This window comes from Beta vulgaris, chromosome 2 (assembly GCF_026745355.1).
Source record: "Beta vulgaris subsp. vulgaris cultivar EL10 chromosome 2, EL10.2, whole genome shotgun sequence".
NCBI lineage: Eukaryota > Viridiplantae > Streptophyta > Magnoliopsida > Caryophyllales > Amaranthaceae > Beta > Beta vulgaris.
In genome coordinates, this window is record NC_079203.1 from 26,168,822 (window position 1) to 26,240,910 (window position 72,089).

The window sequence follows — 72,089 nt, forward strand, 5'->3', positions numbered from 1 at the left end:
GGTGGTGTGGGATTTTATGGTGAGTGGTGTAAGTTTTGGAGTAGTGGGCGCGTGAGATTCCGAGTGGTGGTGGTAGTAGGGTGGTCGGTTGGGTTATGTGGTGGTGGATTTCAAGTCTTAGAGAAAGATAGATTCTTGAATATTTGAGGGGGTTGAGTTTGATGGTAAAAAATGGGAAAAAAAAATTAATTTATCTAATTTAACCTGTTCAACTAGTGGAAAAAACCCCACCTGATGCGGTGAAAACTAGCCTTTCAGATGCGGTTTTGGTCCGCATCAGGTGGGGTCGCAACAGCTCTCTAACAAAATTTGATGCGGTTCATGGAGAAAATCGCATCATATTATGGGAACAATCTAATGCGGTTTTACATTAGAACCGCATCAGAATTGGTAAAATGGTGTATAAAAAATGCAGACCTGCAAGCTGCAAGTCTGCACTAATCCTCAAGTTTTGGCCTTTTTTTGGCGCAATATACCAAACCAAATATACCAAACCAAACACATATATATATATATACAACAATAATCAATTATAAAGAAATAAAATTATACAAAATACATATAAATAAGAATTTATACATAGAAGCTAAATTAATTCATAGAAATAACATTATGATATAAATAAATAAAATTACAAAAACATACGAAAATAAAAATTTAACATATATACAGAATATTACAAACCTAAAAATTGAGACTATACGAAAATTAAGAACTAAATCCTAAAATAATCGACAATAATATAAATATATATATATATATATATATATATATATGAAACGAAAATTAGATCTAAAAACTCATTATACGAAAATTGCAACAATACTAATTACTCGAAAATTTCAGTTTGTTCACGAAATACTTGAAACGAAATCGAAAATTAGATCTAAAAACTAAAATTAGTAAACGAAGGAATTAAAAATGAAAATTAGAAAAAAATTCAGATACGAAAAAATACCGAAAATTAGAAAACGAAGAACTAAAAAACACGAAAATGAAACGAAAATGAAGCCTATGACATAAAGGATCGAACAAAAAAATGAAGCCAACGAAGATTAAGAATCGAACAAAAAAATGAAGCCAACGAAGAACTACCCAGATAAAACGAAAATTAAGAATCGAACAAAAAAATCAAACGAAAATGAAGCCTAAAAAACGAAACGAAAATAGATTCTAAAACGAAAAACGAAATAAAGACCTAAACCAAACCAGATCTAAAAACAAAATCCAAAATTAACGAAAAAAACACCTAAAACTAAATACCATGAAAACTCAAACGAACCAATTTCTTGTGTATCTTCGATTCTTCATTTCGCTCGTCATTTTGATCTTTAAAGAATCTGACTTGTTCTTCTTTTTCACCCTTCTTTTTCGATCTTCTTCGCTCTTAATTCACTTGTATCTTCGATTCCCTTCGTTTTGGGAGGGAAGAGTAGAGAGGAGGGAGAGAGGTGAGTAGGAATTTGGTCTGTGAGGGAGTTAGGGTTTGAGGAAGATGGAGAGGGGGAGGGGGAGGGGGAGGGGAATGAGGGCTGCGTTTGATGGAGGTAGGGTTTAAGGAAATGAATAGAGGAGAGAGACAAGAGAATGGGTCTCCCTTTTAGGCGGAATCTGGGCCGTTTAAGTAATTGGGCCGCGCATATTGATAGGTTAGTGTATGGCACGGTTTTCGAATGCGGTCCATGAACCGCGTCAGGCTCATGAAAAACCGCATCAGATTTAAAATCTGATGCGGTTTTTTAAGGACCGCATCAGATTTTGTTTGCCAAATTTTCTTCATTTTTTTGGTTGATTTTCGGATGCGGTTTTACAAAAATCGCTTCTGCTACTAAGTGACATATCAGGTTTTCCACTAGTGTAAAAACAACTAATATAAGAAGATAAAGTATTATGGTGGGATCATTTTGAGATTATCGAAAATTGGGACTATTTTTAGCAGGTCGGTCAAAGGTAGGATTATAAAAATCAATTTTTCCTTATTTTTAGGGCTCAAAATATCATTTGCTTATTCTATTGCATAAACATTGACATGAATCGATATTTAGTAGAGACCAGTAATGGGCAACATAGTTCCTGACTGTGTTGTACAGCACCCCCGAACTCAATCTTTGGGTCATTTTAACCATCTATGGAGTCTAGACAAGGAAATCTACATTGGATAAGTCCTTATTTTGTCCCTACGGTTTCCCATATCCAATTAGGTTTATTAGTCTTTCTTTAAATACTAGTTGGTGACTTTAAAACGTTTTCAATACAAAAACATTTACAGTGGGATAGTCAAATCTAATATGCGCTCATCCCGCGTAGGCGAAATAAAAAACACGCCTACAACTATCATCCTTCTTCTTGACAAATATAACATGAGCACCCCAAGGTGAAACAGTCGATGCCAAACTTAACATCCCTTTCTGGAGGCATGCACCATTCTGTATGAAGCCTTAGATATCAGAGTAGTACCCGGAACTAGATCAATGCCAAACTTAACATCCCTTTCTGGAGGGATAGCTTGCAACACTTCGAGAAACACATCCGCATACTCACAGACAATAGGAATGTTCTTATGTTGATCCTCAATAGATAAATATTTTACCATGCACATAAAAATCTCATCACTCTTTTGACGCATTCTCCTCATCTTCAGAGCAAACACAATCTTTACCCCCTTCTTAACCACAATGCCAGAATAGGTAATATCATTTGTAACAGCCCGATAATTCTCTCTTTTTCAAAAATACTTTTCAAATATAAAACTTGAGAATCATCAAAGCATTATTGCCTGCGTGATAACGTATCGGCTTATTAGGAATTTTGCAGCGGAAAATATATAATTAACTTTAGAATTGAAATGTAATAAATAACAAAGTTAACTTTAAAACCAAACAACACTGTTAATATTAACTTCAAACCAAAGTTAAATATAAATGTATCTACTATAAAACAATAAATAAATTAATATGCTACACATGCATCTCCATTCTCGAAAATCCCATGATGCATCATCTGCACACTTGTAGATATCGATGCACTAGAGAAACTGCTCACCAAGAATAAATCATCACATGATCAATAAGGCAAAGCCATGATCAACACACACAAATAAAGCACGTAGTCAGCAAAGCTGAGTACTACATAATAATAAATAAACATTCCTAACATTATACTAATAAATATTAAGCAAGGATAAATAACAACATAACAATCTGCAGATAACTTTTACTGAACTAAACTTTAACAACCTTTTTATTACTTTAATGGAATAGTCATTCAACCTAGTTGTCTAACTAAAATACCGGCCTTGACCTAGGAAGACGAAATACGGGCGCGACTCCGTATTACAAATCACCTACGATATCGAGGAACCTTTTAAATAAATAGAAAATAGGAACGGTGATCAATTCAATTCCCAGAAAAAACCATAGCATGTTCACCATGTATCCCAACTCCTGATTGTCCAACTTCAGACGTGCACCAGTCTAATGTTTATTACTATCCAAGTTTCAATTTACATGATTTACCAATTATTACTTTTTATGACACACAAGCAAAACAAATAATATATAATCAAACATCCACAACTTTATTTCTTTTATCTTACGATTAAATAAGTGATCATACAACTTACAACCCAAGATTAATTCATCCTTTAACCCAATATTTCTTATTTGTTGAACCTAGCCAACAACCAACTTAACTTTCAAAATCGTAAATTATCAACTTACCAAATAAGGCCCACAGTTCTCATAGAGTAGTGAAAATAATAATATAAGAGAAGATATGATTCAATCATGATCCAAACTAATAAATTTATTAATTTCCCCATGTGAATTAATAAAAAAAAAGTTTCTAACCAACATGCTTACATTAATCTTCCATACAAACATGATATAAATATCATAATTAAGTCTCATACTTAACATGTTCACACTTAGGTATAAAACATGTAAAATCCAATCATATATGAACTTACAAGTTCCTATACATGATACTACATAATTTTCCTTCCTAAAATCATGATACTACATCACACAACACGTAGGTATGTACGTACCTTGTGTAGGTAATTGATAGGCCACTTTAACAACTTTAGAAGTCGCCTAGAGAGAATTCTCCGCCTAAAACAACCAATAGAATTTATAATCAATACTCCAAATAAATTCCAACAACTTTAAATCTCCTTTAAAAAAATTTAAAAGTTGTTTTCAACATTGAAACTTCAATTACCTCATTCCCTAGCATAATTCTACTATACTAGCCATTAAAATCCATAAAACTCCATTAATATCAATCTTTTTAAAATTCCAGCAACATATAATTTATTAAAACTCCCTTTAAACATGCTTAAATTCATAAGTTTCATCAATTTCATAGTTTATAACATACTACTATAATTTTTCAATCTCTAACACCCTAAAAATCCATGCTTTGATAATTAAAAATTCAATTTAAACATAATAATCAAATCTGAATTTTTATTCTTTTAATACATAATTTATATATTCATAGATTCATCATTAAAACAGTAAATTAAAGCTTCTAAACATAATTAGTACTAAAACAAATCATAAAAAGACAATCTTTAATCAAACCTTGAAGAGAAAGAAAAGTAATCAAACCAACATAACAAAGAAGAACAAGGCAGAAGCGTCAGACGACGGACATCAACAGCGGCGGCAGCACGTGGTCGACAGTGGTGGTGGTGTGAAGTTGGGGGATTTATTGTTGAGGAAGAAACTATTTCTTGGAAGAGAAGAAAAGAAGATAGAAAGAAAAATCGTGAAGAGGGAGAAGGAAACAAGGAGGGCCGGTTTTCTTGTGAGGGAGGAGAGAAAAAGTTTTGTGTCGGTAAAATATTTGGGTCTAAAGTATTTATAGGTATGTTTTCCTTTTGAGCTTAGTAAAAGGAAATCGGATTTTAAGTAGAGTTAGATGATGAATAGAATTGATGAATAAAACTCCTAACATCACTAGAAGTTTCTTTTCCTAATCCAGTTAGTACTTGGATTCCTCAAGCCCATTTAAACTCCTTTTTCAAATCCAAAAAGTATTTTAAATGTTTTTCAAAGCATGTCTTAACAAAATATTTTAACTTCCTTAAATCCTAGAAATATTTCCTTTGATTTTCAAAATAGTCAACTTTTCAAATAAATAAATTATTTTAAACTAAATTATATTTAAATATAAATATGTATATTCTAAAATATATTTATAATTTTCATAAATTTATGGGGGATTACATTATTACCCTTGGGACCACGGAGCGAAACTTTTTGGTCGCGAGAATGGATGCTAGCATGATATTTAGATAACCAATCTACACCAACAATAACATCAATCTCAGTCAAATCAAACTCATTAAGATCGGCAGGAAAATCAAACCCCAGAATAATCACACGAACATTGTTGAATTTCGAGAAATATGAATATTTCTCCCCAGAAGGAATAGAAATTCGACTCTTCACATGCGAACTGTTAGTGAGATCGACCTTCGTAATAAATGAAGTAGCAACAAAAAAGACAATAGCACCAGCATCAAATAAAACATAAGCAGGCACATTATTAACAAGGAAAATACCAGTGATCACTACAACGTATTCACACAAATGCTCAAATTTTCCATCATTTAACAATAATTTCATCTTCAAAGCTTCAATTATGAATACAAAATTTACAAAATTATTATCAGACTCTCAATCTACTTAATGTCAAACTTCAAAGCAAGAAAAAAATGATTAATAAAAAAAGCATTAATCTTATACAAAAATGTCATCAAATTCTGAATATAAAAATGTCTACAAACTAAATTGCAATCGAATTGAAAATTAAAGTGAGGAAGAAAAAATGTGATCGATAACAATCGATGGATTTAAGCTTGCTACAAGAGATCATGTTGTTCCAATGAAAATTATTCCACAAAAAATAGGATGAATGGAGGAAATTAGAGTGTAAATGAGAATTAGGGATCTAAAAATGAGGGGAGAAAGGGATGGAAGATCTCAATGGAAATAGAAGCTTTGTTGTGGTTGGTGGTAGTTGGGTGGTTGTGGAGGTGTTGGTGGTGGCGGTTGAGACAGCTTAATATTAATCGAAAGTCAAGACTACTTTTGTCAGGGGGCATAGTTGGGACTATTTTTGTCAATATTTCTTATTATGAACCGCTAACTTGATTAAAAATTTATTTTAGTAAAACCACCACATAAAATAGCTATTTTGAGGTGCCTAACCGTTGAATCACTTAGCGGTTGCTCCTTGATTTTTTTTAAAAAAAATATTGCAGCTTTCGCGACTCAGGGAATTTTCTTTTGCCTCTAAAGTCAAGAGAGAATTGTTTCACAAATTCTTATATGTGGATTTGTGGCCGATCACAAATTCTGATTTTTTCCCTAAAGCGTTTTCTTTCTCCTCCTCCACAGGGAGCTTTTTTGGCACTCCTTCGTTCTTACTATCTAAAAACTTCAATCATGACACAAAATTCGATATTTCCACAAGAAATTATGGGCGAAAAACCTATTTTCGAGATTGAAAACTCGATATTCCAAAAATTTGAAGGTTTGTTCATAATCAATATTTTCCAACTCTTAGTTTGGAACTTGTATCTTTCATGAGAACTTTGAATTGCAGAATTCAAACCTAAAATGTATCTAAAAGAGTTGGAATCAAATACAGGAGAAGGCGAATCCATGAAAGAGATGGAAAACCTTCAAATATCTCAACGTACAGTATGCAGGGGAAATTGGATGAGTAAATATTGCAAGTATTGTCGATGATGATTTTTGATGAAGGAGATGATGAAGATTGTCCATGTAATTCAAATATTACCATTGTTGCCGGAGAACTTGAGTGCAAAAATTTTAAAAATGGAGGAATTTGAGGTGTAAAATGTGAATCGTTGGAAGATATTTGAGGAAGAGTGGAGGTGAAAAGACATTTTTATGATTTCTTTAGTATTTTTGAAGCTGAATTTGTAATTAATTGTGTAATTTGTAAGCTGAATTTGTATTTGGTTGTTTTATAAGACTGTAAAGTTAGGTTATGATGCAGTAACCCTAGGTTTGAAGTTTAGTAACCTAGTGTAATTTTACATATAATTTTGCTATGTTTTGTTCTCATTTGTGTTTTTGCTATGTTAAATTAAGGCTTAACTTGTAATTTATTGTTATGTAATTCTAGCTAGTAACTTTCATTTATTCATATGAGTAACCTTATTTAATCTTATGAGTTACCCAGTTAATTTATACTGGTAACTCCATTTATTTATACAAGTAACTTCAATAAATCATACGAGTAACCCCAAAGGATTACAAAAGTAATTACATTTATTCAAACGAGTAACGCAGTAACCTCATTCATTCATAAGAGTAAACTGATTACTAACATCATTTTTCCAGATGAGTAACCCTATTCATTGATACGAGTAATCTAATTCGTTCATAAAAGTAACCTCATTTAATCATACGATAGATGCTATTCATTCATAAGAGTAACCTCATTTATTCATACGATTAAGCCCATTATTTTATACGAGTAACCTCATTCGTTCATAAAAGCAACCTCACTTGACTATTTAATCATACAAGCAACTCCAATTGTTCATTAAACTAACCCAATTTTTTCATAGAAGTAACCTCGTTTTTTAATATGAGTAACCTCGTTAGTTCACAATATTAGCCTTATTTAATCATGATGACCCTATTTGATCAAATAACCCCGATTGTTAACAAAAGTAACCCCATTTTATTATATAGTAATCTCATTTTTATCATATGAGTAACCCAATTAATTCCTACTAGTAATGTCATTTAATCTATGAGTAACCTCATTTAATCTTATGAGTAACCCAATTAAACCCAATTTATTTATACAAGTAACTTCAATTAATCATACGGGTAACCTCATTTAATCATACGAGTAACCCCAAAGGTTCACAAAAGTAACAACATTTGCTTATAAGAGTAACCACATTTCTTTATAGGCGTGCCACCCTTTTATTGTTCAAAGCAACCACATACTCATACAAGTAACTCCATTTGATCATAAGAGTAACTTCATCTGTTCATATGAGTAACTCCATTTGTTCATAAGTGTTTCTGCATAACAGTCAACTTCAAAAGGTCATATCTCATAGCACACTTAATATATTTGGAAGATTCAAGTTGGAGATGAAAATTTGGCTCGATAGCTGTAATCCATCGTAAATTAATGAATTTTATAAATATATTTTAGTATTTATATATTTATATTTAAACATAATTTAGTTTGAAACGATTTATTTATTTAATGAAGGTTGACCATTTTGAAAGTCAAAGAAATTATTTTAAGGATTTAAGGAGGTTAAAATATTTTTGTTAAGGCATGCTTTGAAAAATGTTTGAAATACTAATTGGATTTGAAAAAGGATTTGAAGTGAGCTTGAGGAACCCCAGTTCTAAGTGGATTAGGAAAAGGATTTATATTGATGTTAGGAGTTCTAAACCATTAATCCTATTCATCATAAAACTGATTTATTCAAACCCAATTTCATTTTCCTAAGCCCAAAAGGAAAAGCTAGATATAACTATCTTAAACCCAATTATTTTACCACACAAATTTTCTCTCTCCTCCTCACACTTCCCAAGAGCCGGCCACTTTCTCTCTCTTCTCCTTTCACGATTTTTCATGTTCTTTTGTTTCCTTCCAATTTTCATTCTTCTTCTTCAAGAAATACTTTCTTCTTCACTAAGAAAAGATACCACACCACCACAATCATCACCATCACGTTGCCCCTATTGTTGCCAGCACTGATGTCCTTGCCGACGCTCTTTTCTCCATTGTTTCCTTCGTTTCGTTGGTTTAATTCTTTTCTTCTTCCTCAAGTTTTGATTAAAGATTATGTTTTTATGTATTTTTTTAGTACTAATTATGATTAATAGCTTTAATCTACTATTTGAATGATGAATCTATAATTGTATAAATTATGTATTGAAAGAATAAAATTTCATATTTGATTATTATATCTAGATTGAGTTTTTAATTATCAAAGCATGAATTTTTAGGGTGTTAAAAATTGGAAAAACACAGTAGCATGTTATAAACTATGAAATTGATCTAACTTATGAATTTAAGCATGTTTAAGTATGAGTAAAGAGAGTTTTAATATTTTATAAGTTGCTGGAATTTTAGAAAGGTTGTTGTTAATGGAGTTTTATGGATTTTAATGACAAGTATGGTGGTACTATGGTAGGTAAAATAAGTAATTGAAGTTTTAATGGTAAAAACAATTTTTAAATATTTTTAAAGAGGATTTAAAATATTTTAAAGTTGCTGGAATTTATTTGGAGTATTGACTTTGAATTATATTGGTTGTTTTAGGCGGAGATTATTCAGTAGGCGATTTTTAAGGTAATTAAAGGTGGCCTACCAATTTGTTTACACAAGGTATATACACACCTATGTGTTATGTGATGTAGTATCATGATTTTAGGAAAGGAAATGTTGTAGTATCATGTATAGGAACTTTGTAATAAGTTCATATGTAATTCGATTTTACATGTTTTATGCCTGTGTGCGAACATGTTGATTTTAAGATTTAATTATAAGTTGAATATCATGTTTGTATGTAATGTTGATGCAGTCATGTTGGTTGGGAACTTTATTTATTAATTCATATGGGGGAATTAATACATTTATTGAGTTGGATCATGTTGAATCATATGTTCCCTTGTATTATTATTTTCACCGCTTTATGATGACTCTGGGCCTTATTTGGTAAGTTCATAAGTCATGCCTTTGAAAGGTAAGTTGGTTGTTGGCTAGGTTCAACAAATAAGAAAGATTGGAATAAAAAGAAATTATTCTTGGATTGTAAGTTGTGTGATCACTTATTTAATCCTAAGATAAAAATGAGTTTAGTTGTAAATATTTGATTTTATATATTTGTGTTGCTTGTGTGTCATAATAAGTAATAATTTGTAAATCACATAAAGTGTAACTTGGATAGTAATAAACTTTAGACTGGTGCATGTCTGAAGTTGGACAATCAGGAGTTGGGGTTCATGATGAGTGTGTCGTGGCTTATTCTAGGAAATGGATTGATTATTGTTCCTATTTTTCAAAGGTTCCTCGATATCGCAGGTCATTCTGGAATATGGAGTTGTGCCCGTATTTCGTCTTCCTAGGTGAAGGCGTGTTTTGGTAGGACAACTCGGTCCAATAACTATTCCATTAAAGTAATAAAAAGATGGTTAAAGTTTAGTTCAGTAAAAGTTATCTGCACAATGTTGGATTGTTATATTATTATTTATCCATGCTTATTATTTATTAGCATCATGTTAGGAATGTTTATTTATTATTATGTAGTACTAAGCTTTGCTGATTACGTGCTTTGTGTATGTCGATCATGGCTTTGCCTTATTGATCCTGTGATGACCCATTTTGATGAGCAAATTCTTTACAGCATTGACATCTACAAGGTTGCAGATGTTGCATCATGGGGATCTGGAAGTGGAGAGCTTGTGTAACAAGTTGACTTAATTATTGTTTTTAGTAGGAACATATTATATTAAGTTTGGTTTGAAGTTAACATTTATAGTGTATTGGTTTTAAGTACTTTGTTTATTTATCATATTTAAAGTATGGAGTTTAGTTATATATGTTTTTCGGTGCAAAATTCTGAATAAGTCGAAACGTTATCACACGGGCGATAATGCTTTGGTAATTCTGTATGTTTTATATTGAAAAGGTATTTTTGAAAAGATAGAATTATCGTGATGTTACAATAGCTTTCCAACGCCTGGTCAAAAGCTCGACTCCGATGAGAGACGAGTGAGATATGACCATTTGAAAATGAGCTGACGGGCTGATAGGCTGTCGGGAACGCGGCCACACATGTAATTTCGCGTGTGGCCGCCACACGCAAGACGCGCTGGAAATGTTTTCTAAAGGAGCATTATTTAGGAAAAAAGAATTCAGGTTTCAGTTGATATTCATTGTAAAATAAAGATTCGGAGAAAAACCAAATTCCATATTTGATTTGTTGATGAAGATTTATTTGGTATGACTATATATATATCCATTCCACATCTACAATCACTTGCATCAGATATTTTCTTTTACAAAATTACACCACATCAAAGATCCCCTTATAAAAATTTGTACTAAAAAACGATAATAAGAAATGGTATGCAAAATTGTCCTATCTCATCTGCAACAATAAAAGTTCTGCTAAGTAAGAATTTTGTTGATTAAAATTATTACGTATTTGCTAGTTTGAATTCATATTGTAAATGTCATACGGCTGTTTCATTATTGAATTAGTTTTACATAAAAATAAATGTGTTGAAAACTTGAAATGACCCAAACTATTATTTATCCTTTAGCACAACCTTAATTGATTGAAGCAACACAAAGCACCAAGGTAAACTTCCCTCACCTTCAGTTGCTTAACGCCACATTTTAGTAAGAACCAGAATAAATGGCACAACATTCACCGGTGAACATTGTTACCATGTTCCATAAAATATCTTTAATTTAGAGATCGCCACTTGTGCGGGTTAGGCGGGCCATCTGCTGGTCCTAGCGAGAAGGGTTGAAATTTCACGGTCTAGGACAGTACCATGAAATTCATGGTTTGTGCCGGACTGGTCCATGAGTTGACAAATCTTGGCTCACGCCGATCTGTTACCGATTTTCACAATTCAGTGAGCAATTCTGACGTTCGTGGGCCTAACGGGCTAGACCGGGATGACGGTCCGGTATGAGAAATTTTTTTTATTATTTATTCCCCGGTTATTGAAATTATTAATAATTTTTACATATGATGGGTTTTAAAATATACCGCAAGTGCACGGTGTCTGTTTTGCAGAAACTAGCAAATACAGGCCGATCCAAAAGGAGAGGAGTTCTACAGATTTATGCTCACTTATTTTAACTACTTCAGGAGAGGAAATTGATGGAAGAATTAATAGCTAGAATAGAATAAACTATAACACAAAAAAATGGAAGTTTATAAAATAATTAAAAACCTAAGGTAATCGATCGTTCCACCATGCTTGTACCAATCTAATCATTACAATATAGTTCAACAATACTTGAATTGAGGTTTGAATAAATAGAGTATTTCGTTAATCCTTAGTCAGGCATCAACGACTCTTAGATTAAAATATGCCAGTACGATCGCTCAACATAATCAAACCTACCTATTGTAACAAGCCTCTAATGAATACGATCTTTCAATTCTAACTCTTATTAGCTAAACACAACTCATGATATTGCGCAGATACATGAATTAAACAAGCATAACAAATCAATAGGAATTATTTTAATTAAATCCAAATAACGAAGAACTTTAAACCACAGTCAAAAAGGTATAAACATGGTTTATTTCCCTCTCTAAGCCCTAGAAAAGGACTACTCAATCATTATAATAATAAATTCAATAAACATAATTCATGTAGAAGAATTTATCAAATTAAACAAAGTAAAGAAGAATACCGAATGATTGAAGAACAATGAGAATGAAATCAACGATCTCTATAATCTTCAAAGGTAAAAGTTCATACAAAGCTAGAGAGAAAAAAAACTAAGTGTTTATCCCTAAAAACGTAGAAATTAAGATAGTCTAATTGAAAATACTAAAAACCTATTTATAATTTTTACAAAACCGGCTAAAAAAGGGAAATTAACCCGTCCCAAGAAAACACCCGGTCGGGTGACAATGATTGAAGAATTACGACGGGAGATGAAATCCGCCCGATGGGGCGCGTAAGCAGTTTTCTCCTTTTGGTTGCCCGGTTGGCCGAGCGAATCCAATATACTAGCAGCTCATTTTCATGGCTCGCCCGGTCGGGCCAAACCGCCCAATCGACCGGGCGAGTGGGTTTTCTCATCCGTTTTCCGTGCAATCTGTCCGAATCTGTAACACCCCGATAATTCTTTCTTTTCAGACATAACTTTATAATATAAAACTTAGAGAATTACCCAGGCATTATCGCCCGTGTGATAACGTATCGGCTTATTCAGAATTTTGCAGCGGAAAACAATTTACTAAAAACCAACTTTATTAAAACTTACTAAATAAATAACAAGTGTTTGAAACTTAAACACACCAACTTAAATAAACCACAACCTGGTAAATATGTTCCTACGAAAACAGAACTTAAACTACGCTAGATATATATAGTCTCTCCACTTCAGATTCCCAATGTGATGCACATCTGCGAACCTGTAATGTCAATGCAATATCGACTCTGCTCACCCAAAGGATCATCACAGGATCAATAAGCAAAGCCATGATCACACACACAAGTAAAGCACGTAATCAGCAAAGCTGAGTACTACATATCAAATATAAATATTCCTAAACTTGATACTAAACAATCACGTATAGGAATAAATAATAAATAATCATATAATAAACTGCAGGCAACTTTTACTGAACTAAACTCAAAACATCTTTTTAATACTTAAATGGAATAGTTATTGGGACGAGTTGTCTTGCCTACTAATGTGAAACGCAGGCGCGACTCCGCATTTCAGAGTGATCTGACCTGCGATATCGAGGATCCTTTGAAATAAAAGAGGGATGGTGATCAATCCATTCCTAGAAAAGCTATGTCACGCTCACCATAACCCCAACCCTTACGTCAAACTCTAGACGTGCACAAGTCTAAAGCCTATAACTTATTCTCGTTACACTTTACGTCATTTACATATTATTACAGTGTTGACACACACACATACCACTAACATATAAATAAAATCAGACAATCACAACAGAACTTCTTTTATCTTTGGATTTAACAAGTGATCACAACTTACAATCCAAGACTACTTTAATTCCTTCTTAATCTTAACTTCCTTTAATTATTGAACCTAGCCAACAATAAACTTATCTTTATATAGGTATAACTTGTAAACTTACCAAATAAGGTCCACGACCCTCATAAGATAATAAAATGGTACTTCTCAAAGAATACATGCATTACATGATTCACTTTAACATATACCAATTCTTCTATGAATTAATAAATAAACTAACTTGACATGCTTGCATCAAATATTCCATACAAACATATAACTCAATATTCATAAACAATTCTATGTCACATGTTGCACACATGCATAAAACATGTAAAATAATTCCAAAAATCACATATACGAACAAATCAAGTTCCTATACATGATACCAAGAATTTAAACCTTCCTTAAACATGTTATTAAGCCACATAGCACGTAAATAATGTACGTACCTCGTATATACTAGCCTGTAGGCCACTTTTAAATCGTTAAAAGTCTCCTACAACGTATTCTCCGCCTCGAAAATAAAGTAACTAAAATTAATAACTTGAACCAAAAATTACAGCAGCTTTAAATAGATTAAAACCCCTTAAAAACACGTTTTAAAATCGTTTTAAGTGTCAAACTTAAGTTATTTTTAATTCCTAGTATAGTACAACTATTCTAGTAATTAAAAATCCTTAAAAACTCCATAAATACTTCTTTTCTGAGATTACAGCACTTTTAAAATCTAATAACCCTTCTGAAAATATGTACAACATATTTAAAATTACGAAACAAATCTCATAGTTTATAATATACTTTTTAGTTTCTAGCAAATAAAAACCCTAAAAACTCTTATTTCCATGATTAAAACTAAAAATAAACTCAATATAATAAATCTAAAATTTCTTATATTATAAACCATGATAACTGAAAATATATATATAAAAAAAAGTAATTTAATTAGTAAACATGATAAATAATAATAAAATAACATAAAAACCTAGTCTTTTAATGGAATCTTAGGAAGGAAGAAAGAAAACAACCAGCAACAAAGGAGGAGAAAGGGCGCCGGCAAGGACAGCTCACGACAGCAGCACAGCGACGGAAATTCAGAAACTTTAGGAAGGCTTGTGACGTTTCTTGTTGAAGAAGAAACGTTACTTGAAGAAGAAGAAACGAGATTTGAGAGAGAAAATCGAAAGAAACGACGCACGAAGAGGAGAGAGAAAAGTCGAAGGAATGAGGGAAAGAATGACGTGATTTTTGTGGAGAAAATAATTGTGTGGGATAAAATAATTGGGTTTTAGGATATTTATATCAAGGCTTCCCTTTTTGGGCATAAGAAAAGAGAGAAGGTTTAATGAGATTTGATGACTAATAAGATGAACAACTTAGGACTTAAATCATCAACATGACTCTTTTCCTTTTTATCCTTTTAGGATTTTCGATTCCATTAAACTTATTTTTCAATATACTTTAATATTAAAAACCTTTATTAAAACATGCTTAATTAAAATATTTCTAATTTTATTAAGCCATGAAAAATAATTTCATTTGACTTTTAAAATAGTCAACCCTTTTTAAATAGTGAAATCATTTTCCAAACTCATTTGGATTTAAATATAACTATATAAATACTTAAATATATTTATAAAATTCTTTAAAATTGTGGGGGATTACAGTCTACCCCCCTTAAAAGAAGTTTCGTCCCGAAACTTGACACAAAACCCCCATACTTTCAAAAGTTAAACTCGTCATTTCAAAAGTTTTGAAGAAAGGTAGTGCCTCTTGTGCACTTTTCCTAGTTTTAAAACACTTGTGTTACTTATGAACACTTTTTCTTATGCGGAGAATCTAATTCTTTTGCACTAACATGTGCAAATTGTCCGACATAGGCATACAAATGAATGAAAATTTCATAAAAATAGGCAAAAGCACGAAATTTATCGCATTCTACCCCCCTTAAAGAAAACGAGTTACGCCCTCGTAACTCACCTCAAGGAATAGGTCTGGATACTTTTTCCTCATATCATCTTCGGCTTCCCACGTTGCTTCTTCTGACTCATGGTTAGACCAAAGAACTTTGACGATATGGACATCTGCGTGTACTACGCACTTTCTTGTCGAGAATCTTGACAGGCCTTTCCTCGTATGTGAGGCTACTATCGATCTGAACTCGTTCAGGCTCTTGGACATGACGTTCACCAAAAGGTGTCATCTTTATGCTCGCATGATAACTATTGTTGTAAGAAAACTCAATCAAATCTAATTGGTCCTCCCAACTACCTTGAAAATCGATCGCACATGCTCTCAACATATCCTCCATAGTCTGATTAGTCCTCTCAATCTGACCATGGGTCGTAGGGTGAAAGGCTGTACTCATTTTCAATGTTGTCCCAAGGTTTAATTGGACCTTTTTCCAAAACATCGATAGGAATCTAGAGTCTCGGTCAGAAATAATGTCCTTTGGAATTCCATGTAGTCTCACCACATGCTTAATGTAAGTCTTAGCGAGCTGCTTCTTTTTCCATATGTCTCCTTGATAGGTATAAACACGGCGAATTTGGTCAATCTATCCACAATAACTCAAATGGTGTCATTTCCACTTCTCGTTTATTAGGTAAGGCAGTCACAAAGTCCATAGAAATAGAATCCCACTTCCATCCAGGAACCTCTAACGATTGAACCTTTGCCATATGGTCTATCTTCACCTTCTGACAAGTTAGGCACTTAGACACATATTCAGCTACCTCTCTCTTCATGTTTGGCCACCAATAGATAACCTTAAGGTCTTTATACAATTTTTCACCCCCAGGGTGCACAGAATATGGGGTATTATGCCCTTCATCCATAAGACGTCTCTTAAGGTCATTACACTTCTGTGGTACACACCACCTCCCTTTGAACCTTAGACTCCCATCATCATGAATCTTAAAGTCAAATTCCTTTCCTTGCTTCATTTTCTCCTTGATCTTATCTAGGTGCTCATCACCAACTTGACCCTCGATAATCTCATCAAAAACTGACACACCCAAAGAAAGAGTACTAAGTCTAGCCTCACTTTCCCCAGGATTTAAAATTTCTAGGCTCAACCTTTGCATATCTCGACACAACTCCTCAGGGACTATCAAAGTACTCAAGCTATGACTCTGTTTTCTACTCAAGGCGTCAGCACCACATTTGCTTTCCCCTCATGATACTGGATGTCTAGTCATAATCTTAATCAACTCAGCCATCTTCTCTCCTCATATTCAAGTCTTTTTGGGTAAAATGTACTTCAAGCTCTTATGGTCTAAATATCTTACAAGTTGCTCCATAAAGATAATGTCTCCAAATTTCAAATGTTCAATTTCAATGCAAACACTATGGCAGCTAACTCTAGATCATGGGTAGGGTAATTAGCCTCATAAGGTTTCAATTGACGCGACGCATATGCTATTACCTTCCCATTTTGCTGTAACACACAACCCAGACCATTTTTCAATGCATCACTATATACCTCAAATCCCTCGTTTCCATCAGGTAAGGTTAAAACAGGTGCAGAGGTTAAACAATCCTTTAGAATCTGGAAAGCTTCCTTACACTTTTCATTCCACTCAAACTTAGACTCCTTTTTCATCAAATTGGTCATAGGTCTTGCTATCTTTGAGAAATCTCGCACGAATCTCCTATAGTAGCCAGCTAGACCCAAGAAACTCCTAATGTCTGACACACTCTTTGGAGTTGGCCACTCACTCACAGCTTGAATTTTAGCAGGATCTACTGAGACTCCTTCCTTAGATACAAAGGGACCCAAAAGTGCTACTTTCTCCAACGAACTCACACTTAGAGAACTTGGCATATAGTTGGTTCTTTCCTCAAAGTCTCCAAAATAACCTCAAGTGCTCATCATGCTCAGTTTCATTCCTCAATATATCAAAATGTCATCAATGAAAACCACTACAAACTTATCCAAAATTCATGAAAGATTCTATTCATCAAGTCCATAAATATCGCAGGAGCGTTGGTTAACCCAAATGGCATTACAGTAAACTCCTAGTGACCATAACGCGTTCTAAAGGCAGTCTTAGGTACATCCTTATCGGCTACCCTAATTGTGATATCCAGAACGTAAGTCAATCTTCGAGAACACATGCCTCCATTCAATTGGTCGAATAGGTCATCTATTCTAGGCAAAGGGTACTTGTTTTTATGGTAACATTGTTCAACTCCCTATACTCAATACATAGCCTCATGCTTCCATCCTTTTTCTTCACAAATAGCACAGGAGCTCCCCAAGGTGATGCACTAGGCTTAATATAACCTTTATCTAAGAGCTCTTGCAATTGCGTCTTCAACTCACTCATCTCAGGAGGTGATATTCTATAGGGTGCCTGAGATATAGTTGCAGTTCCATGAACTAAGTCTATAGTGAACTCAACAGCTCTAACAGGTAGCATACCTGAAATCTCACTCGAAAATACATCCATAAACTCGTTCACTATTGGGACATCCTCAAGTTTTAACTCAGCTTCCTTACTCACATCCTGCACGCTACAGAAGAATAGCTCACACCCTTTTTCAATCAATTTCCTCACTTGCATGGCAGAGATGACTCCCAACTTCTTAGCTTTCCCAAAACGTCTATAAGAGGTCAACTTTCCCAAAGGATTCCTCAACACTACTTTCTGAATCTCACAATCAATACTAGCCTTGTAAAGACTCAACCAATTCATTCCAAGAATCACATCTAGGTCTCCCAAATTAAATTCTATTAAGTCAAACGGAAATACAAAGCCTCTTATCTTCAGAGGCAGGTTTTTAAACAACTTAGTACACCTTATGATTTCGCTAGTGGGAATACTAATAGACGAGTCAATTTCTCCATAATCTACTAACCCCAATTGAATCTCCTCAATCAAACCTTGCTCAAATGTCTGAGCCTTTAACTCCTCAATGGCTATTACCTCAAGTGCAAATCTAGACAATGCTATTATGAACTTGCTATAATACTCAAAGATGATCATGCTCCCTATCCTAAGGTTGATAAACTCTTGGACCTTTAGTTCCCTCATAAAAGCAGGGTAAAAAATTCTCTTAAAGCAGCAATAAAGGATTCCAATTAAACTCTTTCACAATACTAGATAATCTCATTCTCTTTCCACCATAAGTCAGTCTCATCTTTCAAATACAGTATAACTTGACCTACTTTCATACTCTCAGGACAATTTACAATCCCAATAATCTTTTCAAACTCCCTAATCCAACTTTCTAAGAGGATAGGGTCAGCTTGCCCCTTAAGGTACGGCGGTTTAATCTTAGCTAGTCTCTCAAACATGTCCCCATCAAAATCGGGATTCTAAGGTCTTTCTTGAGTCCAATTATCTGCCAATAGGCGAATAGCAGAATCTAAGGCATCATTATTGTTTGACACTCTACTTCGCGACTGAAACTTAACGTAACTCTACTTTAGGTTCCAGCATAACTTACATGCCCCTCAAAGAAGGCAATATTTGATTTGATCATAAAAGATCGCATCAACAAACAATTTCACTAGTTTCAGCATGAAATGTTCTCTAATAATCACATAATCATTCGTGTAAAATATATTCACATCAACGTGCAAGTAGAAACAAGCAAGCAAGAATATGATCACATGATGAAAAGAATAGTAATAAAAAAAATATTCCCATCACGTGCCCAGAATAAATTCTTACTCACTCATATAAATAAATAATAGATTTTATTCCTCAATCGATAATAAGAATATGCTCCCAATCCAAAATAACCAACTTATTCCTCAACAATATCATAATAAGGAAATTTTAGCCCATTGTAGCTTGACTATTTTCCAACAACTAATCTTAAAGCATAAATAAATACTTATGGATATTAACCATCATTCTCATCCTTATTTTTTATACTTTTATGGAGTGAACATTTCATCTTCAAAGTCTCCAGAGTATTCACTATAATAATAATAATAATAATAATAATAATAATAATAATAATATAATAATAATAATAATAATAATAATAATAATAATAATAATAATAATAATAATAATAATAATAATAATAATAATAATGAGAATGATAATGATAATGATAATGATAATGATAATGATAATGATAATAACAATAATAATAATAATAATAATAAGAAGAATAAGAATAATAATAATAATAATAATAATAATATTAATAATAATAATAATAATAATAATAATAATAATAATAATAATAATAATAATAATAATAATAGTAACAATAATAACTTGAGTTCCTAGATCTAATAGATCTTCAAATCCTTTTGGGTTGATGTCCATTTTCATCCACCTTTAAAACATTCACATCGCTCAAATATGGTCTCCAAGTAGTATTGTAGATGTCCTTTCAGGTTTGCGCTCTAGTATGATCAAACTCTTGAATTACTTCATATATCGCTAACAGGGATGTCTACTTTTAACATAACACATAATGTTCTCTAAGCTAGTGTAACTATAATTGTCAAGCTCATGAGATCGAACATTCTCATCATCACTCAATACAATAGGGTTATGATAGCTTCCTACTCTGTTAACTTGTCTGACAGACATGGTTAAAGATCTACATCAAATAAACCTATAAATGTCTTAGAACTCTCTCTAACGTGTTCCCACAAGAAACAATAAGAGTAAACAAAAATAAAGGCAGGAAATCATAACATCTAGCAGACAAGAAATTATAAACAGTTAGCAGAGAAGAAAAACATTCATGCATCATTAGCAGGAAAGTATAATAATAATGCATCGTTGGTAGAAAAGAATAATAATAATGCATTATCAGCAGGGAAGAAAAATATAATGATGCTGAACTAACTATTGAATGCAGGCATATAATGTTGCTATCCTATATGCCCTTCCTATACTACCCATTCTCACAATGACATAATATAACTTTAAGGCATAAAATATAGTACAGACACTTTTATAAATAATATTACTTAAGTGCCTAAAAAAAATATTCGAGTAATAAAAATTTAGAACCTAGAAACTCTCAAAGAAAGAAAAAAAATAAAAAAAAATTCGGACCTATCAAATTATTTGAAAAAAATTTCGAACCTCTATAATTTCCAAAAAATATTTTCGAATACAACCAAAATTTTCGAATCAAAATTTCGAACAATAAAAAATATAACTCACCTCTGAATTTCCGAAAAAAAAAATTCGGTTTAAAAAAATCTCGGTTCTAAAAAAAATATACTTTATATATAAGTTTTCGAAATGAATAAGTAGGAGCAATTCTAAGGTTTCCTTCAAATAAATAATAAGCTAGCTACCTAGTGAGGCGCCTATAAGTTTTAAAATAACCTAAAGCTCCCAGATACATCTTTGTAACACCCCGATAATTCTCTCTTTTCAGAAATAACTTTATAATATAAAACTTAGAGAATTACCCAGGCATTATCAGCCCGTGTGATAACGTATCGGCTTATTCAGAATTTTGCAACGGAAAACAATTTACTAAAAACCAACTTTATTAAAACTTACTAAATAAATAACAAGTGTTTGAAACTTAAACACACCAACTTAAATAAACCACAACCTGGTAAATATGTTCCTACGAAAACAAAACTTAAACTACGCTAGATATATATAGTCTCGCCACTTCAGATTCCCAATGTGATGCACATCTGCGAACCTGTAATGTCAATGCAATATCGACTCTGCTCACCAAAAGGATCATCACAGGATCAATAAGCAAAGCCATGATCACACACACAAGTAAAGCACGTAATTAGCAAAGCTGAGTACTACATATCATATATACATATTCCTAAACATGATACTAAACAATAACGTATAGGAATAAATAATAAATAATCATATAATAAACCGCATGCAACTTTTACTGAACTAAACTCAAAACATCTTTTTAATACTTAAATGGAATAGTTATTGGGACGAATTGTCTTGCCTACTAATGTGAAATGCGGGCGCGACTCCGCATTTCAGAGTGACCTGCGATATCGAGGAACCTTTGAAATAAAAGAGGGATGGTGATCAATCGATTCCTAGAAAAGCTATGGCACGCTCATCATAACCCCAAGCCAACCCTTACCAATTCTTGTAAACTTACCAAATAAGGTCCACGACCCTCATAAGATAATAAAATGGTATTTCTCAAAGAATACATGCATTACATGATTCACTTTAACATATACCAATTCTTCTATGAATTAATAAATAAACTAACTTGACATGCTTGCATCAAATATTCCATACAAACATATAACTCAATATTCATAAACAATTCTATGTCACATGTTGCACGCAGGCATAAAACATGTAAAATAATTCCATAAATCACATATACGAACAAATCAGGTTCCTATACATGATACTAAGAATTTAAACCTTCCTTAAACATGTTACTAAGCCACATAGCACGTAAATAATGTATGTACCTCGTATATACTAGGCTGTAGGCCACTTTTAAATCCTTAAAAGTCTCCTACAACGTATTCTCCGCCTAGAAAATAAAGTAACTAAAATTAATAACTTGAACCAAAAATTAAAGCAGCTTTAAATAGATTAAAATCCCTTAAAAACACGTTTTAAAATCGTTTTTAAGTGTCAAACTTAAGTTACTTTTAATTCCTAGTATAGTACTACTATTCTAGCAATTAAAAATCCTTAAAAACTCCATAAATACTTCTTTTCTGAGATTACAGCACTTTTAAAATCTAATAACCCTTCTGAAAATATGTACAACATATTTAAAATTACGTACTAAAAAAATCTCATAGTTTATAATATACTTCTTTAGTTTCTAGCAAATAAAAACCCTAAAAACTCTTATTTCCATGATTAAAACTAAAAATAAACTCAATATAATAAATCTAAAATTTCTTATATTATAAACCATGATAATCGAAAATATATATATAAAAAAAACAGTAATTTAATTAGTAAACATGATAAAAAAAATAATAAAATAACATAAAAACCTAGTCTTTTAATGGAATCTTAGGAAGGAAGAAAAAAAACAACCAACAACAAAGGAGGAGGAAGGGCACCGGCAAGGACAGCTCACGGCAGCAGCACAGTGGCGAAAATTCAGAAACTTTAGGAAGGCTTGTGACGTTTCTTGTTGAAGAAGACACATTACTTGAAGAAGAAGAAACGAGATTTGAGAGAGAAAACCGAAAGAAACGACGCACGAAGAGGAGAGAGAAAAGTCGAAGGAATGAGGGAAAGAATGACGTGATTTTTGTGGAGAAAATAATTGTGTGGGATAAAATAATTGGGTTTTAGGATATTTATATAAAGGCTTCCCTTTTTGGGCTTAAGAAAAGAGATAAGGTTTAATGAGATTTGATGACTAATAAGATGAACAACTTAGGACTTTAATCATCAACATGACTCTTTTCCTTTTTATCCTTTTAGGATTTTTGATTCCATTAAACTTCTTTTTCAATATACTTTAATATTTGAAACCTTTATTAAAACATGCTTGATTAAAATATTTCTAATTTTATTAAGCCATGAAAAATAATTTCATTTGACTTTTAAAATAGTCAACCCTTTTTAAATAGTCAAATCATTTTCCAAACTCGTTTGGATTTAAATATAACTATATAAATACTTGAATATATTTATAAAAATTCTTTAAAATTTTGGGGGATTACAGAATCGCTCGTGCAATAATCATCTGGATACTCCTTGGATATTGTGTGACCATTGGACTCCTGTTTCGCGACTTAAATAAAGGCACCAAATGCCTAATCTGCATCAAAACATGTAACACACGAAATCAACTCCAAACACATTAAATCACACTAGAAACGAGCTCAAAAGAGCTCAAATCGACTATCAAAACTAAGGGGATTGGAGTAAATAATCGATATATAATAAACACATCAAAATCCCCCAAGCTAACCTTTTTCTTGTCCCTAAGCAAAACCATGACATGAACATGAATATTATTGCTTCACCCCTTCATATATGAAAATAGAGATCAAATCTTTTATAAGGCTCAAAAATTATTCAAGAAGGCACAATTCAAGTTCGACTGTTTATATAACTCTATCCAGCAATCTCCCAAGCAAGCAATATGGAGTCACTCATAAGGTTGGTTTATCTTATCATCCTCAGACTAGTGGTCAAGTTGAAGTATCAGATCGTCAGATCAAGCTCATCTTAGAGAAGGTAGTCAACAGGTCAAGGAAAGATTGGTGCCGAAAATTGTATGATACTTTGTGGCTCTGCGAACTTCTTTTAAGACACCTCTAGGAACCACACCATATCAATTGGTCTATGGCAAAGCTTGCCATTTACCACTTGGAACTTGAGTAACTGTTCTTTTAGACCTGAGCATAAAAGAAACAAAGAAAAATGTGCAGTGAGATGGCCTCAATTGGAACTTGAATTTCCAATGAGACAGCAGAAATAGTTCAAATAATCAATCAAAAAGCTATAAAAACTAGCCGTCTCCCCGGCAACAGCGCCAAAAACTTGATGGGTTTTTAAATATACCGCAAGTGCACGATGTATGTTTAGCAGAAATTGACAAATACGGGTCGATCCACAGGGAGAAGAGTTCTACACATTTATGCTCAATTATTCAACTACTTCAGGAGAGGAAATTGATGGAAGAATTAATAACTAAACTAGAATAAAACCATAACACAAAAAGATGGAAGTTTATTAAATGATTAAAAACCTATGGCAATTGATCGGTCCACCATGCTTATACCAATCTAACCACTACAATATAGTTCAACAATACTTGGATTGAGGTTCGAATAAACAAAGTATTTCGTTAATCCTTGGTCAGGCATTAACAATTCTTAGATTAACATGTGCTAGTATGGTTGCTCAACATAATCAAACCTACCTATTGTAACAAGCCTCTAATGAATACGATCTTTCGATTCTAACTCTTATTACCTAAACTGTAATACTCCGTATTTTTGGGAGTTATTTCGTATTAATTAAGAAAATATAAAGAAATTAATAAAAGGTATTTTAGTTTATTTACAAAATAATAGGAGTAAATTATTGTTAATACGAATAGGTTTAGGAAAGTTTCGGAATTTTAAAAGGTTAAACTGTTTTTCTACTTGACCTAGGGTTACCTTTTATTGAAGGAAGTATAAAAGGGAAAAAGGGAAGGGAAAAAATCAGAAAAGCAACAAGGAAACCCTAACACTTTCTCTCTCTCCTTAGCCGACTTTTCCTTCTCCCTCTCTCAGATTTTTCTCTCTCTCTCTCTCTCGAATCTCTTTCTCTCTCAAATTTCTCTCTCTCTCGGATTCTCTCTCTCGGATTCTCTCTCAAACTCTCGCTGACTTTCCTCTCGACTCCTCTCTCTCGTCGCCGGTGGTTGTGCGGGTTCAGACGAGGGCTTTGTGCGAGTTGTCAAGAGTTTTTGGTGCGAATTCAGACGAGGGTTTGGTGCGAGTGGATGAGAATTTTGTGCGAAGTGTGTGTGTGGTTTGAGTGTGCGGAAAAGAGTGCTCGAGGGTGTTGTGCGAAGTCGTGCGAGCGGTGTCCGTGTGGTGGCGCGACAGATCTGGTCGCGTAAGGTTGTTTGGGCGATGAAACGAAGAGGGGTGCGAAGGTGTTTGTCGTGTGTGTGCGCGAAGGCTATGCGAGTGCCGGTTGAGTGTCGTGGCCGCGCGCGTAGGCGGCGGAAAGTGTGCGTCTTCGCCGGAAGTTGGTCGCCGGAATTCTTTTGCCGGTGAAAGTCAGTGGTATAAACCTATTATGTACTTAACTTATTATATCAGTTTATTAGTTTATTTTTATATTTACTGTTTTTCGTAATTACGTAAGTTGTAATTAGTAATTAGTAATTAGTAATTAGTAATTAGTAAGTAAAGTTGTGTAATAATTTATTAGACTGTTTAGCTAGTTAAATTTATTACTCTTTTTTAAGTTAAAAATCTGGTTAGGTTTGTAATGGAATAAGATGAAAGTAGGAAAGGTGTGTTATTATTATTAGTTAAAGTTATTATCGTATTATGAGTGACTTGTTTTGTGAAACTTACCTTTTGGACATGAAACTTACCTTTTGGACATGAAACCTATCTTTTTGGACATATGACTTAACTTTTGGACATGAGACCTAATTCTCGGACGTAAGACTGGACTTCTGGACATAAGACATGGTTGGACTTATGACCCATTTGGTTTGGTAAAATAGTGAACTAATGATACTAACTAAGTTTAGTTACTCACTAACTTTGACTCCTAAAAGACGTTAAATCCACTAGATTAGAAATGTAACAAAAGTTCTGGAATAAGGTTTTAACTATCGTTTAATTCGAATCATTAGATCGTTATGGTCTTAGTACGTAGTAGTTGTTAGTGTTATCAAGGACGTAGCACTAAAGCTTTGTATTAATGGTTTAGGTCCCAATTTCATAAGCGGCTCGTTCAATTAAGTCAGCGAAAATTCTCCGCTACAAGGTACGTACGCGTACCAGTTTACTTTCAAGTTTTAGTATCATGATTAGGTTGCAGTTCATTTTATTGGAACCTAGTATCATGATAGGGAACATTTGATTGTGATTGTTTGGTTAGACGTTTGTAACGTGAAATCAATATGTTGCATTGAGATGCGAAGTTCTATCGTAGTGTAACATAAGCATTTTTAATCTGATCTATAATGTAACGAGAGTGTTACTAGAGATAAGATTGAGTTTTGTAATTAAGAGAGCATGTATATGACTCTTTGAGGTTATGAAAAGATTAGTTAGTAGTAAAAGAAGATTATGGCAATAACTTGTAGTTGGATTCCCTACAAGTAAAGAACAATGGGGGGAGTGTCGGACTTGTCCTACACTCCTACGCAGGCCTACTGTGACGACAGTAGTGTCCTTATATTTTGATAACTCAAGTAGGCGGAAGGTTCTGTTCGATCTTGGGGGTATGCATACTAAGGTGATGGGTGTGAGACGGAACAAATCGTATTTGCATTTCATCTAATAGACCAAGTTGTCTATTAAGGATTCAGTAGCCCGTATGATTCTAGTAAGATGACGGTGCCCGTTCGATGCCAAATAAAGAAAGACTAAAGGATGTGAGATAACGTAGTTTCATATATCAGTTTGTTCACATGTGCATCATTTATGTTCATATATTTTCAATGGTTCATTACGTACTCAGCATAGCTGATTCTGTGTGTTATTATGTGTTTGTTGACCTGTGATAAACCATTGACGCTTAAATGGGGAGCAGACTAGGTGTGCTGGTGCTGCTGCATGATATCAAGTATTAGGGGGCTAGTCTGTAGTTTTGAAGTTAAACATTTGGATTAAGTATTACTGAATTTTATAGAACGTTGTTAAATGGTTTGAGTTTGAATAAAAGGGGTCATCTATGATTCTCGAGTTGTATTTACATTTTCGATTCCGCTGCAATTTGGTTTTGAGACAATGAATTTGAGTTACTGTATTTCTATTTATGCCTTGCGTTCCATCGCGGCAGTAACACTCCCAAAGTCGATGCGACATAGCATTAGACGTGTATGGATTTTGAGGGTGTTACATAAACATAACTCATGATATTGCGCAATTACATGAATTAAACAAGCATAACAAATCAATAGGAATTATTTTAATTAAATCCAAATAACGAAGAACTTTAAACCACAGTCAAAAAGGTATAAACATGGCTTCTGTCTCTAAGCCCTAGAAAAGGACTACTCAATCATTATAATAATAAATTCAATAAACATAATTCATGTAGAAGAATTCATCAAATTAAACAAAGTAAAGAAGAATACCGAATGATTGAAGAACAATGAGAACGAAATCAACAATCTCTATAATCTTCAAAGGTAAAAGTTCATACAAAGCTAGAGAGAAAAAAACTAAGTGTTTAGCCCAAAAAACGCAAAAAAGAAGATAGTCTAGTCGAAAATACTAAAAACCTATTTATACTTTTTACAAAACCGGCTAAGAAAGACAAATTAACCCGTCCCGAGAACCGCTAGGTCGGGCGACAGTGATTGGAGAATTACGACGGGAGAGGAAATCCGCCCGGTCGGGCACGTAAGCAGTTTTCTCCTTTTGGTCGCCCGGTCAAATATGCTAGCAGCTCATTTTTGTGGCTCCCCCGGTCGGGCCAAACCGCCCGATCAACCGGGCGAGTGGGTTTTCTAATCCGTTTTTCGTGCAATTTGTCCGAATCGCTCGTGCAATCTTTCGGATTATCCTTGGACATTGTGTGAGTATTGGACTCTTGTTTTTCGACTTTAATAAAGGGACCAAACGCCTAATCTACATCAAAACATGTAACACACGAAAACCCAAACTCCAAACACATCAAATCACACCAGAAACGAGCTCAAAAGAGCTCAAATCGACTATCAAAACTAAGGGGATTGGAGTAAATAATCGATATATAATAAACACATCAAAATCCCCCAAGCTAACCTTTTGCTTGTCCCTAAGCAAAACCATGACATGAACATGAATATTATTGCTTCACTCCTTCATATATGAAAACAGAGATCAAAATCTTTTTATAAGGCTCAAAAATCATTCAAGAAGGCACAATTTAAGTTCAACTTTTCAGATTACTCTATCCACCAATCTCCCAAGCAAGCAATATGGATTCACTCATAAGGTCGGTTTAGCTTATCATCCTCAGACTAGTGGTCAAGTTGAAGTCTCCAATCGTCAGATCAAGCTCATCTTAGAGAAGATAGTCAACAGGTCAAGGAATGTTAGTCCTAAAAATTGGATGATACTTTGTGGGCTCTGCGAACTTCTTTTAAGACACCTCTAAGAACCACCCCATATCGATTGGTCTATGGCAAAACTTGCCATTTACCAGTTGGAACTGGAGTGCCTATTCTATTAGACCTGGGCATAAAAGAAACAAAGAAAAATGTGCAGTGAGATAGCCTCAATTGGAACTTAAAGTTTCAATGAGACAGTAAAAATAGTGCAAATAATCAATCAGAAAGGTATAGAAACTAGTCGTCTCCCCGGCAACGGCGCCAAAAACTTCATGGGTTTTTAAATATGTCGCAAGTGCACGGTGTCTGTTTAGTAGAAACTGGCAAATACGGGTCGATCCACAAGGAGAGGGGTTCTACAGATTTATGCTCAATTATTCAACTACTTCAGGATATGAAATTGATGGAAGAATTAATAACTACACTAGCATAAACTATATCACAAAAAGATGGAAGATTATAAAATAAAAAAAAACCTAGGGCAACCGATTGGTCTACCATGCTTATACCAATCCAATCACTACAATATAGTTCAACAATACTTGGATGGAGGTTCCAATAAATAGAGTATTCCGTTAATGCTTGGTCAGGCATTAATAGCTCTTAGATTAACATATGCCAGTACGGTCGTTCAACATAATCAAACCTACCTATTGTAACAAGCCTCTAATGAATACGATCTTTCGATTCTAACTCTTATTAGCTAAACATAACTCATGATATTGCGCAATTACATGAATTAACAAGCATAAAAAATCAATAGGAATTATTTTAATTAAATCCAAATAACGAAGAACTTTAAACCACAGTCAAAAAGGTATAAACCGGGCTTCCCTCTGTAAGCCCTAGAAAAAGACTACTCACTTTTTATAATAATAAACATGATACAAGTAGAAGAATTCATTAAATTAAACAAAGTAAAGAATACCGAATGATTGAAGAACAATGAGAACGAAATCAACGATCTATATAATCTTCAAAGTTCATACAAAGCTAGAGAGAAAAAAACTGTGTTTAGCCCTAAAAACGGAGGAAATAAGATTGTCTAATCGAAAATACTAAAAACCTATTTATAGTTTTTACAAAACCGGCTAAAAAAGGCAAATTAACTCGTCCCGAGAAATCACCCACTCGACCGGGAGAAATCCACCCGGTGGGGCAACGGTGATTGAAGAATTACGACGGGAGATGAAATCCTCCCGGTCTGGCGCGCAAGCAATTTTCTCCTTTGGGTCGCCCGGTTCGCCGGGCGAATCAAATATGCTAGCAGTTCATTTTCGTGGCTCGCTCGGTCGGGCCAAACCGCCGGGTCGACCGGGCGAATGGGTTTTCTCATCCGTTTTCCATGCAATCTGTCTGAATCGCTCGTGCAATCTTTCGGATACTCCTTGGACATTGTGTGACCATTGGGCTCTTGTTTCGCTACTTAAATGAAGGCACCAAATGCCTAATGTGCATCAAAAGATGTAACACATGAAAACAACTCCAAACACAAATAACACAAGAAACGAGCTCAAAAGAGCTCAAATCGACTATCAAAACTAAGGGGATTGGAGTAAATAATCGATATATAATAAACACATCAAGATAAAACCTTTAAAATTGATTAAAATATATATGATTATTAATATTAATGTAACAACTTTATTTTCTTTTAATCTGATTGAATTTAAATACATTTAATTTGATTAAAATATATACAATTTGATTAAAGTGAAAGTATTGGGTCAGACCGTCTGACCTAATATTCTCGTCAGACGGGCTGAGCCCAGTACTATAATATACAGCAACGACGGCGGTCGAAGGATTCTCCACCATTCCCACGTAAAACCCACCACCACCACAACCACCACCACCATCTCGGATTTTGTCCATTGACTGTATATTTCCCAGTAGAGATGTCGAAGAAGGAATTATCAAAGATGTTATGGACTGATGCCGCCATTAAAGCTATTGAGAGTAAAGCTGGTTCAAGAAAGTATGAGAATTTATGGCCAAAAACTGTTTTGGAAGCCTATGCTCGAACCTATGCTCGAGGGTGATGCTCTCAATGAGTGATTGTTTAACGAGTTGACGTAGTTGAGGAGAAAGCTTGGCCCAATGGCCAGTAATCTTCTTTCGCATCAAAACAGCAGCAAGCTGACGAACATTAGGAGGTTTCTCCTCAACTACAAACAGCAGCAAGCTCCTAATGTTCAAAACAGCAGAGAGGAATGGTGTATAAGCTTGCCTTCGAGCATCATTGTCAGGCATCAAAAATTGTATCAGTAGCAGCTCAAGTGACTGACATTTTTCCTCTCTTTCTTTCTATTTGAGGTTAGTTTTCTTTTCAGTTGGACTTTGTTTTCTTTCAGTTGGACTTTGTTTTCTTTTAGTTAGACTTTGTGTTCTTTCAGTTGGACTTTCTTTTCTTTCAGTTGGACTTTCTTTTTCTTTCAGTTGGACTTTCTTTTTCTTTCAGTTGGACTTTCTTTTCTTTCAGTTAGACTTTCTTTTCTTTCAGTTGGACTTTCTTTTCTTTCAGTTGGACCAACTGAAAAAAATAATGGACTAACTGAAACAAAATGAAGACTACCTGAAGAAAAAATGTAGACTACCTGAAAAAGAATAAAGACCAACTGAAACCCAAGTAAGTCTAACTGAAGCACAAAAACCCACTGAAAAACAAAGAAGACTAACTGAAAACAAAATGAAGACTACCTGAAAAAAAAATGGAACCACCTGAAAAAAAATGAAGACTACCTGAAAAAAAATTGGAACCACCTGAAAGTCGTCCGACCAAGATTATGGTCGGACGAGTCCGACACAATACGATTATTAATATTAATGTAACAACTTTATTTTCTTTTAATCTGATTGAATTTAAATACATTTAATTTGATTAAAATATATACAATTTGATTAAAATATACACAATTTGATTGAATATTACTTGGGTCGGGCTAGTCCGATTCATGGATCGAGCTGGACGATTTTAGTAGTGGGCTTTCATGGGTTGGGCTGGATTGGCCCGCACTGTTGGCTATCTCTATTTTAATTACCTTTTGACATCTTTAGATGTATAAACAAATGTTTTTGGATGTTAAACAACAAAATTACGAATGCAAACATATTTTTTGGATGTCAAAAACCTAATGGAGGTAAGATGCAAAAACCATTATGGATGTGCAAATAAGAAAATATTGACGTACAGACATAGTTTTTGGATGTGCAAAAGAATTATAGATGTACATAATTTAATATGAATATACTAACATACTTTTTGGACTTGTTGGATGTACAAACTTAGTTTTTAGATTTACAAAATAAATTATGTATGTACAAAGATATTTTTTAGATTTATAGAAAAACAGAAGCATATAAGAAACAAAAATCATTATAAATTTTTTTTTATAAGGAAAATTCCCTTGAAATGAGAAGAAATTAAAGTTGTTCTTGTAAGGGATGAGAATCGAAACCCTGTTATAGAGGTTGAAGGAGAGCTTCAGAGCCACTAGGCCAACCTTAATCTTAAAAAAAAAAAAAAAAAAAAAAAAAAAAAAAAAAAAAAAACATTATAGATATGCAGATATAGTTTTTGAATATACAAAATAGATCATATGAATGTACAAAATATATTTTAACTGTATAAAATATATTTTTCAAATTTACTAGTTAAAGATAAGAAAAAAATTACTGACTTAGTAGGAAAAAGACAAAAAAACAGTGAACATTTAATATCCCTTTTAACAATTAAGGTCCCTCAATACTATCTTTTTAATTTACAATCTCTAGTGCACAACTTCATATGCATTTCTCTTTACTAGTATTTCATTACTTTTCGAGCTATAAACCAAAACTACAAAATTTGGATACATAACTAAGGATCACTTCAATCTTACACGCATAGGGTCACATAGAATCAATCACATCCGTAGTGCGAGCTGTTGTGAATGTGACAAAAAAAAAATTTACACAACATTACACATCTATATCATGCATCAAGTCGAAACATCCAGTTCCAACTTTAGTAGGCAAGCCAAGACATATCCTAGCAGAAGGAGTCTCCAAGTTGTCAACTTCTCCAGAAACAGCTGCGTCAGTAAGGAACTTAGAAGCTGTCTCATATGACATCTTGCCGAACGGTGATATTGATTCAGTTATGCCACCACTTCTGCTCATTGGCCTGAACTCGCCCGTATGTGTCATGTAATCAGCAATTAAAGTTAAGTGCCGCATGTCAACTGAAACTCCATAGTGGCCAAAAACTGTGAAGATTTCTGCTATAATTGTTGCTCGGGCAGCCTCGACCCCGTAAGTATTAAGCATTGCATGTATGTCATTGGAACTAATGAACCTGACATCAAGCTCATCTTGCATATCCCAAAAAGCAGTAAAATCCACACCGGCAGTCTGGAGAGCAGGACGAGACTCTTTACCTTTTCTCAGCATCGGGATCCCTCCCTTTCCAGAGTCGTCCAAATGGAGCTCTACTAGTTTACATTGCTCAATCTTGCCAGCACTCTTCACATGAACTTTTTTAGCTGTCCTCTCAGCAATCTGCATCATTACAGCAACGAGTGAGAAGATATAGCATAACTGTATCCAATGAAATAATAGGTTTCAGCTCTCATCCAACAATTAAATAGAGTGTTTGGATAAGGAAATTTGGAGGGAAGGGGAGGGGAACGTAACAGATGAATTGATTTTCCCTTATTTGGATATGACATGGGGAGGGGGGAAGCAGGTAAAATTGGAAGGAAACAGAGGGATTGATTTTCCCTTATTTTTCCCCTCTTAATAAATCAAATTCTTCAGATATTAGAAATTTTTGGAAGGAAAATGTAAGCACATCCTTCCCTTCCTTTCCTTTGCCTTCCTCCTTTTTCTCCTTCCCTTTACCTTCTTTTTCCCTTGATTGGAGGTGGTGGCACTTGATCAGCTCATCTCAGTGGCTTATGGTAAGGTCAGTCACTCAAGTTTCTGAAGGACTCTCCCATTTCATGAAGTCTTTCAGTTTATTGCTCACCCAAGTACAGCCTGAATGATGCATTACTGCTATTATTATAAGAGCATTCATGCAGTATACCCCACAAATCCACTGTTCATGACTGGATTCATGCAGCAACAAACTTATTTCGATGCCAGAGTCATTGTAATAAATTTAGAGTTTTGATATATTAGAAAAGCAGTGACCTAAACACAACATATATAAACTGTGACTAATGTCTATGAAGCGCTCATCACTTGCCAAGAAGAAATATTGAGAATTAACAGAGAGAAACATTTTGCAATCCAAGCATACCTTTGACAACAATATGTGTGGTTCATTGGTTAACTTAAAATGGACTTCAAAAAATAGTCCATCACACGCAACATGTACTGTAAGATCTTTCTCTGAAAATTTTCTTTGTTTAGCTTCCGGTCTCTTCTGCTGTTGTGAAAGAGGGCCAGATGGGGTTTCCGGTACATCTTGCTCCACACTTTCTTCTCCATCTGCATCCTTAGTCTCTTCCTCATCCTCATCCAGTTCTACCTCAGGCTCACCTTCAGCTACACACTTCCCTTCCTCAACTTCCTCATCCAGTTCTACCTCATGCTCACCTTCAGCTACAAGCTTCCCTTCCTCAACTTCCTCTTCAGAGTCATCCTCATAATCCACCTCATCTGTAACTCGCTGTTTCCTCTTCTGAGCATTTGAACCAAAATCATCAGCCCCTTCATCATCATCGTCGTCGTCATCATCATCATCCTCGTCATTTTCAGAGCGTGTTTTGCTGCCTGAGTCATCCCCGTTCATCCCATCTGAACCTTTTGGCAGGGCATCAGACTTGATTCCACATATTCTTGAAAGCAAAAGCAAATGGCTTTTTATTGCAGCCTCCAATTCCTTTAAATACTCGTTTAGCAAAGTATTGTGACAGTCTTCTAATGTTATATCAGTGTGAGAAGGATAAAGTTCAGGAGCATAAAGCTTTATTTTAAGCTTATAAATACTGCAGATCTCGTGCTTCTCAATGGCAAAGGGCACAATACTAACTTCCAAATTTTCTATCAAGTCAGCGACTACAACCCTCTTCAACTTTGCAGCAAGCTGCTCCGCATCATCCCTGGAAATGTCCAATATAATAATCAACAACACTTCCAGAAAGAAAGCAATATTGGAATCGATGATTGAAATTGCAACATGAAAGCCTATCTATCAGACCCCTCAGAAAAAAAAGATAACAATAATGTCTAACTTCCAAAAGAAAGTAGAGTTGTGGATTTGGCAGAAGGAACAGTACGAGATTTTCCAATACTGCAACCACAAAAGTTCATTGGATAAAGTAGCTTAACGTATACGAATTTAAACATCCTATGATCCAAATACAAGGGCAGGAGACTTTTTAAAAGAAAAAAAAACTCAACTCCACTAGTAACAACAATAGCCCATTTGACAAGCGGTACCAAATGGTGGTAAATGGCAATGAAATCATATGTACAACCTCCGTATTCATTTGTTCTTCCCATTTGCTTTTAGGAGGAAACCAAGGAGTAAGGTTTAATGGTGGATTATTGGAGTCACATTGAGTAGTTGTGAGGGAAAAAATAAAGGTGGGAAACACAGGAGGAGAAGTAAAAGTGGGAACAAAAGAAATGGACAAGAAGGAAGGTGGAAAACACAAAAAAATCACAAAAAGGAAAGTAGGGAGAAAAAAAAAAGAACGGTAAATTGCAAGGAAAATCCCCTAGCCATTAGGCCATTACCTTGGTAATGGAATCTCATCCAAAACATGCGATTTTCAACACCAGTTTTCATTCCCACTCAATACCACCTCTAAAGTGGTAATGGATGGCAATGCAAATTCACGAAGAAGAACACGTGTTTGGGAATGGGTTCTCGTTACCATGGACCTTGACATGAATTTTTTCTTACAAAACCACAATAAAATTCATTACTACTACATCGCCTACCAAACGGGTCGTAAATACCCTTAACTGCAGAAGTTCCCAATTCATACAATAATTTTCGGTTACTTAACCTTTCTTTTTCTCCTCCTAATTCCAGATTCCAGCTTCCCTCTGTTTGGGAACAATATTCACATGCATAAAATATGTGTCCAGTTATCCAGCGGTGCATAGTGAATTGTGATTACAGTACAAGAAAAGTTGATAGAACTCACTTTGCCTTGCATTTTAGTAAAGGGCACGTCATAGTTGGAGTCTTGATGGCACTTGATGCAGTCATTAATATCTCCTGCAGACGAGGAATCCCCAGTGTCACATTCATTTCTCCTCGGCCAGCATGATGGAATGTATTCAGTCTGATATTTCATGATCACAATGTCAGAAAAGATGTAATAAATTAGAAGCGCGAAGACGATAGATGTCCTAAAAAATTAGTCAATTAAGCGTAAACATACTTCATTTGGATTATTACGTATCACCTATCTGTTTCAATTGCTGAAAGTACCAATTTCTTTGTGGCAAAAAACAGATAGAATCCCAGAAAGGGTCCAGAGGAAGCTTAAATAATACAACTGAAGTTTTCCACCCTAACAGAAGTTGACATAGATCGAAGATCGAAGGCAAGTGTGAGATTATTTAAGCGAATTCTTTCGCAGCTAGTTTATGATAACAAAAACACTGCTCAAATAATTTACTAACGCTGGATCCTGCATAGACATGATTACATGAATAGTCTGCAGATGTCAAGTCAGATATAGCTATAAGAATCATCAAACTTGATAGTCCTAGTTCTGAGAATTTTGCTGAAAATACTTACTACACTGGAAGGAATTTTATCATGACATAAAGCAACAGGTTTCAGCAAAAGATTTTTCATTAATGCACATTCATCCTCCTCTTCTGCTGGGCAGAACTGCAGGTCCATCTGGGGCTTCAGCTTCCTTCGAACAAAGTAATACTATGAAGCATTTAAGTCATACTTACTGTTGCACTACTTGTTTGTTAAGGGCTAACTAGATGAAACATTCACTATATATATTAGCTTCTCTTACGGATATAAATATCTCATATCTGCTTAATCAACTATATTGAACTTAAATGCAAGGTACAACTTTTTATGTCGCATTTAACAGGCCTCTTGCTGCAGATGACAGCCCAAACATGGTAAGAATTTACCTACTATGAGGGAAGATAAAGAACTCACGTCATTTGTGTAGACGGTTCTCCAATTGACTGAGCTGCAATAATTCCAACAGGTTCCCCAGGCTGGGCAAGACTCATGTAGTATTTGTTCTTAACCAATTTTAGAAAGTTCAAACGGTCCTTTGGGGTTGTGTGTGGAAGATTCATTGCACTTGCATGATTATTATAGAAATCCTTAGCTTCTTTGGCAAGTTTATCTGGAAATTCGTTATCTTCTTCAATATACTTGGATACGCATGCACCATCTATTTGACTCAGAGGATTTTTGCTGACAATCAGTGGTTGATTCTGAAAGGAAATGTCAAACCAAATGTCGTAAGTCTAATAAAGATATAAAAGAATAATTCTTAGTTATATTGTAGGACAAGATCATAGTCCAACCAATGCTAATGCTTCGAATTCTTGCATGTAGTTTTTTTGATGGACATCAACCCCATCTTCTCCATAACGGAACTGGATAACTGAACCATCTGCATCACGAACTGTGTAGTCATAATGAACAGTAAGGCACTCAAGGTTTTTAATCAAGCATCTTTGCAGGTATCCACTGCGAGATGTTTTGACAGCTGTATCAACTAACCTATTGAGTAAAACAATGCACATGAATCAGAAAAGCAAAACAGTAAGTTCACAATTATCAACTAAAGAGTGGCACATTAAGATGAAGAAACGAATACATTTTGTCGGCGATCTTCCAAGTGCAGTTAAACCCCAAGGGGTTGTGGGGGTACAAAACTACAAACAAATTTAAAAACAGTCTCAAATCTCTCCCCTTTGTAATCAAAAGGAGGATGGAAGCGCGAAAATGTCAACAAAACCCTCATTTCTTTGTCAACCAACTTCAAAGGTGCTCGCAATGTACTGCCATACACTCACACATTAGGTCAATTGCAGCAGGCCAAGCAGTTTCCATAATTCAGTATAGCTGTTCAATCTATGTCATTAATGTCTCTATTAACAGCCTTGCTCAAACCCCCCTTAATTTACATGTAAATGATAATGTGCTACACTGTCCATTCAAAAACAGAGAGCACAAATCTTAAACAAGGGGACTTATGGAAAAGGTAAGGGGCAACTCAAGTTATCAACTTTCTTAACAGGTTACCTTTTTTTTTTTTTGAGTGGAAAAAAAAAAAAAAAACATAGCACTCCAGCAGATCATAGGATCTCCTCAGAACAAAGAGAGGGTGATGATCCTGCTAAGATTCTTTCTTGTTCTGAACATTCGAGAACTAAGTACACGTTAATTTGAAGAGTCGTTTTGAATTATTTGTGAAGCCTGTACGTTGCTCTTTCTTGAAAGCAATATGATAAACAGGGGATTATGAGCGTAAAAGATACAAGGTTTCCTTGAAAAGTACATCTTCTTGTAAGTTGCTGTTCACTATTAATTAGGACATTATATTGTAACTGTAATTACAACAAAGTTCCGCATAAAAGATTTATGTCTGAGATGTAGGGACTGAGCCAAGTTACCCTTCACGACCAGCCATGCAGTGGAAATAAAATTCTTGTGGGCGGAGGCCAGTAAGATAACGATCACTGATAAATCCTCCAGCTCGAGCAGAACTGTCCCAAGGAACAAAACATGGTAATGTCTTCCCAGAGACCATTCGAGGTACACGCTTCCCCTCCAACTCTTGCTGACCCAACAAGAGAGATATTTGTTGGAAGTTGAACTACCAAAAATAAAGGCAAATGAATATCAGTCAGAGTCAATATGAGATAGCAACCCACCTGCAGCAAGTGAAATCAGCAATCTTCAAATCTCAGAGATACTTGCTAGTTGAGGAGCATTTAAGGGTATGGATATATAATTAAAAAAACACAGCATAAATCTATTAATATGAACTACACATAATGCATACTAGACTATCTACTGCTAAATACTCTTGCAAATCCATTTTCTTTACAATTTTGCATCTCGACAACCAAGGTCATCTTTGCTCCCCTTCACTTCTTCTAAGATCCCCATCATTCCAACACCTCCACTTTTCTTACAGGTGCATTTTTTGGTTGACAACACACATGCCCCAAGCAACACTGCCGGTTCTCCCTTGACTTATTCTCAATAGCTGAAAGCCAACCTTGGAATATCTAGCTACTGCAAAAGACCAATTATTGATCTTGAGTTGACGAGAGACCTCTATTCTCATATGAAGCTTAGTACCATACTACCATGTGAGCCGAAGGGATTCTTATGTGTAAAAGCTCACAAGACCAACCTACGAGGTCTACTTCAAATCTGTACCACAATGTCACAATGTCGAAATGCAAAATTGTAACTCCAAAGACCACATATAGTGAAATATACTAATTATACGTATGTCGTCACTGTTCATTATATTATGCAAAGCGACCTCCAGATTAGCATCACTTCTTGGCCAAGCAGATCTTCTCCCTTCCACAAAACGCAACAAAACTTGTCGCTGCTAGTTCTGGATAGAATAAACCAAAATTTGGAAAAAGAAGAGCGAGAATTTAAACACTAGGTATACTGTGGATGATTCTAAAGTTCAAACCTAATCTCCATACCAAAATCAGTCAACCAAACACCCTTCCCTCTTCAGATATATAGCATGCTAGCAGATATTATTTACTCCATATTTCCAGTGGAGTGTCTCTACATTTGGATCTTTACAGCTTGAATCCTTTGGGGTGTGTGGAAAAGGCTTTGTACTTTTCTCATCCACACATCCCAATCCATTTACCACTCATTTCCTAATCTCAAAATGCTTTCTAATACATGATAAAAACTTTGATTATCTTCCTCCCTCTATACCTTGACATGTGTCTAAAGATGAGATAACTAATACCGAAAGTAACAATCCACAAGCACTCAAGGATGTCACTTTTCCAATGAAATTACTTCCTTAGATGCTAAGTTCAGCCGTGCATGTATATTGAAGATAGCACACTCTTCACATAGATACAAAGATGAACAAATTTCCATATTTATTAATAAATTACGGGGCTTAACCACATAGGTGGATTCCGTTGCAGTATATAAAAACAGAAGCAGCATCAAATTTCTAGGCAACTGATTCCCACTCTTCCATTAAATCTCTTACACTCTGGGGTTATCATCTTCAATTAAAAGTCAAGAAGTTTCATATCAGGCGAAAATGGGGGGGGGGGGGAGAGAAAAATAAAGTGAGAGAGATGGAGAAAGAGACAGAGAGATAGAGATTAAAGAATGATCTATTGATAGCAGATTCTATGATTTCGTTATTATATTATTACTATTATAACCATTAGTAATATGCTGATTTTTCAAGCATTTATTGTATAGCATTTATGAGCTTCAACTTCAGAATGAAATTACAATTTAAGAATAAATTATAAGCATTAGCGTTGTATGTGTAATGCACACAACTTCAGCTCGCTCCCCATACCTTGGCTTTGGGGACAATTTATTTAGACCAAGAAGAAAAATGTCCAAGCACAAAGAACGACTCTGAAAGTTATTTAAGAAGTCAGCAACTTACAGTGCCACCTTTAGCTCCAGACAGTGTCATAAGAGAGAGGCAGTTATTTCGGAAAGGCCTAATGAGTCCTTCAGGGAACAACTTAGTGACTGCTGAGCTTAGAGTATTAAGCTTGCTTCTCATCATCCCATCAAGAAGGGCTATGGCAGAATCTCCATTACGTCGAATTGCTTTCTCGATTTCGATTTGCATCTCAGAAAAGTCTGGAAGAACAGAGAGAGGGAATACAAAATGAGACACCAATAGAAACAAAATTCTAAATACAAATTAGAAGATAGTAACCAGCAGATAGATAATTTGCTATTAAGTAGTCAAGACTACATAATTACAACAAACTGAATAACTAGAAGCCACATACAGCATCCAAGTCTACTAAGCGACAACTGTCTTGGAGAAAGAAACAGGTATATATACAAATCCTTCAACTAGGATAAACAGCCAATGAGGTCCAGCATGTCATGTAAAAGATAATTCAAGAACTGTAGCACGGTTTTTTTACTTTAGGTCTGAACCCATATAAATGATAATGACAGAGGTACAGGCTACAGATACATTTAGACTTCTGAAGAGAACTCTATAATGGAGCAATCTTGCACTAGAGAGAAGTGCATCAAAAAAAACTGAAAACACCCTCCATGTGAATATATGTTCAATAACTTGTCGACACATACCCAACTTGATGCAATTAGAGACAGGCACAGGAACAAACTTAGAGCTCTTCCAACACTTGGAGAGTGTAATTCCTTTGACAAACCCATAGACCCAGTGCAAGAAAGAGCATTATATTAATTTTTAAAATATCCAGAAATTCACAGATATGGAACTCCCAAAAGGCCAAAATCCAAAATCATCGTATAAAATAAACTAATGATAGACAATGAAAATCTAGTGGCTGAAAACTTAAACAGATCAATAATGCTATAACAAATAGTCAGTTATTTGACCAACTGCTTATACAGTATTGAAAAAGCTAAACAATGTACTCAACGCATAGCTTTCCTATTAGCTTTGGGAGATTTTGTAAGATTCTGTATACAGCATGGATTTTGTTATTTCTGGCATTTTGAATAATTTGAATTTTGTTTTTCAGAATGTATATACACACAGCTTTTTGGGTGTCTATGTTCATGTGCGTGTACACAAACATATGTTGCCATCTATGCATGCATGTAATAACTGTACAAAATCAGGCACACACTAACACTCATACACAAAGGCATGCATATACACACAATACATATGCATGAGTGAATGCATGTAATAAGCCCACTCAAATTGAGTAGTGGAGAGTAAATCAAGAGAACATAGCTAATCATGAAGAAAATATTGTTGCAATCACAGAGAATCTCTGATTGGAAGAAGTTGGGAAAGTGTGGTAAATTGTGATACAGAGCGAGTACAAACCTATATCAAGCTATAAACTCTGATCAAGTCAATGAGGATAAGAATATTGCATCAAAGAAATATAACATATACCTAAATGTTCTTTCTCACGACCAATGAACTGCTGGTGAACTTCCTTGCCACAATTAAGGCAAAAGTCAAGTAATTGTTTCCTCTGGTTGTCATAAGATTGTACTAGAAGAAGATCATGAACTCCACATGTAAAACCATTCATCTAAAGCATAATCAGGAAAATTTTCAGTGCATATCAGAACACTAACATACAGATATCGAAAAAAAGAACCAGAAGATAGAAGCAATGAGAGACATGATAGAGACCTGTAGGAAAGCAGTCAAAACACGACTCAATACAGAAAGCAAGTTTCCTGCAGCATCAGCCCCATACATCTCCTGCATAGTGTGAACTAAACCATACTTGCTAAACTGATCCTTGTCAATAACCCCTTGAACCAATTCATTCTTGTAAACAAATACAACATCTTCATCAAGGGTGTGACTTGGATTCCATTTCATCCGTCTTTCCATTTCACTTTTAGTCATTTTGTCAGAATCTTTTATAATGCTATTTGTCAAATCCCCAACAATCGTCTCCTTAGAGGTACGAATATTCTTCTTTTTCTTTCTCGAAACCTCGTCAATTGTCTTAGCACTTTCAACGTTCTTCTTCTTCGATTCATCCTTCCCAAAATATTCTCGTGCAATTTTACCACGCTTTTTTAAAGTAAATGGTAAGCAATCTCTCGTTATGTGATTCAAGATGGCAGTAATGACCTACACATAAGTGATTCTATGCTGAGGTCGAAGTACAAACACCGAGAAAAAACAAATGACTGATGCAATAGTACATATAGACATAAAAAGAATGATTCCAACCTGCTTCCCTGTCCAAAGTCTCTGTGGTCGAAGTATAGCCGGCGGATGAGCCTGTATAACACTTTCTGAATCAACTACAGATACTTTCTTCCCAGGTTTTCTATTAAGAGAGGCTGTCCCGTAGGAACAGACACCAGACATGTAAAGAAGTTCATTGAATTCTTGAAAGGTAAGAAAAGTATCCCTCTTTGTCAGAAGTACAGCACCTACAATGTGATCCTATTCACAAGTACGAACAAGTAGAAAACATAGATAATCAAAGAGCTATTAACCCAAATAATATTGAATCATATTGACTACCATTTAAAACATGAACCTGAATTAAGGCTCGTTTAGGATCACCACGAGTTGGAACTATATACTGGTTATCAGCATTGACAATGTTATAAGCTTCAGCACGGGATATCTCATCTTGGGGAAAGTGAACATTTATTTCATCACCGTCAAAATCAGCATTAAAGGAGCTGAATAAAATCAGTCACCAGGTAAGTATCAGCATCAAGAACTGTGCAGATTTATATTACAATAAGGTATTATTGTATGAGGAAAAAATAAAACATACTCGCAGTTTGCATAATGAAAACGAATAGTCTTCTCTCCAGGCAAGACACGAACCTTAAGAGCGATTATACTTGGTTTATGGAGTGTCGGCTGGCAAAAAAGTATACATCAGAGACAATCAGAAGTAAACACATCCAATTCTTTTTCTTGGGGGGGGGGGGGGGGGGGGGGGGGAGGGGATGGTGTAGCTAAAGTAATCCTTAAGAGCCAAGCTCAATTGAAAATCAAAGCCAAATGTACAGTCACACTCGTCCCATCTATTGTTTCCTTCTTGATTAAGAAAATAATTACCCATTAGGAACGAAGCAGAGCAAACACAGCAGACCATAAGTATTCCAACACAAAAACAACAAATTCAAACATATTGGTGCAGTTATCTCAAAGCATCCAAGCTACTCCCACCATATTTGCAATGAGAGAAAAGTCCAACCCACTTACAACGATATTCATGGAGGTTTCCATCATAAAAGGTCCTAGGCTTCTTAAGAGAGCAAAAACTAAAAGAATTTGCAGCTCCTCATCCCTGCCAAAGCCCACATTATGACCTAGAGCCATAATAGATAATTTCCAGTAACATAAGTTCATATTTTTTCTAAGGTACTAAGCAGAATTTAAAATATGTGTTGGAATATAATTTGATGAATGAAAAACAGAGTACAAGGACGTCCAAATAGAAGGGCATGGAATTGTTATGAAACAAAAATATAATCAATCCTGGTCGGTAAAAGCCCTTATTCCGTGGAAATCACTAGAATTTATCTTGGAATTCCAATCATAAATTGAGGAGCTCAATGTAAAAGCTTGGATACATCACTATCTTAACAAACAAGAAAGTAGAGACATAGTCGAGATGTTACTAAAATTCTCTAGGCATAGGACCTCTACGGCTAAGTTTCTTACCTATACATTCCACCTCAAATTTGTGTTGGAAATTGTTTACTTTTGTATATGAATTGTTTTCTTTTTGTTTACTTTGCAGTGCGGGCCCTTCGAAGTGGTGTCGGACCAACCGAGCGTCACATGGCGGACAAGGGTCTTACCATCAATTACTACCCCTAAGGGTATTTCCGTCAATTACTACCGCTAAGGGTATTTCCATCAATTCCTTACCCGAGACATTTTATCAGCGGGACATCGGGTGACTAAGGCGTAGCTCCCAGGCGCTACAGCATGGCCCTCCGGGCATCCATGAGGCTGCGTTGCCCAGCGGCCTCGCCCATGGCAGCCATGTACAGCAACAAGCACCTACCCCCTAAAGAGGTTTAGTGGGGAAAAGGGTTATTTCCCAATGAACACACTTTTGACAGTAGAATCACACGACCCTTTACTCTCGAAAATGATATAATAGTGCCCAGTTTTTTTTCATGAATCAACTGTATATGACATGAAGGTTTTTTAGATTATTTTTTTTCCTGGAAAAAAATCATTTTTTTGTGAAAAACGGGCTAAATGTGGCGAAAATTAGAGAAAATAGCGAAAAATAGAAGGAAAATTAGGAAAAATCTGAAAAAATATGTTTTGACATATACTTAATTTACGTATTTCTAGTGTCTTCCTATTTGTTATTTTACCTCGTGTTATTTGCTAGTTCTTTGATATTACCTAGTTGTATGGTGCTTGGTGGTGTGCTTGATGGTGCACACACACGCGCGCGCACACTTAGCACTTAGCAATAAACCACAATGCACTTTAGCACTTAGCACTAAAGCACAATGCACTTTTGTCATTTTTGCACTTAGCACTATGTTTGATGGTTCGCACTGCGCACTTGCACACCGGGCACCTAGGGGCCTAACGGGCCTACGCGGGCTACGGGCTACGGGCATAGTTGTACATGGGAAATCCTATCACTTGGTTCAATATAGGTAGGATCTCAACCACCCAAAGATGAGAAAGGAGTAGGCACTTTCTCAAAGCATGACATTTGAAATCGACCCAAAAAGCCCTATATAGTGCTTGCATGGATATTCATCCTATCCTCTAGTTCTTCACTATGCAGTAATTTCAGCCACAGTCCATAGCCACGCAAAGCCCAACACGAAGCAACTTTAGTATTCCCATTTGAATAGCATGAGAATACATTGGTTTTAATTATAAAAGGAAAAAATAGGAAATAGCTTTCTAGGATAAACAAGAAGATGGAGCCAAAGTCAAGCACTTAATAAAATAGTTATACCAGCACACACACACACACACACACACACACACACACACACACACACACACACACACACACACACACACACACACACACACATATATATATACATAACACCCTTCTGCCCGGACAATTATCTTGAACTTGATTTTTACCTGGGGTAAGAACGTTCAAGGGGGGAAGGGAGATGGGGTTCAGATTTATTGTTGGGCCTGGCTCAAAATTGAGATCCCTAAAACAAAATAAAGTTTAAACCAGCAGCTCAGCTGTAAAGCAACTGCCATTGTTTAGTGATGTGCTTTTCCTCATACCTGACGATTCACAAGGACAATATCCCCATTGCGCAAGTGACGGTATACAATCTTGCCTTCGTAATCATTAGTAAAAGTCTTCCCAGATTGTGTCGTCACTCCTCTTGAAGAAGGTAATTTTCTTGAGTAAGAAATGCGAGATCTCCTAGTAGGTGGTAGTTTCACAGTTGCCACTTTATCAACATAATGCGTGGCTCCAGGGTGAATTTCAGGCCCATTAACGATGGCATCTCGTAAGCTTGTCACATTCCAAGGAGTCACTCTCTGTATCAACATCATAAAACACTATTAGAAACCACAACCTTATTGCTCAATATTACCACTTGGTACAACTAACAGGGTGCAAGCAAGGAAACCAAGGGAAAAGGAGAGGGTACATCCTTTGGATGACCAAATTGCTTCTAAGGCACTCAGCAACATTTTCAGACCAGTTCCAGTTCACCATCTTTTAGCCTATATATGTAAGAATACAAAAACTTGGGTCTGAATGTTTGTAAGTGACAGATTAACGCTTAAAAGTGAATGCTAGGCGTCTTCTCTTTTATTTCTTTTTTGGACTTGATGTTTTGAAAGTCTTTTATTTTTTACACTATTTAAATCATTTTCTTACTTTATTCTCATCATTTATATGAATTCTATTGATTCGTTTCTTTTTTAGACTTAATGTTTTTATGATTCTTTACACTTTATCTGACTCTTTCATATTTTTTTTTTTTTACTATTTACTCTTCATTTATAAGAATTCTAGTTCACTTTTAAGTTTTTTATGTCTCAGTCTTTAGTTATGACAATTCAACTTAAAGGAAGTACAACTTAGCTTTCAAATAAACATATACGGTTCACTAATAAGCGTCTATCTCTCATTTATAAGCATTCAGAGCTCACTTTTTTTATAAAGAAAAGGTAGTTTTTTTGTGTGTGTGTATCCAAATTACTTACATGGATGGTATCTAGTTCCTTGGCAACTTTCCTATTGTAACATTAATATCTTTTGCTATACAAGGGAGACTAAGGTGATGTAATGCTGAGATTTTGATAATGAAAAAAAAAAGGTGGCGCATTAGTAGAATTCTACTATGTAATCTAATCCTTAGGTGGTGAGACAATGGAATATTTATTCAAGGGATGATGGCCAAACCTTTATTTTCTAGGTGGCAGTCTCTTTTGTGCTTCCGGACTGAATCAGTTCCATCAGTTAGTTTCACTTAGTAACTAAATCTGTTTCACTCCATATCCACCATACTTGACATGTCCGGCCACTATTTTGCCATATATGTAGATAAAGTATATGATTGATTTGGTAGCCATAAGAATAGGGCCATTACCTGGCACATTTGGTTTTAGAGGACGAACAGGATTTCTCAATACAGGATTTTTGCAGGTTGAGGTATTACTTTGGCCTCTCTTTGGATTTATGTTTGGGGAGCTTTCTTTATCATATATCGATGCAATTAACACTTTTTCCAAAATGGAAGACTTATTATTCTCTTTGGTACAAACCTCTTTCCATTTATCTATGAATTGTTAATAAGGGGTGATTGGATCAAGGCTCACACATTGCATTAATAGGAAACCATAAGAGACACTCCCCATAATGATCCTCTTTCGGTACTGCAATGGAAAAGTAAAGCATGACAAACCTGGTAACTACATGCCACTAACTGGATGGAGGAAGCAATAGGCCAATTATAAATTTCAAATAAGAATGGTATGCTTAAGATGTGAAAGACTCAAGGTAAAAACTTCTAACAAAAAACAGCTTCATAAGAGGTCAGCCCTCACCTCAGGATATGTCAACTTCAATGCAAAGACGGGAGGAATACCAATCTCGTTGACAGCTAAATAAGGATCGGGCGATATTACAGAACGACAAGCAAAATTAACTCGCTTCCCCATCATTTTCTGCCGGAATAAGCCCTCCTTTTTCTCCAGTAATTGACATATTCCAGAAGCCGTATCTCTTTGTCGTAGACCTGTTACCAAGACAAAAATGGGAACACTCAGCTCCAATCAGGAGTGCTCAATCAAGTTTGCAAGTTGTTGTTGCACTCTTATTACATGAACATCACGAGATACATTCACACATGCTCAAATGAAGCAAAATTTTCCAACTAATTACGGCAAATTAAGTATATCTTGAAGCGATTCATGACTCATCAAGAAGAAATCAGGAGTCCCCTCAGAGAGCTGCTGAAGAAATTTTATGCACCAACCAAGCAATGCATTAGTAGATACCAAGATAACACCACAAAGACCCCCCCCCCTCCCTATAACAGAAATAAGATAAGAGTACTCTGTCCTACAATGATGCACGGCCAGCGGAACCATTCCGATATACCCTGTTATTCTCTCCAAAGCTTATATACTAGAAAAATTAAGAATGCATATATCCAAGGAACTTTCTCCCACTTTTTTCCAAAGCTAGCATAACTAACTCATAGGCAAATGCAATAAGGCAAATCGCTTAATATCGCACTCTATCCTCAATCTCAAACCATTTGTTTGAAAAGAATATTAGCCAGTGAAAAAAAGGCATGAAACACGATTCTCAGTCGCATCACCACCAAAGAAATGCTATAAAGAACATTGAAATTTTTATAGGGAACACTAAAGTCAAGGGGGCTTTATATACCATTTGATTGTCCAATTTAGTCCCAAGCCCCCACCAAACTAGCTACTTGCCTTGTAAATATAAAAGAAAATCAAGTCACATATTATAGCCATTAAGGCCACAAGCATTGTAGATAACTTCTTTTATGAAATAACTTGCTTGTAACTATGGTCTTTCAAGCCACATATCATAGTCCTAGGCCAAATCCTACCTTCTTGAACTTACTTTGCCCAGCCAGTTCAAGAAGAAATATTACACTAATGGATGAGTTCTTCCATAGTGGAGGATTAAGTGAAAAAGAAAGGCATTTGAGCCTAAGCATGCTAAAGAGGCCCTATCTCTTTTTCTTAGGAAAGATAAACACTTGCTATACAACCCTAAGTCTTGCAATGACAACGGAAAGTCCACCAGCTACCTCTGTAGACCCTTAGCTAATGCATTCAAGTACCACTGCTAGCGCTAAGCATAAAAAGAACTCATGCGGGCAATAGACTCTATAAACAAGGAACCTATAAGTCACTGCATCAATTTACTCAGATGCAACTTTACCAACACCTTTGTTCACCTCTCACTTAGGTGCGCTTTCCAAAAGAAAATGATTTATCTTTAATAGAACAATAACTAATATACTTGAAAGTGTACTTAAGTTAATGTAATTTTGAATAACATGCAATATTAAAACTTTCTAATCTAATTATAGTGTATGATACTGAAACACTCACAAATACAATGACGTATAGTAACTATGACGTACAAATGACTTAGAAGGAAATAATGCTCAAAAATCAAAGCTCCAAGCATGATGAATGCACCTGTGTGCCTTATGTTATTTAAAACTAAGCTTACAAATTAGCATTTTGGTGAAGATGGCTGAACTAAACTTGGAAAAGGCTGTTAGGCTTCAAATCAATGTTCACAATGGAAAACAACTAAAGGCAACACCAAACTATAGGGAGCAGGAAATCCTCCACAAACTCAGGCCTGTTCTCCCAAGCTTAAAACAGCTGAACTGAATTGAATTAAATTGAAATGAAATGAAATGAATAGTGATATATTAGAGTAAAAGTATTAGCAGAGCTGAACAGACCAAAACTAAAAATAAGCTGGGGAGAACAAGCCCTCAATATTCCACATAATATTTCATAAAAACACCTAAAGGAAAACATAAACTAAAGGTGTCCAATCCAATAACTGAAAGAACAAACGGGAAAGTAAGAAGCTCCTAGAAAACATAATATAAATAATATTAAAAAAAAAACTAGTTAACCACTTAGTAAAGCAAATCCAATCTGAATCTGATCCACGTCCTAACTTGAGACAGCCAAAAAAAAATCCGATCTGGAATTTGATCTAAATCCTGTAGGAGGTGAAACTTGAGTAAAATCTGACAAATCCGATCCGAATCCGATTACGATTGTCATCTTATTCACTTAAAGACTAAATCTTATCAACTTATAGAATAAATCAACATACCAATAGGACACTTATGTTTTTATTATAAAAAGAAAGTAAAATATAGTATAATTATTTTGTGATTTTTGTGATCTCAAGTGATAAAATAGTCTGAAACCAACTAAATCAAACCAATCCGAGGCAAAAATATCCGATATAGATCCAATAAATAAAATCCGATCAAATATGATTAAAGGTTCATGGATACGAAGTTTTTATAATCCGACCCAGTGTCATTCCTATGCCTACTCTTATTACATATTTATAGCTATTAAAGCAAAGGCAAAAAACATGAAGTAACAAGTCCTGGAGTAAAATCAGGCAAAACTTGGATTTCTATGGTAAGGTGAAAAACAACTCTATCATATTGTTTCTGTATGGTCTTTAGATCATTTTAAATCGAGCTTTAAGGTGAATAAACAAAGATGCAAACTCACCTGCTCCACCCTTGCTATCGAAAAGAACATTTACAGATTGTTGAAGGTTCATCCACCTGCTAAGAATATAATTACGCTCAGCATGCTGTTCATAAGCATTTGCCAAGGATATATTACACTCCAAAATCTTGCCCAATAAAACAGTTTGAGGATGCTCCATCACCTAAAGGAAGAACAAACACAACTCAGTGTGTATGCATAAGGTGAAAACATTACAATGATGAATAAAAAAATACAACCAATAAGCCAACTATAATGAAACCCATGACAAGCAAAGAGCAGTGATATTCAATTCCTTCTTTAATCTCATATGATTACTTAAAACTTAAAAGCCTTATTTCAGATTGTAAAACTTGGCTCAATATAGAGAATAATAATGTATATAAGTCTAGTATTGTTTCCCTTGTTTGTCAATGACTTATTGAGCATTCTTATGCAGATCATGGCTGGAATTACAGAAAAGGTAAGTTAAGTAGGCATTTAACAAGAATTAAAATTGGAGCCTCGAACAATTACGTCAATTCAAAATCAAATACTTAAAGTTTATCAGCAAGAACTTTGGCAGGAAAACAAAATTATATAAAATGATGAAAAGGGAGACACATCTTAATGAGGACCAGGAATCCTTTATAAAGGTCATGAACAAGTTATAGTTCCCAACCAAAAAAGAGTATATATCCTTGATGATCTTCCCCAAGTCCAAGCATTTCCACATCCAAAAGAGCCTCAGAAGAACCAATCTTTCCTATTAGGCTATTACATTACCAGCAATTATTTTATGGCACAGATACAGCACACAATAAACTAAATGAATCATCCACTAGTCACACTATAGAGCCGTGATGCTCAAAATACTATGAAGACTATTAAAAGCATGCAGTCACTGCTCACGCATACAAGCAAACATAAAGGACATGCTCTGATTATTTATGCATGCTTTGTATGGAAAATTGAGCACAATAAAATACAAATAACCAACTAGCAAATTATCAAAAAAAATCACCAACTAGCAAGCCTAAAAAGACAACCTGCTTTATGAATCATGATAAACATGCGCTACCTCCCTATTTTGGTTGTCATCGTACAAGTGAAAATACAGCTGAAACTTACTGCATCACCTCCCTTGGAGGGAGGACGGAACTTGGTTGGAGGCACAAGAAGACTTTTTAAGAAAAACATCGTAAAAGCTGCTTTCTTCTGAGATATATTCTGTTGATGTTGCTGAATATCACAGATAAACGAACATAATCGAGCCTCGTTTTCCCATAAACGCTCCAATATACCTCTCACCTGCAATTAATGGATTTATCACATCGAGCTCCTCTGAGCGTGCATGTAATAGCTCTTTACATTTTTCTTGATGCATCAAGAGCATACATAGCTAACACAGACATGAAACTGGAAAATCTTTAGACACAACAAGGTAATGTCCTTTAGCAAATATCTGAAAAAGGGAAAGAACATACTTCTGTAGGTAAGAGAGATCGTGCTGTTTTCCACTTTAAGAAGTCTGACTGTAAGTCATCCTTCTTCTTTCGCCTATTTGATGCTACTCGTCCAGAATCCTGGTCTTCGGCATTTTCTACCTCAGACATAGACTTATCATCATCTCCTTCAGCCAGAGGTCCAGCTAACTTGTGCCCTCTGATGATATTTGCTTTTATGTGATTATCATTCAAGCCACCCTAGAAAAAGAAAAGTGGATCCATACCAACTTAGAAGCAATGAGATAAAAAATTATTAGTCTCCTTATATAATCAAACTTCCATGAAACAACAGAGCTGTGTATAATGATCGCGCTTCCATAATGAAGCCATGAGAAGAGACTTTCCCCATTCATAGAGTCAACAAAGAAGTTATCCCATTAGCAATTCCACTTGTTTATACCACCAATAAGTCTAATACCTTATAATCCTGTTTTTACCACTAAAACTCAAATGAAGTGACCAAAAGAACAAACAAATTTAGGGTACAGATGGCAGGAAATACACACAAAACCTACAAACTATTTGTTTGATAATTGGTTATTATGCACTTTCTGCTAGTTGATATAAATTAGTAAAAGCTGCAATATTCTACTAGGTTAAACAATGAAAAAACAGAACTAGCATGCTACTTAACCACTTGTAATGCTAAGAAGAATATTCATAAAATTTGATACAGTAATTTTTTGGTGATCGACCTTGTGACTTATAAATCAATATTTTGAATCCAGAGAACTTGACAGAAGTCCTTAATTAGAAACTACACTGAAATAGATAAGACATGGTTGACAACATCAAATATAGAACATGTTCATCTTTGCAAGAAAAAATTTCAAGGAAAATCAAGACTCTGCTCAATTGCCTGCTCGTGAAACATGGAATCAGAAACAAGAATTTACAAGCAGTACACCCAAGTGCGCCCCACAAACATTGCTTATGTCTAAATATTCATGTATCAAACTAAACTTAAACTCTTGAGTTCTCCGATAAAATAAAAAAGTGCACAGTGCCCAGTTTGATCTTCTAATTCTACATCATAAATATACAGGAATTTAATTCTGAAAGAAAATTGGCCCAAAGTTAGTGATTATGGCCATTGACAACAACTCAAATACTTTTTTTGCACGACAGAAAGTGAAACAACTTGACAAAATGAGAAGAAAAAAACAGCCAGAGAAGAATGTAGTACAAAGGAGACATGATGATTGATGAATGCTATAGGACCAGAAACCAGTATGTCACCAAAGATTGGTCAGCATGACTTAAGATTGCCAATACTCAATAACCTCTCTTTTTCTCTATAGGGATGAAAGGAGACCAATAGACTTGCAGGCTGCTAGAGCATACCCCCATTACAAAAGACACCTCGCCAGTGAAGGTTGTGTTACACTTTGTTTGGATAGGAAGAAGTCGAGAGAAAGGGAAGGAAAAGGAAGGGAGGTGAAAGGAAGGGAACAAGTTCCCTTGTTTGGTTAAGGGATTAGGAGAAGGAATAATCCATTTTCCCAACCTTTTTAATAAACAGCATCCCTCCCAAATTGGATAGATTTGGAGGAAAAATGAAGTTCCACCTCATAGTTCAAAAATGGCGGTTTCGGTCACGATTGTGATAACGGTCACGGTGATGCGGGGACGAGGATGATGCGGTTGTTGTACCGCCAAATATCGGCTCAAACCATGGGATATACCTTGAACCCACTTAAAACGCGGTTTTTCTCTACACCTTTATGGTGCAAGTGGTATCGGTTCGGTAAATTTGAAAACCTTTACGACATGGGCGATATGATACGATGCGGGCTTGTTTCGATACCATGCTCCACCTTCGGCCTTCCTTTCTTTCCCCTCCCCTTCCTCTATCCCTCCCCTTTCTTTCCCTCCTATATTGCTATCCAAACAAACTGTACAACTCGACTGGGACATAAACACCGGGAATTAATTTTACTAAAGAATAAAGATTATACTTATCAATTCAATAAAAATGATAACAGAAAGACCAATTAGCATTTTAAAACACCAAATAGCTTATAGTGAGTGAATACTTTTTGTTGAACTATAACTGAACACTTTAGAGCACAATCAATAGGTAAAAGTAATCACAATTCACAACTTCTAATAGACCAAAGAACATATATATATATATACCATGTGGATCCAGCCAAAGATGGGTTTAGTAATAGAAGGATTCTTGGCCCCACAATAACACTTTGCGCTTCTTTTCTTCAAGAAACTCTTCAAAACTGCAGTTGCTTCAGTAAGCTGAAAAGAGGTCCAGCCACATTGATGCTTGGGGTCCTCAGATAGCCCACCCAAGTATAGGCTGCTATCACTATCATCAGGACGTTCACTAGAATTTAACTCTCTGGCCCTAACAATATTGCCCTTCTTAATGAGGTTCAATTTACAGATGCACATCTTAACCTGCATTATGGAATATCAGAATTTAGCAATGTCATAAACTGCCTGCAACCAGCAATGTCATATGGCTATGAAAATCTAATAAAACCAAATCAAGTTAATTTAGTTTGTTAAGGCAAGGTTTGCATAGTTCAAGATAATTACCTCCTCTCGAGATGCCTTAAAATGGTAGCAAGCCAAACAGGTACCCTGTAGCAGACGGTAGAGCCTATTGAACAATAATGGGTGGTAAACTAGTGACACAAGATCTATATGACCACAATGTCCAGGGCAATAAAAGGAACGTTGACCGCATATTTTGCAACTGCACAAGAATGCAATCCTTAAAATGATGATTAACTGAACGAAATATAATGTTCTGAAAGAATTGAAGAAAACAAGAATTGACAATAAGATGATTGAGTAAAAGCTCAAGAAGAACCATGGAAACTCTTCCCTCCTCTCCTTCTACACAAGTGAAATTATCCCTTAATCATGACCAACATATAACATTTACCCAAAAAAATAGCTCAAATTTGAGGGAAAAAAAGAACATCTTTACTGAAACGAACTTTTAGTGAAGCATGGATAGCAAATGATGGAGAAAAGAAATTGATCTCACAAGAATAGCTAGATATCAATGCATAAAGACATTTAATAGACGTTCCTCCATGTAAGCTCTATCCATACTTGCTTGAGTAAGATCCAGAAATACACATCTCTAACTCATTTATCTTACACCCCAAATGACTGGCTACAAATACTTTACTTCCTCCACTTCAGATACTTGACACGGTTTGACATTTGCATTACTCACACACTCTATTTTGCCCATGTTTTGTGATTTCTAAATAAGGAAAAATAGTCATGTGAAATCTTGTTAGATTCGTCTCGACATATACTTTCAAAATATCAATTTCCATAATTTCAACTAATAGAAATTAGAGGTTTTGATGATTAAAGCTATGCATATCCAAAGAAGTGTGTCAAGTGTATTTAGAAACAAAGTAAAGATTTTTCATGTGCTAGTAGAGCGTCTCTTTGCTAAACATTGTTAAACGTCCCACTAAAAAGCTTCACTTGGAATCTAAAATTTCCTTTTTACAAAGGAAAAATTGGTGCGAATAGCACCAACAATTGGTTTGGTTCACAAAAAAGCACGAACTAAACAAGTGTGATGCACAACATGAACTTTATGACATGAGTGCCCGAATTAACATAAACAACGATTTTGGCATGGTTCCAGAGCACAACTTTAAGGCTTGGGTAAACGAATCTCATGCCAACATCATCAGGTATGTTGATTCGAGTAGCTATATCATAAAGTTTGTGTGGTGCATCACACCTCGTTTAGTTCGTGCTATTTTGGGCACCTCGATGTTGTTCGCACCAATTTTTCCTTTTACAAAAGATTTCAGTAATTGTTCCGAGTTCTGATAAGATGACTTTTGAGCGTATGGAGGTGTAACTTTTATTCGAGACATGGGTACAATTGCATGCTCTTTTCTCTTAATAAATTTATCATGCATCTACGAAAGGTCATTAAGTATATCACCAAGCATCTTACTGATGGACACAGTTTTAATATATTTATTAAAAATGATATTTCTAAGAAAATTGAGGAATTAGTCTAATGATAAAACTGGGCCATACTGGACCAGGTCGTGGCTTTATGTCTAGGCATCAAATTCATGATTTTTAATGTTGAAGTTTGTCCTTCATGCCTTAGTTTTCATTTAAAACTGTGGCCTAAGCACGGCCCATGATCCAGGAAGACATGTGCTTGTATCATGCCATGCTTTTTCTACAAGGCCATGCCAAGCTGAGTGCCATAATTAGAAATGACAAGGGAGAAAAAGGATAGCAACCAGAAACAAGAAAGAGACAAAACTTCCAAGAGCATGAAGTACTACATCAACAACAACAATACCAAACAGTATAATTACTTGGAACTTGAAACCCTATTTTCTTAAACTCTCGGCCAAAATCCTAGAGATTCCGCAAATCACCTCTTAGAAGAAAAGAATTTATTAAAACTCTAACCAAAATAAGTAGAAAAAAAATATAGGGCAAACCTACTTCAAGACAAACCATATTTTCTCAATTCCATAATCGACATTCCACCAACCATTTTTCTCCATTCACACTACAACTAATACAATATTGATTGATTCGACCCGTAAATCACTCAACTTAACATGCATATGCATACAAAAGCTACTAGATAGCAATAGTCATTGGTGATAGGAATCATAAGCAAATAGCTAATCGTCAAAGGGACAAAGGTAACTTCCTAAACTCCCTCAGACCTCCAAAACACCTCCCTTTATGCATTGTTTGGTATTTGTGTCCAGTCTAGCATAAACCGAAGGGGGGGGGGGGGGGAAGCCAAAATTGTATTCCATTTGTCTCCTATCTCCAAAGAAAAAAACGCGGATGTAGTCAGCTCGTTGTAACGTTCACGTTGTCGCAGAAGCGGCTCGTAACGGATGAATGGAACGGATCACGGCTGACGTGTCGTGAATTTTTTCACAAAATTTACATTAATATGTTCTAACCTTATTTGCATTGTTTTAGCTTATGAAGCATTTTTTAACATAATATAATCAAATCTATTATAATATCATGTTTCATCAGCTATATAATTAAATCATAATATATTTTTGGCCAATGCTTAAAAAGAAAGGATGTAACGGGGATCAAAACGTTCTGACGTGGCGAGTTCGCGTTACGGAACGGACAACGCGGCGAGAAGTATGTGATTCTTATTATGGCATTCCGTAACGGGATTTTGCGGAACAGCAAATCCAAAATTCGTTACAGAACGACCATTTGAAAATTCTAATTCAATGCCTATCTGGGTACAATAAAAGAAAGCCCGAGAACTTATTGTCTCCATAATATTTCCTCCATTCTTTTTTGATTGCAACGTTTCCCATATCTGGAAGTTTCATATCAATTGAAACATTTCCTTATTTGGTGATATCTTCTATCTATCTCTCTCCTATCACATGGATCATACTTTTTATCCATCTCTATCTCTATCTCTCTCCTCTATACATCGGTTTCTTAAAAAATGTGCTAATAGCATATGTTGCAATTATTATAGAATGGATGAAGTATTCACCATATACAAAAAAAGGTTAAAGGAAGAATTCTACTAGTGAATTGTCTAGTGATTAGTAAAAATATCCTCCAAACCATTTATCAATTTCCCCTTATCCTAATCCTCACTTCTCCTTGATCTCTCGTTTACTCGGAAGTCTACCGTGCATGAAGATGTCTATTGTCGAGAATACTTTGGTCTTGCAAAATCGAGTTGCCACCTTGACATGGGAAGACAAAAGGTGTATTTCCATGTTCACGAACTTACAAAAATATGAATTATATAGAGTCAAAATTACTCCCCTCCCCCCTTCCTAAAGCATAACAAAAGTCCGCTTAAATTACAAGATTTCGTCTCCTTAATAATACTAAAAGATCCTAATAGAACAGTCTAAAGAGCATAATCAAAAATAAAAAGTTTGCAAGACTGAGGAAACTTACGAACTGTCATCATCCAATGGACCCAAAGCAGGATCATAAAGACCTCCCGGCTCAGGCCTCCCAACTGTATTCAACAAATTCTGGTTTGTAATCTTCCGAACACTAAGCTTCCTCACTTCATCATCAGTCATTACTCCAAAATGCACCGCTGCCACCGTCTCTGTCGCCACCTACGTACACAAAAACGCGCGCGTACGCACAAACAACAACAACAATAAACAACAACAACAAATTAGTATAGCTTCCATTAACGACAAAAAAAATATGGAGAGAAAAACTCTTGGAATAATTGCAAATAACTGGAATTTCAATAGTTTTAAGTTCAAATAATTCGATTGAGCTACAATAATGGAGTACCTCAGATGATAGAGCCATGTTGAAGAGTTAGCGATGGTAATCTTTTTGGATTAATTTAGGGTTTGATGGATGAGAGAAGAGAGAAAAGAATTTGTTTGGTGGTGATTGTGGCGGCGAAAGGGGAATGGCGGAGAGAGGAAAGAAATGAAGTGAAGTGAAGAGGAGTAAGAAGGCGGGGGTTTTGTCCTAATATTTACGGAGGTTTTGCTCAAATCATTCGGTCTATGGTAGTAGTTCTTCATACGGGCCTGTTGAAAGGGCTGATTTGTAGTCGGGTCAAAATTATTGGGGGCTTTTGGTTAACAAATCTCTACTCTCTCCATTTCAATTTAATTTACTCGTTGTGCTTTGGGAGAGAATCAAAATAAAATGAGTTATTTGCTAATAGTAGAGGAAAAAGTGGAGAGAAAAATGCAAAAAGTGGGAAAGAGAAAACCAAAAAGTAAGAGAGAGAAATTAACAGCCGATATGGGCAACTTTATTAAGAAAAAAATTAAGAGAACGTATTGTGTCGGACTCGTCCGATCATAATCTTGGTCGGACGACTTTCAGGTGGTTCCAATTTTTTTTCAGGTAGTCTTCATTTTTTTTCAGGTGGTTCCAATTTTTTTTCAGGTAGTCTTCATTTTGTTTTCAGTTAGTCTTCTTTGTTTTTCAGTGGGTTTTTGTGCTTCAGTTAGACTTACTTGGGTTTCAGTTGGTCTTTATTCTTTTTCAGGTAGTCTACATTTTTCTTCAGGTAGTCTTCATTTTGTTTCAGTTAGTCCATTATTTCTTTCAGTTGATCCAACTAAAAGAAAAGAAAGTCCAACTGAAAGAAAAGAAAGTCCAACTGAAAGAAAAGAAAGGTCTAACTGAAAGAAAAGAAAGTCCAACTGAAAGAAAATAAAGACCAACTGAAAAGAAAACAAAACACCAACCTATGCTTTCTCTCACTTTCTCCTTCTTCTTCATTCCTCTTAGAACTGAAAAAATTCAAAGCCCTGGTTTTCCTCTAGCATTTTATTTTCTTTTCCTTTTCCTCTCAAGATCTCTAGCTCTTCTTCTCGGTACTTGCTTAATGGTGCAGGTGTTTGATGAGGGAGATACGTCTGCCATGTTAAACATTCACAACTACTAAGGAAGCTACTATAATCATTCATATTAAGACTGAAGCATATAAATGATGTAGCTTGGCTTTACAGCTCTTTTGATTAACAAAAAAAGATTGACAATGATAGGAAATAACCTTATTGGTGAAGAATATGCGATCTTTCTGATAAACATCAGCAGGATAAACCCAGGAATTGCAAAGAAAGTGGATATTTCCATGGCCGTCAAAGAAAGTGGAAATTGAATTGATTGTGGGAGTAAGGTAGTAGCAGGATGCCCGTAAAAAAAAAGTAAGTAGCAGGATGAGAGGAGAGAACTGGGCTCAGCCCGTCTGACGAGAATATTGGGTCAGACGGTCTGACCCAATACTTTCACAAAAATTAAAGGGGTAGGGAAACTGTAATTCAATGGAAAAAAGGACCCATTAACTTTTTATTTTTGGTTTTCCTTCTAAAGTTGACTTTACATACTTTCACACCAAAATTTTGGAGGCAAATTTAAACTTCCAAAATTTCACCAGCCAATACAAACACAAATACAATGACTGTAAGGGAGTTAACACATTTACTCCACCAGTAATATAAGAGAGAGAGAGAGAGAGCAAGCATTCAATGTGAGAAATTCTTGTAGCCAAGTCAACGGCAGCACCATCAAGTCAACAACAGCATCTTGAGCCATTTAAGGTCTTTTATCTCACTCAACCTTTGTTTTTTTTTTTGGGGGGGGGGGGGTGGGGATGGATGGGGAAGCCTCAGTTGTTCTATCCTGGGAGAAATCATGGATGGTGATATCATTGACTTTCCTCAACATCATCATTGGTCAGGCCCGGTCTTGATCTTTTTAGGGTCCTAGGCAAAATAGTAGATTGGGACCCCTTAAAAAAATGCAACTTATAATATAACAAAAATATAAACAAGGAATTCAGCAACAGCAAGACTGCATACGAGATGGACTCCGGGTCTCTGGCAGGTAGAAAATTTCGGCTGAATTAAGAATTAAGAACTCCGGCAAAAGCTGTAACACCCCGATAATTCTCTCTTTCTAGAAAATACTTTTATAACAACCTTAGATAATTACCCAGGCATTATCGCCCGTGTGATAACGTTTCGGCTTACTCAGAATTTTGCAGCGGAAAACTTATTAAAAATCAACTTTATTAAAACTTATGAAACCAAATGACAATGTCAGAAACTAAACACACCAACTTAAACTATTGTCTGAAAACATAAACTCCTAGGAAAACAACTTAAATAAAACTAATATTACAAGAGCCTCTCCATTCCAGATTCCCCAATGATATGCATCTTCGAACCTGTAATGTCAATGTTGTCTTGACTCTTCTCCCCCGAAGGATCACCACAGGATCAATAGGCAAAGCCATGATCACAAACACAGACACGCACGTAATCAGCAAAGTTGAGTACTACATATCTGACATACATAACCCTAAACATGATACTACAATATAACTTGCAGGAATAAATAATAATAAAACATATAATAATCTGCAAACGACTCTTACTGAACTCGACTCTAAACTTTTATTTCTTCTTTAAATGGAATAGTTATGGGACGAGTTGTCTATACTGAAGTAGGAAATATGGGAGCTACCACATATTCCAAATGACCTGCGATATCGAGGAACCTTTGAACTAAAAAGGAAAGGTGATCAATCCAATCCTAGGAAAATACATGGACGCTCACCTGTATCCCAACCCTTAGTGTCCAACTCTAGACGTGCACCAGTCTAAAGTCTATAACCTATTCTCGTTTCACTTTACGTTATATCATTTTATATACTTGTGTTGACACCAACCAAGCACATAACACATAACTAATAATCACATAATCATCACAAAATCCTTTTTATCTTAGAATTAACAAGTGTTCACAACTTATCAATCAAGACTCCTTTAACTTCTTTTATTCTTTACTAACTTGCCTGTTGAACCTAGCCAACAGTAAACTGTACCTTTATATAGGTATAACTCATATTACCAAATAAGATCCACGTTCTTATAAGATAAATAAATAATACTCAGAATCTATGTAACACATGATTCAACTTACTTACATTAATTCACTCACGAATTAATACATAACTGACTTATCTGCTTGCATCAAACTTCCATACAAACATACTACTCATAAATACTTCTAGTTTACATGTAGCACACAGGCAAATAACATGTAAAACAATTCCAGTAAATCATATATATGAACAACAGAGTCCTATACATGATACTAATAAATAAAACATCCCTAAAGCATGTTTCTAATTCATATAGCACGTAGACTATGTACGTACCTTGTGTAAACGAATCTGTAGGCCACTTTTACGCTCTAAAAGTCTCCTACTACGAATTCTCCACCTAGAAAATAAAATAATGTCATAAATACTTTGAACTAAAAATTTACAGCAACTTTAAAAACGTCCCAAACCCTTTTAAACGTCTTTAAAATCGTTTTTATGTATTAAACTTTCGTTATTTTTAATCCCTAGTATAGTACAACTATTCTAGTGATTAAAAATCATTAAAAACCCTTAAAACATACTTTCTGAAATTCCAGCACTTATAAAAATTTTAAAATCTTCTGAAAATATATTTAATACATATAAAACTATTACACTAACCAAATCTCATGTTTATACTTTAAATATAGTTTCTAGTGATTAAAACCCTAAAAATATATCTTTCATAATAAAAACTGAAAATAATAAATCTGAAATTTATTATTTACATATATGAAGCCGAAATAATTTTGCATATAAAACATAATTTAAATCATAAACATGCTAATAAAAATAAAATAATATAAAACTAATACTTTAATGGAATCTTAGAGGAGAAGAAAAAAACAACCACAATAAGGAGGAAAGGAAGGCGCCGGCTGTGATACAGCAGCAAAGGACGGCGGCAGCAAGATTCTCTGAAAAAGGTTTGTGGCGTTTCTTGTTCGACAAGAAACGTTACTTAGCGAAGAAGAAACAAGCTTTTGAGGGAAAAATATGAAAATCACGCACAAAGGGAAGAAGAGAGAGAAAGCCGGTGAGAGGAGAAAAAGAAATCACAGTGCAAGGGAGGAGAGAGAAATAGAGTGTAGGGTAAAATTTTGGGTTTTTAGATATTTAAATAGAGCTAATCCTTTTGGGCTTAGGAAAAGAGATTTCAATAATTAAAACTTTGATGACTAACAAGATGGGCTTATTAGGACTTTATATCAAATAATCCTTTCCTTTTTATTACTTTTGGGCTTTCGATTCCATTAAGCTTTCTTTTCAAATATGCTTTTAATAATTAAACTCTTATTAAAACATGCTTAATTAAAATATTACAAATTTTATTAAGCTATGAAAAATATTTTTAGTTGACTTTTAAAATAGTCAACCCTTTTTAAAAGTCAAATCATTTTCCAAACTCATTTGGATTTAAATAATTACATAAATACTTTAATATATTTATGAAAATTCTTTACAATTGTGGGGGATTACAAAAGCACAGTCAAAGATCCGCCAGATGCGCATACAAGAATCCGGCCACGGCAGTCGGCAGGTAGAAAATTTCGACTGAATTAAAACTTGTATTCGTACCGGCTTAACAAACCTCTTATAACATCTAACTCATTAATAAAATAACAATTAATAACCACAAAACAACTTATCTCTTTACTATGTGACATGATGATTGTTCGAACTAATTTATGAAGGAGAGAGTATCTATTTATACACTCACTTCATGAAAATTTAGTGTTCGATCCTAGCAAAATTCTGGTTATAATTCTTTGTGGCAGAGAAAATAAGCGTCTTTGTCACTTAATAAATGCATCCATCACACACTTACTTACAGTATGAAACAAACTACCAACTACAAGTGCAATTCCCTTTCCCAAAAAAAGAAAAAAAAAAGGTTAAAAGTGCGATTTTCACAAATGTAACTAATCTTCTGAATTTAAAGATTACATTTAAACACAAAAATTAAAACAAAAATGATAGATGATAATTCAAACACAACAAAAGAAATTAATATTAACATCAAATTAGCATCAATTCAATAATTACACGTTAACCAGAAACAGCTCGAATAAAAATTACAAAAAAAAACTACAAAAATTCCAGAGAAAAATTAACATTAAACATACCTCTTAATTGAAAAGAAGAAGAAGAAAAAAAAAGAGATTGCAATCTTGTTCTTTCTCTTTTTCTCCTCAATCAAACGAAAACAACCAAAATTTCTCAAAAAAAACCCTTAATTTCAGAATCTTAATAAAAATCAGTTGATTGATACGAGAACTTGTGAGCAATGCATTATTCACATGCACTTCATCCCTATTTAAAGTGTAGAAAAAAAATATTGTTATCACAATTAAAAGAGGATTAATTGTTAAAAACAACTTAGATTTTTGGGGAACATGGAAATTTTCCATGAATAAGCTGGTTAGAGGTGATTCAGGAAGATGATTAAATTTTGGAGAGAGAGAGAGGAGTTGTGAAGGGTGAAGAAGACTATGGGTTTTCCATCAATTAGTTTCTTGAAATATCCTTCTAATTAATTGCCTTGGATTAATCATTCATAATTGAAAGTTGACTTTTCCTTTCAATTCCCATAATCAACATGCAAAAGTATAGGAGCTAATAAGTAGTATGCAATTTGCTAGTATTTTTCCTTTTTTTTTTACCTACTACTCTTTTTATAATCAAATTATTGGGCCCCTTAAAAAATTGGGCCCTTGTCCCTTGCCCCTCCAAACAATGCCCAGGGTCGGGCCTGTCATCGGCCTTCGTTGAGCGGTGATCAAAGGCAACAAATGGCTGAGTTGTTGTTGTCACAAGCCATGGACAATGACCTTCCTTATGGGGCAATATCAAAAATTGCAGCTGACTTTCATGTATGTCGTAAAACTACAAGTTTCATCTGGAACATAGTCAAGAAGCAAAATGCTGAGCGGGGGCAATTAAATGTAAAGAAGAATATGACAGGTAAAGTTAGAAGAAAGCAATTCTAGTTAACAGAGCAGATGTTAACATCAAATTCCATTGAGACATAGAAGCAATCTGAGGGACTTTACAAACAAGTTAGGAGTATATGCGGCTACTGTTTGTAGGCTAGTAAAAAGGGGCAGTGTAAGGCCTCACAACAATGCAATGCGTCCAATTTTATCCCCACGAAATCAAATAGCAAGGCTAATCTGGATACTCTATTTCATTGAGCATCCACCAACACCGGGAGGGCAGCCCAATTTTTGGGACATGTTCAATTTCATCCATATCGATGAATAGTGATTTTACATGCATCAAAAAACTCAAGAAATTATATCTACATCCAAATGAAGCGAATCCATACAGAGTATGCCAATCTACAAGACATGTAATTAAGATAATGTTTGTAGGTGTTGTGGGCAGGCCTTCATATAACATGTTGGGTCAAAATACATGGGATGGGAAGGTTGGTATTTTCCTTTTGTGGAAGAACTTCCTGCTCAAAGAGCATCAAATAACAGGCTAGCAGTAACTCTTGAAACCAAAGCGGTTACTTCAATTACAAGAGATAGAATGAGAGACAAACTTACCAACTATGTACTACCAGCAATCAAGCCCAAGTGGCCTGCTCACATAAGCAACATTATCTATATTCAACAGGATAACGCAAAGCCACATGTGAACTCAAGAGATTCGTAGTGGATAGTAGCAAGCAAACAAAATGGGTTTGAATTTCATCTAGTTCAACAACCACCAAACAACCCTGAGTTAAACCTATTAGACCTTGGTTATTTTAGAGCACTTTAAACTCTATAGCACAAGGAAAGACCAAACACAATCCTCAAAGTTGTCACTAGTAGAAAAAACCTCTTTTGCTACTTTACAAATGCTCGGGTTGTTAAAACAACCCGAGCATTTGACAAGTTTTTGGAAAATTAAAAAGAAAAATTCACAAATGCTCGGGTTTTTAAAAACAACCCGAGCATTTGACTAATTTAATATTTTTTTTGGAAAAGAAATTTAATATTTGGAAGTTGGAACGGAATGTCTAACATTATTCCCCCCCTCTAATCTCTGTTCTCTCTCTCTTTCCCTCTCCACTCACTCTTGATCTGCTTCTCTTTCTCTCTCTTCCCCTCTTCACTCACTCTCGATCTGCTATTCTTCGAATGCATGTCCAGGTAAAATCTTTCGATTTTTATTGCTGTATTTTATTTTTATTGCTGTATTTTAGTTTTTTTTTGGTTTATTGGAGTTTGGGGATTATTTAGGGTTTTCATTGATTCTTTAAGGTTTTGATTCAAAATCTTTCGCTCTCGCCTTGATTCGCCATACCGGCCACCGCGGCGAGCCAATGTTGTTTCCCTTTTCTGAATTTTTATCTTCCCAATTTCTTCTCTCATACCTCACTATACAAATTAGGCGACACTTCTCTCAAACCATAATTCTTGCTTTCTATCTCCTTGTTCTCAGGTCTGAAGGTAACACTGACTTTCTGTAAGTGCATTTTTTTAGGTTTTACGAATTGATTCTTCATTTATTTTGTTTAATTGGCGAATATCAGTTTGCCATACTTGACTTTCTGTTAGTGTGTCTATTTTAGGTTTCGTGAATTGATTCTTATAAACTTGTATGATTTTTGTCCGTGAAGTTGTCAATCTAATTTATGAAGTATTAGGGATTTTGATGTTTGATTTTTCGATGGTTGATTTTTCGATGGTTTGCTGGAGTTTTGTGACTCTTACTAGAAACTATTTGCTTGGATTAGTTTCTTGAATTAACATCACCACTTAATATATGTGTTCAATTCCAACTTTCCTACTCATTATCATTTGATTTGCTCCAGCTTTCATTGCATTGGTTGCATACATTTGATTATAATATGATTTGTAATGGGAATTACGTGCTGTCGTGCTCCAACATTTGGGTGTTCGATAGCAGAAGCTTGTGTGAGAAAGCTGGTTCATATTTTGTCTGGAAATCTGCTTCTAGAAAAAATGAGGCAGGTGAAAATTCCCAGTTAAAGAGAAAAAAACACAAAGGTGGTTCTATCAACGCTGCTGTCAATAATGAGAATCCAGAGCTTGAAGGTTCAGATTCCGAGTTGGACCCTGCAGGAGCCTCAATGAAGAAGAATCGTAGGAATTCTATGTGTGGCTTGAGGAGTAGTGATGCTGAAGCAAGTACACCTTACACTGATAAAAGTCCCCCAAGTGCAGCGGAGAAAGAGAGAGCTGTGCCAATAGCGGATCGAGAATTGACAAAAGAGAGCTTTAAAGTGGTCATGACAAATAATTATGTTTCCAATTATTATCGCTTGGTAAGCTTTTTCTGTCTCTTCCATTTTCATTAAACTGTGCGAAAAAAATGGTCTTCAATGACTTTCAAACAGGTTGACAGTCACTTGGTTAAGATTCTATGACAAATTTACCCAGATTTATTGCCAAAGTATACCTCTCTACTAGGGATTAGAAACAACCACTTGGATTTAGTTTCTTTGGAGTCTTTGACTTTGATGCAGAAGTTTAGAAAGCTCCAGAAATCTTTCATAGTTTAACAAGAGATGATTTTTCTGTCTTTTTTCTGCATGTAGGCTACAAATGAAAATTTTCCACCAAATGTTATTAAGCAGCTTGCAAAAGAGTTAAAAAACCTCGACGAAACACCTCCAGAAGGAATCAAAGTGGGTGTTAATGATGATGATTTCACAACCATATTTGCTGATATAGATGGCCCAGGTACATTAATTGGATTTTGAGTACGAGCTCCAACTATATGGTCGGTTTTAACTAGATTGTGCTTGAGCAGACTAAGCTCTTGTAAGTTATGTTTTTCCTGGAGAGTGACCTTTGTTTCTAATTGCTGCAGCTGGGACCCCATATGAATATGGTGTCTTCCGCATGAAATTGATATTGTCCAGCGACTTCCCCCATTCCCCTCCCAAAGGTGATTTCTTTTTTCGATTTCTTGTATTTATTTCTGTTTGCTTATGTTCTATGTTGTTACTATCAATTTTCAAGTTCCCATCTTTCATCTTTTCTGCTTCTTGAGGCACACACACAATGGTGGTGTCTGTAAGATGCTTGATTAACCCCTCTGATGCTTTTGAAGCCGTAATGTTGCTTGGCCAAAGGCTCCACTGATGGATCCAAAATTTATAAAATTGGGACATTAACATCAAGTTGGTTATTTTTCTACTTCTAAAAGTTTATCCCTACCTTTTGAATTCATCGTATCATTTTAGAATGCAAATGTAAAAGAATAATCTCTTTTCCTTCACGAATGAACAAAAGCCAGCTGTTTTATAAATAAATTGGCATACAGTGCTCCTCACTTTTGGAAAATAATGTATTTTTTTTGGGAATTGAATAACTCATGGTAGAGTGTTTTTTTGGGCTTTATAGTCATTTACGGTTCTGTTTGGCATGGTTATATTGACTGATGCTTCTTTGCTATCAGTTGGATTCAATTATGTACAACATTTCTTTCATTGAGAGAGAGTTTGCAGTTTTCATAAGATTTTCCTTACTAAGATTGATTATATTGATGGCAGGTTATTTCCTTACTAAGATTTTCCATCCAAACATTGCAAATAATGGTGAAATTTGTGTTAACACTTTGAAAAAGGATTGGAACCCAACTCTAGGATTGCGGCAAAATATGGAATATATAATGCTTATAATAAACCCTCATTTTCTCCAACTTCATTTTGGTGTATGCCTCTTTACTCAATTTTTGTTGGATGAAAAGAAGTGGTTGTTTAGAAATAGCTCTGACCATGTGTTTTGCTGACATGGATTTTTTTCCCCTTTCAGAAAAATATCAATGTATGGAACTATATCGATATGTAGGACGATATCAGTGTGAGTGCAATGACGACATAGGTTATGAAGGAAACGCATATCTTCCTGGTGGATGCCAATGTAAGCAGCATAGTAGCATTCTACCTTAACATATTTTCCATATCCGGAACGAATTAATTAATTAATGTTGTTTTGTCTTAGTGGTAAGAGCATGTCAGAAATGCAAACATGGATGTTCTCGCAATTATACAACCCCTCATCCATCTTTTTATTGTGAGAAATATCACTTACATCAGAGTCATTTGTTTAACCGAGCTTCTATTCTTGGTGAGTACTCAAAAGATGTCATAAATTGGTTCAATTCGCTAACATTAAATTTGTATTTTTTTTAAAGGGTTATAATTGATTTTATTTAAGTCAATATTTTATAATTTGTTCTTAAATACAACACACTATTTTACAACCTATTGGATCTTGGCAATAGTAATGTTAATTATTCTCCATACAATAGAAGCTCAGGATTTTGATTTTCATCTGTTGAAATGTTAATTATGTATACAAATCTTTTCAGGATTCAGCTTAAGCACAGGATTGGTGATATTGCTCCTAGTTTGCTATTGGTGATTTTTTTCCCCTTTATAGGTGCGATGATGTTGCTGCTGCTTGATATTAACATGGATTTGAAGATTTGAAGTAAGTCATATTATTGAGTTTAAGATGCAAACTCTCTGGAATTTCATGCAAAGCCACTAGCAAACATGGTTGATAGAGCATATGGTGGTGGTACTATGGAAAGTGATCCTCAAAGAAGGCTGGCCTTACTTGACAAAATAATTCCACGTGGTTTTTTTTCCGGTTATGCTGTTAATACGATGTGAACCATCTCCAAACTAGGACATGTGCGGGTCATGGCCTTTGTGAAACCCTTTCTCATCGAGTCCTTGGAGAATTTTAAATGTATGACATGAAAGAACATGTGAAACATACTCCATGGATGCATAACAAGAGATGGTGCAATATCTCTGGATGTACTAAACATGAGAGAAGAGGAATTTTTTCTCTAGGATCACCTGAGTATGACACACTTTTCATTTCAGAATAGACTAGTGCTATATAAATTGAGGTGACTTTGATTCATTTTCCTTCTTTTTCCAGGAAAGTGAGCGGGGTGCATTTTCCTACCATCGCTCAAGATTGTGAATTGGTTGTCTCTTCGAGGGAGGTCATAATGAGATTGAGAAAAAGAAATTGGAGTTATGCTTAGTGGAGAAAGCAATTGTGTGTGCAAATGAAAAAAGCTCTTTTCTGAGAGCAGACAATACTGTTATCACACAATCATCCAAGGGAAGTCCTATGGCTCTCGTGATCTTTCTGACGCAACAAATAGAGTAAAAGATGGGAGAAATGATTAGTTGATGTACGCCACTCAAAGAACAAAGCATAGATTATAGTAGAAATTATATTTTCAAAAGTTTTTTCTACGGGGCTGGTGCCTGGTAACTAGTTTTGTTTTGGTTAGACCTGGTAAGTAGTTAAATACTCTCTTTTCACTTCTTTATTTCACGGTCGAAAAGTTCAATATGGATATATTAGTTTACCTTAATGTTAATTGTTATTTATTTGTACTTATCTTGTATTTATGAACAAAATTATTAGAAATGAAACTTTTATCTACATGTAAATGATTGTCCATCAATTTAGGATAAAAAAAGCCAAAAAATTTTTTTTTTTTTTTTTTTAAATTTTTAGAGGCTCAAATGCTCCGGTTTTATTTTAAAAACCGGAGCATTTGTAACATTAATGCTCCGGTTTTTAAGATAAAACCGGAGCATTTGTAAATGTCTCAAATGCTCGGGCGACGTCTGCTACGCGTCAAATACGGAGCATTTGTGGCCTAAAAAAATGGAGCATTTGAGGTTTTTTCTACTAGTGTGTACAAGTAGTTAAGAAGTCTTCTGATGAGTTTTAGCCAAAAAAAAAAACTAGCTAATATGTGGCACATTTTGCAATACAACATGATAGGGATAATAAAAGTGAGAGGAGGTGACAACTATGTGCAACCACATGTAAAAAAGTGAGGCTGGAAAGTTTGAGTCAACTTCCACTACAAGCTCATGTATCTCAACAATTGTAACACCCCGATAATTCTCTCTTTTCATAAATACATTTATAATATAAGAGTAGAGAATTACTGATAGGCTAAAGTCGTATCACCTAATCAAAAAATAACCTAAGGTCCACTAACTAGTAGTCAGGGAAGTCAGGATCGAATCCACAGGGAGAAGTTATATTATTGTATCTGAACTCTAATATTACACTAACGAAATCATATGAATGAAGTTGTGTTACTAAACTAAACAATAACATAACTAAATATGAAGGTGTAAATATATTAATAAAGTACTAGAATCATGGATCACTATGCATACAATTCAGAAAATCAGGGATAAATAATAACCACCTAGTAAGTCAACTGTCTAGGGCACATGTAATTTCTCTCGAACATTACCTCCCTCAAAGATCACCCAGCCGCTCTCGCATAGTTAAGGGTCACTTTGCCTAATAATTGAAAGCCTATACGGTATCTCTCCTCTCGAAGTAGATTCAGTATTGCAACAATAGAGATGTAAATAAATCAGGCCTAACTTATAATTCTAGCATGAAGAATCAATCAAAGGAAACAGTTAAAATACAAGATAATCAAACTAATCTATCAATCCCTCATTGCATACATAGATCTCCACAATTCTAGATATAGAACTACTCACTCATAATCATGAAAACAATAACAAAAATCATTTAAAAACTCATACTTTGGAACATGACAAATAACTAAGAAAATAATCTAATTAACAATGGAAGAAATAACAAAGAAGTAATGAAGAAAGATTACCGAATTATATTGAACTATGAATAAGCAAAAGGTTTGATCTTGAATTGAAATCACAAAGCACTAAAATCAAGGTTCTTGAAACACTCTCTAGAGAAAACTAATAATAAAAACCAAGATTAAAGCTAATAATTCTGATTTTTCTATTTATACAAGCCCTAAAACAATAGCCAAGAATCTCGAAAAACAGGCCCGTATTCATTAAAAAAAACGCGTGTCGTCAGTCACCCGATCGGGCCAGAAATGCCCGATGCAATCGGGCTCCAAAACCAAAGATCCTGGCCAAATTCCAGAGGTGCCCGATGAGATCGGGCGGCCTATAAAGGTGGCATTTCCACAGCTGCTGGGAGAGGCGGCCGATGTTGGGCCAAGTCGCCCGATCGGGCGGAACACCGAATCACGACTGGGCGTCCAGCGCCCGATCGGGCCCGCAGCAGAATCCTGAAATTTGTTTCTTCGCCCGATCGGGCTGGGCCGCCCGATCACATCGGGCCGATCAGCCTAGTCTCGTTCCTTGTTCTTCCTTTGCTCAAAGTCCCGGAAAGCATCCTCGGGATCGTGGTACTCAGCGTCAAACCTCTCTTAATCCAATGTGCGATCATATAAAGTAGGTAATAGCTCCCCAAAACCTACAATCCAATACAGAACAGCAAACCACAACTAGATGGATAGAGTTAGTACCAAATGGCTCCTAAGAGCACCATAACCACAACTTTTAGCATATAAATAAGGGAGAAAAACTCTATATAAAATCATAACATCAATTACCCAAGTATTATCGCCCGTGTGATAACGTATTGATTTATTCAAAATATTGCAGTGGAAAACATATAACTAAATTTTAACCTTTTATTATAAATAAAATCAAGCACTTCTAAATCAAACAATCTAAATGAGTCTACTCAAACAAACTTAATAAAATACATTCTTATTAATGCAGAAAAGTAAAATATACTAGTTACACATTCTCTCTATTCCAAATTCCCAATGATGCATATCTGTGAACCTGTAATTAGGGGTGTAAGTTAGTCGGATAAAATCCAAAATCCGATCCAGTCCAATCCGATTGTAATTCGGATCGGATTTGAACTGTGTTCGAATTGGATTCGAATTGAGATTTTTTGAAAAAATGGATTTTCGAATCAGATTGGATTGAGGGTAATTGGATCCAGAAATCCAATATAACCGAATAATAGTATGCCTTGTATTATGTATCTGGATTGGGCTTAAGTGCTTAACTGATTTTTTCATTATAAAAAAACCTACTCCATAGCCCAATACACATAGCACTTCAATCCTTCTCCTAAAACACTAACTGCACTTAATTCCTCATTTCCTAAATCTACTAGCTAGGTTGATGTTGTTAGGGGTGTTCATAAAAAACCAAAACCGAAATACCGTACCGAAAAACCGGTCTAAATGGGTGGTTACCGTACCGACAAAAAAAAATTTGAACTGTACGGTTACCGAACCGAAAAAATTAGCGGTTAAACGGTACGGTTACGGTTATGATTTTTGAGTAAACGGTTAACCGAAATACCGAAATCTTTTTCTCTATTTAATTGTTGTGAAACATTTTCAAACAATTACATTAATTCTAATATTTGTTGCTAAGTTATAACAATTAGAGGAAGTATGTAATTATTT

The 72,089-nt window shown here is 35.1% G+C and overlaps 1 protein-coding gene across 1 annotated transcript; it reads right to left on the minus strand.

Annotated features, from left to right (window-relative positions):
• Positions 1 to 32,176: 32,176 nt before the first annotated feature.
• On the minus strand, positions 32,177 to 57,883 carry LOC104883993 (DNA-directed RNA polymerase I subunit 1). The gene is made up of 21 exons (XM_010668576.4): positions 57,680 to 57,883; positions 57,323 to 57,492; positions 53,942 to 54,101; positions 53,525 to 53,800; positions 51,365 to 51,583; positions 51,009 to 51,188; positions 49,899 to 50,061; positions 47,181 to 47,371; positions 45,399 to 45,662; positions 42,931 to 43,019; positions 42,685 to 42,832; positions 42,369 to 42,587; positions 41,814 to 42,266; positions 41,568 to 41,709; positions 40,092 to 40,294; positions 38,080 to 38,282; positions 36,985 to 37,183; positions 36,605 to 36,891; positions 35,616 to 35,756; positions 33,755 to 34,559; positions 32,177 to 33,009 (listed from the first exon to the last, which is right to left on the minus strand). Exons 1-21 carry the CDS (start codon positions 57,695 to 57,697, stop codon positions 32,431 to 32,433), a joined length of 5,109 nt encoding a protein of 1,702 aa, XP_010666878.1. The 5' UTR covers positions 57,698 to 57,883; the 3' UTR covers positions 32,177 to 32,430.
• Positions 57,884 to 72,089: the final 14,206 nt, after the last annotated feature.

Excerpts from the sequence above, each read along its gene's own strand:
- LOC104883993 (XM_010668576.4), bottom strand. Across the intron at positions 38,283-40,091 it reads CTGGAGCTAAAGGTGGCACT|TTCAACTTCCAACAAATATC; the intron begins GTAAGTTGCTGA and ends TATTTTTGGTAG. Across the intron at positions 37,184-38,079 it reads TGCATGGCTGGTCGTGAAGG|GTTAGTTGATACAGCTGTCA; the intron begins GTAACTTGGCTC and ends TTTACTCAATAG.